The sequence below is a fragment of the Opisthocomus hoazin genome, chromosome 18 (assembly GCF_030867145.1).
Source record: "Opisthocomus hoazin isolate bOpiHoa1 chromosome 18, bOpiHoa1.hap1, whole genome shotgun sequence".
Lineage (NCBI taxonomy): Eukaryota > Metazoa > Chordata > Aves > Opisthocomiformes > Opisthocomidae > Opisthocomus > Opisthocomus hoazin.
Genome location: NC_134431.1, coordinates 5,272,239 through 5,331,489, shown reverse-complemented (window position 1 = coordinate 5,331,489; position 59,251 = coordinate 5,272,239). Strand labels below are relative to the sequence as shown.

At 55.7% G+C, this 59,251-nt stretch overlaps 2 protein-coding genes across 4 annotated transcripts; one reads left to right on the top strand and one right to left on the bottom strand.

Moving 5' to 3' along the window:
• Positions 1-13,246: 13,246 nt before the first annotated feature.
• ACSS2 (acyl-CoA synthetase short chain family member 2) lies at positions 13,247-46,650 on the top strand. Of its 2 annotated transcripts, XM_075438561.1 has the most exons (19): positions 13,247-13,402; positions 13,578-13,773; positions 31,657-31,748; positions 32,290-32,393; positions 32,695-32,767; positions 33,580-33,655; positions 35,043-35,157; positions 36,746-36,784; positions 38,574-38,711; positions 38,954-39,124; positions 39,978-40,111; positions 40,676-40,808; positions 41,261-41,317; positions 41,595-41,675; positions 42,127-42,235; positions 42,380-42,448; positions 43,639-43,815; positions 44,590-44,664; positions 44,879-46,650. In XM_075438561.1, the coding sequence occupies exons 1-19, from the start codon at positions 13,279-13,281 to the stop codon at positions 45,004-45,006; spliced, it is 2,091 nt and encodes a 696-aa protein (XP_075294676.1). In that variant the 5' UTR covers positions 13,247-13,278; the 3' UTR covers positions 45,007-46,650. The 2 variants fall into 2 exon arrangements, with proteins under 2 accessions (XP_075294676.1, XP_075294677.1); XM_075438562.1 differs by lacking the exon at positions 36,746-36,784 and having other exon boundaries at positions 13,248-13,402.
• A 772-nt stretch (positions 46,651-47,422) lies between these two features.
• Positions 47,423-58,788, bottom strand: GSS (glutathione synthetase). 2 transcript variants are annotated; one of them, XR_012765787.1, is made up of 13 exons: positions 58,242-58,439; positions 56,896-57,041; positions 55,468-55,543; positions 54,805-54,944; positions 54,532-54,648; positions 54,001-54,081; positions 52,719-52,796; positions 51,337-51,403; positions 50,498-50,692; positions 50,249-50,330; positions 49,726-49,915; positions 48,698-48,973; positions 47,423-47,659 (listed from the first exon to the last, which is right to left on the bottom strand). XR_012765787.1 is itself a non-coding variant. In XM_075438563.1 (13 exons), the coding sequence occupies exons 2-13, from the start codon at positions 58,368-58,370 to the stop codon at positions 48,850-48,852; spliced, it is 1,425 nt and encodes a 474-aa protein (XP_075294678.1). In that variant the 5' UTR covers positions 58,371-58,377; positions 58,736-58,788; the 3' UTR covers positions 47,423-48,849. The 2 variants fall into 2 exon arrangements, 1 of the variants encoding a protein (XP_075294678.1); XM_075438563.1 differs by adding an exon at positions 58,736-58,788 and having other exon boundaries at positions 47,423-48,973; positions 58,242-58,377.
• Positions 58,789-59,251: the final 463 nt, after the last annotated feature.

Below are 59,251 nucleotides of genomic sequence, written 5' to 3'. Positions count from 1 at the left end.
CCTGATGACGGGTCCCCTGCCCGCCCCGTCCCGCACCCCTGCACCATGCCTGCTTGTCGTGTGATGAATAAAGGCCCTGCCACCCCTCACCCATGCCCTCGGTGCTGCCTTCCCGGACTGCGGCCGGGGGACTGTGATTCCTGTCCTGTCTGGGGACCTGCTGCTGCTGCGGAGGGGACTGTGGGGTGGCCGGGACACTCATGGGTGGGGAGACGCATCTCAACCCTGTCCCTCTGTCCCCGGTGTCCCATCCTCTCCTCACCCGCCTGTCTCTCCCCAACACCATCCCCATGTGCTGACCCCAGCTGTGCCACACCACCAGGGCTCCTTGTCATCACCCACGGGTCCTCCATGGCCTCACTGCCAAGGCTGTCATTTCACACCAGGCTCCTCTCAGCTCTGCACTGTTCTTGTGATGCTGGTGTTTCTTGTGCCTCCCTGGTGCCATCCCATCCTGCCCAGCAGCCCGCCCCAGCCTGCACGTGGACCCCGCATCCCCTTTCCCACCACTGCCCATGGCTTGTTGCCCTTGTGCCCCTCATCACCTGCAGGTCCCAGCCTCCTCCAGGCTCACTATATTAAACTGTCCCTCCCTGAGGTCCTTCATCATCCACCATTACCCAGACCTCCTTTTGCTCCTCCATCATCCTTCATGTCCCATCCCTTTCATTCCTGTTCTTTGAGCCTCCATATACCATCCTTCCTTCTTGTTATCCCACATCCCCAATCACATTCCTTTCTTCCTTAATGGGCTCTTCCATTGCCCACTATGTCGCATCCCTCTTTGTTCTGCTCTTTCATTACCCTCCTGACCCAACCCAGCCCTCCTTCCTGTGCTCCTCAATCACCTACCCATCCTATTCCTCCTTCCCACGCTCCATCACCCACCATATCCCACCCCTTTCCCTGTGTGCCTCCATCTTTCCTGTCCCACCCCTCCTTCTGCTGCTGCTCCATTGTCCACCCATCTCATTGCTCCTTCTTGTGCTCCTGTCACCCACGGTGTCCCATCCTTCGCTGTCATCATCCTCCATCACCCACCAGGTCCCATCCTTCCTTTCTGTGCTCCTCCATCAGCCACCACGTCCTGTCCCTCCTTCCTGTGCTGCTGCATCCTCCATTATGTCCTATCCCTTCTTGTGCTCCACCATCACCCACCACCTCCCATCCCTCCCTTTTCTCCTCCACCCTCTCCACATCCCACCCCTCCTTCCAGAGTATGCTGTCATCCACTGTGTCCCATCCCTCTCTGCCATGCCATGCTCCTCCATTACCCACCATGTTCCCTCCCGCCCTCTTGTGCTCCTGTGTCCTACATTGCATCCTATCCTTCCCTATTGTTCTCCTCTATCACCAACCACCTCCCATCCCGCCTTCCTGTGCTCCTCCATTGCCCTTCATAGCCCACCTTTCTATCTTCCTGACACACTCACATTCCATCCCTCTCACCTGCTCCTCCATCCACCACATCCCATTCCTTGTTTTCCTTGTTATCTTCATCCGGCTCTCATCATCTCCTCGTGACTTCTCTTCCTTCTCCACCTCCACCCTGTCCCATCCATCCTCATCCTGCTTTGTCTCCAGTTTCTCTTTTCCTTTCATATTTCTCCTTATGTCAGCATCTCACTATCCATTCTCATCCTCCATTAGCTCTCAATCTCTCTGTCCTCCTCTACATCTTACCATCTTCTTATCCCTTAGCTCCCACCATCACCCCAACCCGTCTCAACCTCCTCCACTTCTCATCTTCTCCCCATCTCTCTTCATCCTCTTCTACCTCCTCCTATCTGCTCATCCCCCTCATCCTCCTCCACTTCCCCCATCCCAAAATCCACCCTCACCTCCCACCATTGCCCCATTCCTCCAGTTGCCAACGTCACCCAATCCTGCCTCCTCCCCCTCCCCTCTCACATTTCCAATCCCCACCTTGTGCTTCTCCATTTCCCACCATCTCCTCATCCATCCTTCTCAATTGCCCTCCAGTCTTTGTCTTCCTCTACTCCCTAAATATCTCTCCATCCTTCCTGTCATCCTCATCCATCTCCCACTGTCTCTTCATCCCTCCTCTTCTTTCTTCATCTCCCCCTCCTTGCTTGTCCTCCACCACCTGCCATCTCATGTCTCCTTGTCTTCCTTTTCCATTTTGCCCACCTTCTTCATCCTCCTCCACCTCCCACTGTCCCCCATCCTTCCCCATGCCCCAACACTGCCCACTATTTGCCTGTTCTTCCTCATCCTCTGCTTCCTACCATCTGCCCGGTCATCCTCATCCTCTTCCAACCCCTTTTCATTTCACTTTCCATTGACCACACCTCATTGTCCTCCATTTCCCATCATCTCCTATACCTTCTCCCTCATCCTACATCTCATACCTCTTCTTCCTCCACCTCAGTCTCTCTATCCTTCCTGTGAACCTCCACATCCCATTGTTCCCCATACTTTTTCATGCTCTTTCACCTCTTGCCCTGTCCCTCCTCATACTTGACCTCTGGCTATCTCACCATCCCTTGTCATTTGCCTCCCAGTCTCCCTGTTTCTCCTCATACTCCTCCACCTCCCTCCGTCTCCCCATCCCTCCTTAGCCTCCAAGTGTCCCACCTACCCCACAGATTTCCCCTCTATCCCTTCCTGACCTCTAACTATCCTCCCTTACCTCCAGCCATCCCCCCTTACCTCAGACCTCCCTCTCTCACTGTCCTTTCATTCTCCTTCACCTTCCAGCTCCATCCTGACCTCCCATCTTCTCCCAGCCTGACCTCTGCCGTTTGTCCTCTTTATCCTTCCTGTACTCTTCTACTCCTAGCACATCTGACTCCTGTTGTTATTTTCTCCTTCTCTTCCTCCTTCCCCTGCCTTGTATCCCATCCCTTACTAACCCAGGAAAGCCACCACCAGCACAGCCATCCCTGATGCAAGTAGGAAGGGCCCGTACTCTTGGGAATGGGATGTGGGGCTAGGTTAGATGGAGAACCAGCCTTCCACCGCCTCCCCACTACTCAAGACACTTTCATAGTAGAAGTAATGGCCACAGCTTGCAGGCAGGGAGATTCATGCTGGACATCAGGAAACACTTCTCCCTAGGGCTGGTGCAGCTGGAACAGGTCATGGGGGAAATGGGAAGATCTCTGCCCTCGGCAGGTTTCACAACTCAGCTAGATAAATTCACCAATGTCCTGATTTAGCATTAGCAATAACTATTTTGGAACATGGAGCTCGACCAGAGCCCCCTGGGATCCCTTCAAGTACACACATCTTTGTGAGACTTCTCCGAGCAGTGGAGGATTTTCAAGAGGGGCAAGAAAGGCCAGACATGGCTTTGAATGCAGTGCTTGGGATGCTGCAGGACACGAGGGACTATCCCTGCCACTTGCAGCTGCTCCGTGGTGCTCAAGCAAGACCACCCCATGCTACTCAAAGCAGAACCATCCTATGCTCCCTGAGCAGGACCACCCCATGCTGCCTGAATGGGACCAACCCACAGTGTTCAAGTGGGCCACCCTGTGCATCTTAAGCGAGATCACATTGGCCTGCTTGAGCAGAACCATTCCACACTGCTTGAGCAGGACTAGTCCGTGCTGCTCAGGCAGAATCACTCCAGGTTTCTTGAGCAGGACCACCTTAATGCTGCTCCAGCAGAACTATCCTGTGCTGCTTGAGCAGGACCATCCCACGCTGCCTGAGCAGCAACACCTCATGCTGCTCAAGCAGCACCTCTCCAGGCTGCTAGAGCAGGATCATTCAATGTAGCTTGAGCAGAACCTTCCCGTGTTGCTCAAGCAGGACCACCCCATGTATCTTGAGCAGGACCACTCCAGGCTGTTCAAGCAGGACCATCCCAGGCTGCTTGAGTACCATGGGCCAGGCCAAAGTGTCTTCCTGAAAGACTGCCAGATCCCAAGCCAGTGAGCTATCCCTGAGATGACCACTCATACCCTAGAGTCAGGGACGCTTGCATCATCTTTGTTTTCCTTCCCTCAGGCTGGGCCATGCAGGGACATGGCCATTCCCTTCCGAAGACCTGATGGCTGCACTAGGGCACAAGGCTGTTGGCACTGCTTGCAAGGGGAGGACAGGTCTCCTCTCCACCCCAAGGGAGCCCCATACCCTGAGGGACCTGCGTGCAGGGCCTCTTCAGAGCATCCCACATCATTCACGCACAAGGGCCAGCCTTGCTCGACTGCAGACTTTGTCTTGCAATGTTGGAGGCTCCCAGCCATCCCATGGAGGGGACCCTGCCCTTTCCAAGGTGATGTGTCTGAGGGATACCGTCCCACTGCAGTACAGGCAGGGACAGGTCAGCCAGTGTCTTGATGGGGTGGGGGGGACATTTGTAAAGCATTCCTGTCCACATGCCTTCCTGGCTGGTAAATCTGGGGGAGGGTGGAGGGAATCTGCTACCTGTGTTAGAAACTAGCTGAACTTACATGTCTCCCCAAGCTGGATTTCTTATTCCAGATGGTCAAACTGTTGTATATTGTACTGGGATTTTTACATTGAATTATTGTAGAAAACAAAAATTTAAACCAAGTCTGTTAAAAAATAAACATTAAAAATCTCTATGAAAAAATAAGCAAATCTCCAAGTCCTCTTCTTACAAATGTGTCAGAGCAGTGATGTGTCTCCAGCGGTGGCTTTCCTGTTCCCAGCCCTGCCCGTGCCCTGCCTGCCACAGCCCCTGGGGACACCAGCTATGGTGAAGGTGCAGGCACGTGGTTTTGTAATGTCCTGGGTGATGAAGGAAAAGCAGCATCTGCCTGGCTGTGGGGAGCCCGAGCCCCCAGTGCGAGGCAACATGAGGTGTTTGTCAGTGCCCCCCTCGGGTCCCCAAAAGTTGTGTCCCCACTACAGGGCAGGGCACAGTCGAGGCCATGGGTAAGGAATGCCTGGAGCCCAGTTTTGAGGTCCTGGATACTGAAGACGTGGCTGGGGTGGGACAAGCTGCTGCCTGTCCGCACCGAATCCGGAGGCAGCTCCCAGACGAGTCACCCACTGCCTTTCACCCTGGCCCCTGGTGCTGCAAGGTCCAATGGGTTTCCACGGCAAATGGCCAGTCCCTGGGCCAAATCGCAGCCCTGAGGCCTGAGCAGCTCAGAGGGTTTGGTGCTGGGGATGCATGGACCACACCACCTGCTGATGTCAGCACTGGCATCGATAGGACGAGAGGCAATGGCCTCAAGTTGCGTCAGGGGAAGTTTAGATTGGATATTAGGAAAAATTTCTTTTCTGAAAGAGTTGTAAAGCATTGGACCAGGCTGCCCAGGGAAGTGGTGGAGTCACCATCCCTGGAGGTGTTCAAAAAACACGTAGATGTGGCACTTGGGGACATGGTTTATCAGGCATGGTGGTGATGGGTTGGCGGTTGGACTTGATGATCTTTGAGGTCTTTTCCAGCCTTAATGATTGTATGATTCTATGACCTCCACTCCATGCCAGCCCTGCTCCAGCCGCGTCCCTTTGCTCCCAGGTCTGCCTGGCATCCTTGCACCACCCCAAATCCTGCTCAGTTGAAGCAGGCCCCATCCTACTCCCCGCATACCGACATGCCCACATGGTGTGGGGCAGGACGTGGCCAAGCCAGAAGGAAGCAAAGCAGACCCGCTCTGTTGGGTGCTGTCATCAGCCCTCGCAGTCCCACCAAGCGCTGGTGCAGTCCTGCTACCCCTCAAGCTGCCAGAGCGTGGGACATGCTCCTGTGCCCACACGCAAGCCTCACCCTTGTCTGGGCTTCATGTCCAAACAAGGTAGCGGAGTGCGGGGCTGGACATCAGCTTCAGACCCCCCTGTGTAGGTAGGTAATGGCTTCCTTCCTGTTGGGTACTGGAGAAGCATCCCCGTGCAGCTCAGCTCCTGGCTGCTCCAGGCTCTGGGAAGGGCAGAAGCAGATACTGCCAGGGGACAGTGTGGGGACGCACGTGCCCAGACCCCACGGCAGGGCTGAGACCCAGCATGGCCAGCCCAGGTGCTGCACCATGAGACCTGGCTGCAGGGAATTCATGCCTGGATCCTGCATCCCTGGCACTTTGCAGCCTGTGTTGCTGGCACCTCAGACACTGCACCACTGCCAGCACAGACCCGCGCTGCTGGCACCTCAGACCCCACATCACTGGCACCGTGGGCCCTGCGCTGCTGGCGTTGTGCGCCCTGCGTTGCCAGCATCACAGAGCCCACATCAGTGCCACTGCAGACCCCAAATGGCTGCCACTGCACACCCTGCCCACTGGCACTGCGGGCTTGCACTGCTGGCACTGGGATCCTGCACTGCTGGCACTGGGACCCTCCATTGCTGGCACTGGGACCCTGCACTGCTGGCACTGGGGACCCTGCATTGCTGGCACTGGGATCCTGCACTGCTGGCACTGGGACACTGCATTGCTGGCACTGGGGACCCTGCACGGCTGGCACTGGGACACTGCACTGCTGGCACTAGGACACTGCATTGCTGGTGCTGGGACCCTGCATTGCTGGCACTGGGACCCTGCACTGCTGGCACTGGGGACCCTGCATTGCTGGCACTGGGATCCTGCACTGCTGGCACTGGGATCCTGCACTGCTGGCACTGGGGACCCTGCATCGCTGGCACTGGGACACTGCATTGCTGGCGCTGGGACCCGGGCCAGCAGGGCTGCACGGCTGGCACCCATCAGCAGAGGGCACGCCGCAGCCACCCACCTGCAGTGGGGACATGGCTGTCACTGGGATTCCCAGAGCTCCAGCTGTCTCCCACTGCTCGATCAAAGGAGGACAAAAGAAGGCGGCTGCGTTATGGGTGTGCGAGGACGCTCTCTGAAGCCTGGGGATAGCTATGAAGTCACACCGGGAAGCCAGTCATTAAACCCCAACCTCCTCTAACGTGCCGCTGACGAAGGTACCATCTCTCCTGAGCCCAGTTTCCCTTCCCCTGCAGCCTGGGCCTCTGCCAAATCTCTAACCGACCTGGCCCCCTCTTCCAGAATGAAAATAGCAGCAGTCGGCAGAGCCCGAGTAAACAAATGAGCCGCTGTGAGAGGAGAGTGCACCTTTATAAGGCTAATTGGCCCCATCTAGGAGACAGACAGACATTTTCTTGTAGATAGATCGCTCACAAAGCTCAGGCAAACAGCACTAACAAGTCTCCTGGGTTTGATTTATAACCCTGATTGCGTTACTAGCTCATCTGCGTGTAAAATGATTATGAATATATTGTCTGTACTCTGCAGAGGGCTAAATTACCAGGCTCTGATACTCATCAGATACTCTTTCAAGCTTCAACCAGCTTGAAATTCAGAGGTCTCTCTCCCAGTGACAGCAGAGGCAGAAGGAAACAGCTCGGGCTTGATCCTTATGTTCAGCACAGCCTGGCCCTTTTTTAACACCCCGAAACCCCGATAGCTGGGAGCAGCCGGCTGGAGGGGAGGGAGGCTGCTTCAGCCAAAGGGCTGTGGAGCCAGCGTGTGCCGGAACCCAGAGCCGTATTGGTATTGAGCAGTTACATTTACAAACAAAGGAGCTGATAACTCCCAGCAGGGCTGAAAGGCTGTTATCACGGTGCTGATTAAAATTTCCTCTGCAGCCAGCGAAGAGGAGGAGTGTCATCAGTGGGGAGACGGCGATACGGCGTTTAACGCCCTTGTTGCTATGTGCTGATTCGTTCAGCACAAGAGAAGGGCTCCCCAGCCTGGCCTTGTGCTGAAAATGAGCATAGAAAACCCCAGCAGGAAGATCCACAGCCCGGTCATGTCTTCCCACCCCATCTCATCTCGATCCACACTGCTTGAGTCCGCCCCAGGACCACCACTCGTGGGAGAAGGGGGTTGCCAGCAGCACAGCCCAGGAGCAGCCGCGGTGCTGCACGGTGCCTTCCCTTCCATCCCTGCGAGGCGCGTTTGAGCCTGCAGCACGAGCCACGCCAGCGCCGAGCTCTCTGCTAGCAGTCCCGCTGCTCGCCCGTGGTGTCATCTCCCACGCGAGGCCCAGCGCGGGGACCTGCTGGGGGCACGAGCCGCACGGGCCCGTTTCAGTGTAGCTGCCCTGGCGCACATCCCTTTGCCAGTGCTGGCCGGGCCACCAGCTGACCCTTGCTGTCCGATACCCACCCTGCTCCCTCTCTCACACCCGCTCTGCAGGTCCCACGAGAGTTTGTTGGCGCCACTTGGGCTTCCTTCCAGATCCTTTGCTCTTTTATTCTGCCCCTTAATTCCCTGCCCTTGCATTAGCCTGTAGCTCAAGAAAACCTTCCCTTCCCACTGCAGGATATTCTGATAAAGCCTCCCACTGCCTCTGGCGTGGCCGTGCAAGGCCTAGAGCTGTCTGCGCTGTGACATGTTCACCAGGGGTTGGGTCTGTGCTGAAAAGATGCCTTCTCCGATTGCCATCGCTGACAGCTGTATCACCAAGCTGCTGAGCCTGCCTGGCCAGACTGTTTATGGCCTCGCCAGGCCCTGGTCCAGGCTGCCCCGTCCCGCAGAGGCTCTGAGATGAGTGGACAGGCGACAGGAGAGGAGGTGGCTTGCTGTCCTCCTCCTCCATGCAAGCACATGGGCCTCAGCCATCACGCTGACCTTGGTGTTGCTCAGACACCTCTGTGCTTTGCTGGGTTGCTCCCTGCACTGCTGCGGGTTGCACCCTTCCTGCCGCGCTGCATCCTGCACACCCAGATTCTGGCAAAGAAGAAAAGACGTTCAGCTGCAGAAGAGCCCCTTCCACAGGTTCGCTCAGAGCTGGTCCCGAAAGCAGCTGACATTGACAGCGCGCCAGAGCTGACCCAGACCGTCCTCTACGCAGAGCCTGTGCTCAGCAGAGCCTCATCGCAGGCAAATCCGACATCCTCACCCAGCACACAGCCCAGTGACCCGGACACGTGCTCCCACGGGAGGGCTGTGCCACAGGGCGCCTGCGCCTGTCTCGGGAGGATCCCTGTGGTGGCAGAGGTGGTGAGAAGCGTGGAGAGACCCTTCGAGGTGCATTGGCGGCAGCCACTCAGCGGGGCATGGGGTCACTCCTCACTCACAGGGATTTATCGGCAAGTGGATGTTGGAGTGGAAGGGGGTTTGGATCAGGTGAGCAGGGAGAGGAGGGGGCAGCTGGAGGGAGGAGAGGTCGCCCTGTTTCAAGCTACCACATACCTGGTATGCTCGGTTACTTCCATGCGATTCACACGCGTTTCTGACAGTAAGGCCAGTCAGAAGGGAGTGCCCTGCGGCCCCAGCTGGAGCTGCGCTACCGGAGCAGCGCTTTGCCCAAGTTAACACAAGCTGCCCACGCGAGGCTGCCTCCCGCTCACCCCGCCGTACAGGAGGCCTGAGACGCACCGACCGTTTCTGATTTTCCAGTTTCTTTCCCCCACCCCAGCATCTCTAGGACTGAGGTCTTGCATGTCAGGGAAGGGGCAGTGAAGAGTCCCACCACAGCCTCTGAGCTGCTGCGGGTGCTGCGCTAGAAAGGCTGTTTCCAGAGTACCCCAAGCAGACAGTGCGACCAAGGCACCACATATCCTGGCCAGTACCTTTATTTTTGACCCTCTGAGTTTCTCCAAAAGACTTTAAGATGTATTAACGTGTACCCTTTAGGTACTTCTATTCCTTTACAGGAAGAGGAAATGAAGGGCCCAAAATACAGCTGATTTTCCAGGGCTGCCTGGTGAGTCAGGAGGAGAGCTGGGACCCAAGCTCCGAGCAAACCCTGGAGCATCCAGCCCCACCACACACCATCTCCCAGGGCAGGAGCCCAGCTGGGTGCAGCCTGCCCTGGAGTAGCAAAGCATGGTCACGCAGCAGGAGCCCTTTCCCTAGAGCCTATAAAATCACTGAAGGGAGGCCTGGACATGCCCGTATTTCACCAAAATGAAAGTCTGAGAAGGGCTCCGTGCCACGGGGGGGGCTGACGGTACCAGCTATGTGGTTCGCAGCCCTCTGCACAGGCGCATGGAGGGCTATCGGACTCCTGCAAGAGGAGAGAGCACGGGAAAACGCATCCAGGAGGCTATTCTGAGCTTTCCTCTTTGCAGGTGCATTGTGAGAGATGATGCAGTTGGTCCCCATCAGGCAGTTTCCTGGACCATGGCTGTGGGCAGCTAAAGAACAACAACAAAATCCCCTGGCTGCGGCAGCCCATACTGGGCAATGCTGGACGGAGGTCAGCTGATGGGCTGGTGGGAGATGGTGCTGCCCCGGCCTCGTGGCTCGGTACGTCCTGCCCGCAGCAGGCAGCAGTTGCTGGAGAGAAATCATGCTGTCACTGAGCCTGGTGAAGAATTTCAGCTGGACAAATCACTGAAAGCGAAAGGCCAATGAGAAGAAAACCAGAGGGTGCCTCCCCGATCTGCAAACCACCTCTTCGTTGGCTCTGGGGAACCCGTCCCGTGACAGGGGGGAGATGAAGCCCTTCCCCAGCAGTGGGGTGAACTACGGGCCCCTCGCTGCCTGGCATGTAGGGGTACAGAATGTTTGTTAGCGAGCTGCTAAGCCCTGCTGGTAAATGCAAAATCCTCAAGACAGAGGCTGCTAAAGCTAAGGGTTAGCAACTTGTAATAGAAAATTTTCAGTGTGAGGTGGCTTCTGAAAGACTTTGAAAGTGCTGGGTTTGTCCCACTTGTCAGGAGAGGATCAGTGTGATTTCCAGTTGAGGTTGTTAAATGATGTGCCACGTGTACCCCAAAGGTCGTGGGACTGTGCCTGGACCATGACTCCAAGCAGAGTGCTGGAGGAGCGCAACTCCCATAGCTCCTGGGGAGCTTCAAAAATATCCATGCCAGAGAGCCCAGATTGCATGGCCAAATTGACTTTTTCTTCAAAAACTCCTTTGTGTAATAGGGAACTTGGAGGTAATGATAGTGCTGGCGGGCGGAGGGAAGTACCTTGCAGGGGTTGGCTGTGTCTGTACTATGTCTGCCCACGGAGCGAGCCTTCGGTTCCAGGCTGAAACTCCGACAGGGAGCACGCTAAAATTGGGCATCTGGATGGATGTGCTTGTGCTGGAAACTTCACCTTTATCCATGTGGTTTACTAGTAGAGCTTGAGTTCCTGCACCCTAAGATCTAACTCCTTCCTGCGATTGTTCCGTTAATAACAATGAAATGAATAATTTGAGGCCACGCTGCAGCTTTCCAGGACAGTGGTTTTGTACCATGTGGCTCAGGAAGCTTTGTTACATGTGGTACACTGTGGTGTGAGGGTGGCTGACCGATTTGGGGTGTCAAGCCTGCTGAGGTCATGTTGGAGAGGTGTAGAGAACGTCTGGAGCGATGCTGCCCGCACGACACAGCCCATGGAGGGAGGTATTGTCTGAACTGCTCACGGGGTTCATCTTGGAGGAAACCAGCTATGTCCTTCCAAATGGAGACACAGAAGAAACTTCGCTCTCAAGCAGTGTGGGCAGCCAGCAGATTAACACCGGAGCAGGGAGCTGCAGCATAGATGTGCCCTTCAAAACTAGGGAGCATCCTTAATAGAAAACGCACACCAGCATGAGCCACTGTTGTCTGTAGCAGAACTGTTTCTGGCCTCTTTGTTGATGAGAACATTGCGTGGAGTGGCAGAAGACGCTCACCAGTCCGCAGGTTTGCATCTCCTGCAGCTTTCAGCAAGGCAATGCTCCCCAGGAGCGCATTAAACCATGGAAAACACCAGGAATCCCGGAGTACGCTGTACCTGCTTGCTGACACCAGGCCACTGCTCTCCGGCCTGAGGAATACTGTGCCAAGTTCAAGGTTACAGACTTATCTATTGAGTGGTCCTTGGCCCCAGCCCAACCCACCACAAAAATTGCCTCTGGCTCCAGAGCAAGTGGCTCCCTGGACACAGCAGAGCTTCGCAGAAGAGACGTTCCAGGTTTCAGCAGCCTGCCGAGGCATCGCCGTCAGGGCAGCCCGGCTCAACACAAGAGATGTTTGGGAGCGGGCTGGCAGTGGGGCTGCTGCGGGAGGCACCACCAGAGCCAGGTCCTGCCTCTGAGGCCAGACACTCGCGGCATCACGCTGGTCCCTCGGCAGACCCCAGCTCCCACCTCCCACTCCCGCAGGGCCACCTGCTCAGGGGCTTGTCTGGTTCGGTTTTGACCATCTCCAAGGGCTGAGACCCTAAAGCCACTCTGGGCCCCTGCTCCAGCTTTTGACAGTCTTCTTGGTGAAAAAATTGTTTAATTTCTCGCTGAATGCATGAGATCTGTAAGATTTTTTGCAGGGGGAAAGGCGCTCGGTGAACCGACGTGGCTGGCTCTGCTCACCCGGCCAGTCAGTGGCGGGGAAGCGGGGTGCCGTGGGTCAAAACGAAGGTTGTTTTCTGCAAGGGGGGGCACCGAGTGTGGCCATGGCCTCGGGGCCTGTGTTGGGGCCGGTGGTTGCTGGCGCCATTCCCCTGTGCCTGGCGAAATGGCCCTGAGGGGACATGGCGCATGGTGCTGATGAGGGAGGGGTGGCTGATGGGGCAGCGCCGTCAATGGGGGAACACGGCTGGTGGCATGGGGGAACATGGCTGCTGGCTGGGGGGGCACGGGCTGACAGGGGAGGCACGGCTAATGGGGCTGATGGGGGTGACATGGCTGACAGGGGGACAGCACCGAGAGAGGGGACATGGCTGATAGGGGGACACTACTGAGGGGACACGGCTGATGGGGACAGCACCGAGAGAGGGGCCATGGCTGACAGGGGGACACCACGGACAGAGGGGACATGACTGACAGGGGGACAGCACCGAGAGAGGGGACATGGCTGACGGGGATATCTCTAACAGAGGGGACACGGCTTGGCTGACAAGGGGACAGCACTGGGAGAAGAGACACGGCTGCCAGAAGGGACATGGCTGACACGGGGACAGCACCGAGAGAAGGGACACGGCTGACAGGGGGACACTACTGAGGGGACACGGCTGACAGAGGGAGAGCACCGAGAGAGGGGCCATGGCTGACAGGGGGATATCACTGACAGAGGGGACACGGCTGACAGGGGGACAGCACCGAGAGAGGGGCCATGGCTGACAGGGGGACACCACTGGCAGGGAGGGACACGGCTGACGGGGGGGACATGGCGTATGAGGGGAAACATGGCTGACGGGGGGGGGTCACGGCTGACAGGGTGACATGGCGGACGGGGCCGCCCCACTGACAGGGACACCCCGCCCGCCCGCGCCTGCTCCACCCCGGGGCGGCCGCCGGGCGCTCTCCGCGGCGGCGGGCGGGCTCTGGCGCTCCGGGCGGCGCTGCCCCCCCCCCCCCCCCCCCCGCCTCCGCCGGCCCCGGCCCCCGCCCCGCGCCGCTTTGAAGCGCGCTCGGCGCCCGCCGCCCGCGCAGAGCCGCCGGCGCCCCGCCATGGTGCAGCCCGAGGAGCAGGCCCGGCTGTACCGGCCGCGGCCCGAGCTGCTGCCGGCGGCGCACGTCCCCTCGCTGCCCCACTACCGGCGGCTCTACCAGCGCTCCGTGGAGGAGCCGCACGGTGAGCGCCGCGGGGGGGGCCCGCAGGGCGGGGGGGCCTCAGGGCGGGGGAGCGGTTCCTCCGGGGGCCGCTCGCAGGGCTGGGGCGGGGGGGGGGTAGCGGGGACCCCCACGCGTGGGGTGCGGGGGTTCCTTCTCTGCGCTGGGGTCACGAGCTGCGGCCGTTGCCTTCGCAGAGTTTTGGGGCGATGTGGCCAAGGAGTTTTACTGGAAGAGCCAGCACGCGGGGCCCTTCCTGCGGTACAACTTCGACGTGACCAAGGGGAAGATCTTCGTCGAGTGGATGAAAGGGGCGACCACCAACATCTGCTACAACCTCCTGGACAGAAACGTCAACGAGAAGAAGCTGGGGGACAAAATTGCTTTTTACTGGTAAATTTCTGGTTTCCTTACGGTGTAGAAGGTGTGTAAACATCACGCCGGAGTGCGTGAGCAGCGTGGGTTTCTAGCGAGGTGAATGAAAACGCGGTGACACCCGAGAGGCTGCAGCCTTCGGGCAGGGACAGCGGGCGTTTGCCTCCGTGCGCCTGAGAAGAGCCGTGCGATGGAGCTGCTCTGCCGGCCTGGGATGCGCCGGGCTGGCCCGGCACAGTGCCGAGGAGCTTTTGGCTTCCAGCTCTGCCTTTGCAGTTGCCCCTGCTAAAAGCTAGGAGCCGTCAGACGGTGCTGAGGCGGGTGCCACAGTTCCCCTGTGAAGCGGGTAAACGTAGGGAGGGACGTGGGATGAGGAGCAGGTAACATCCAACAGCAAAAAGCACATTAAACCCAGGTCTCCTGTTTTCACGTTCTGTGGGTCTGGCAAGTTCCCAGTCCTGTGGCAAAAAGGCTCTTGTAAAACCTGAGCTTATGTATTGATTCCTTGCGCTTGAGTGTGGACAATGCCATGGCACTCTCGAAGGCTGGCTGCTCTGTGCTACCTGTGGGAAGAGAAGTTAACTTCCAGCCCTAGCTGAAGTATGTTTATGTTTTTTTACCAGGGTAGTTACTAGTTTTAAAAGCCATATGAAACTTGAAATTTTCATATTGATGCAAAATGGGTTTCACCAGGTGTCCGAGATCCAGAACTAATGCTCCGCTGCTGAACCAGCTCAGCTGGCGCCGCAGCCGTGTCCCCAGGGTGGCAACAGTGCCTTGCCCACCCGTGCGTTTTGCTGTTTGCCTGGAACCAGCAGGAATTTACGTTGCATCGGTATGACTGTATGTGGCAGTGCAGAAGCACAACTAAACGTACCGCTTGTTAGGGATGCAGTAACGTGTCGGGTTACGGTGAGTCCCTTCAGCAGAGCAGTGGGAGTCTTGCTGTCATTGCAATAAAAGCACCACATTCTCTAATGATCAACAACTGTGCTGCTCTAAGGGGTTTTGTGCAGCTGAGGGGTCCCCCCACTCACCTGGCGTAAAGGTGACTAGGGGCTGCCCTGCTGCAGAAAGGAACGTTTATACCAGTGTAGCCCTGGCTGTGACTCCATAATTGGGTTAATAAAGTTTCTGTCTGTAGATTTACTGCTTCAGTAGAAGAATTACACATACTGCCTGGCAAGTAATCATCTTGATAAGACACATATGAAATGGTGGAAAGTATTTACTTCCCTGCCAGTTAAATACATTCTCTAACTCACTTGGGTGTAAAATGACGGCAGCCTCGAATGAAAACTCCTTTGTAAACTCGTTGGGGTAAAGGTGTGCCATCAAACAAAGCCATCTGGCAGGCCAGTGCTGGCAGCTGTGCTGGCGTTTATGGAGGGAGTGGGTGTGTCGTTCTTCATGCACATAAATCTTTGGGTGACAGCTAGGCAGCAGCCAACAGCTTTCACTTGGTCTTGGTGAAGATTTTTCTTGTTGTTCTGGCAGCCTTGGGGGGGGGTTATGTGTGATACTGAGCAAAACTTGGAGTGGATATTAAAATGGTGGTGTCTCGGTCATGGTGTTCACAGTGCTGAAAAATAGGGCTTCTCTTCCTCCTTAGCAGACAGTTTTCCCTGACTTTTTTGGGATAAACTCTTCTGGCATGGTTGTCATGAGTGACCTGGCACGGGGGTGTCTGGAGCTGCGAGCTGGGGATGTTGGTGGGAGGGATGGAAGAGGTGTGCTGAGCGTGACATGTGTGGTGCTGACCTGCGATCGTGTGGCACTGAGGTCTCGAGGAAGCGGGGCGAAGGGTTGCAACTCGTAAAATTACTCTTCTGGAAGCATGCGCGTGTCTCTCTGGACACATGCTTTTCTTCAATAACAAAATGTGCTTGCTGTCGTCTTGTCCGTTCATATTTTGCATTCAACACTCTATTGAATGAGCTTGCTTTCCTAAAACACTTTAGACTTGTCACACTGTTTGAAAGGTGAAAAAAGAAATGAGAGCCTGCAAAAGCCAAAGAGGATTCCTGGGAGAAACTTGGATTTATTTTTTTTTTAAATACCTTGGCCACTTGCTTGCTTCTAAGAAAGTCTGTAGCCTGGGAAAAGGTGCTGATCTTGTACCAAGCAAACGGTGACTGCCCAGCTCTGAGAGCTTTGAAAAGATACAAGGCCACGGCCTTTGCTCTCAGAGAGGAGACATTAGGGGAAAAGTGAATAATGTTTTGAGGTATTGCTGAGTGTCTCTGAGAAGAGATGTGTCCTGACAAAGCTCAGAGCTGCTGTGCGCTGATGGCTGTGGCCGTCTGAAGCTTTGCGTGGACTGGAAGGAGCGAGCGGTTCACCTGGATCCGTTATGGCCAAGCTTCTCTGAAGGCTCCTGCACCACCGGCACTCGGGGACTGCCCAAACTGGCTCTGCTGGGGGGTTCTAATCCCAAGCCACGTGGAATTGCTCTTTCAGCACAAAGGGCAGTACGTGGCATTGCTTCATGCTGCAGAACTTGTATGTAGGAGATGTTTGCTGTTGTGGTATCGTCTTCTTGGTCATAGCTGCTAGGACTACGTAGTTCGAAAGGACCATCCTGAGTCTGTAGGAAACACTTGCATTTTCCCCATTGCCTGTTTCACTATGATATCTCTTGCTGCTTGTGAACGTTACGAGTATTTCTGTTTCTGCTGCTTTTGATTCCTCTTTCTCTGTTTGGTGTTGCTGATGTGGCCTCAAAAGGAACGGAAGCTCCAGGAAATGTTTCTGACAAAGTGCTGCTCTCAAGTGAAATCTTTCATGATTGCCTGGGAAGGCTGCAGTTGGTAACACTGGTTACTGTGCAGGTAGATGCCTGCGATGGCTTCTGCAGGGCTCGCAGGCGATGTGCCCTGGACACATGGGCTGGAACACTGAGGGCACTGGCAGGGGACTTGGAGCAGTGCTGAGGACTCCATGCGCTGTGTGCCTTCACTGTGCTGTAGGCAGATGCGTGTCGCATGGACAAAGCTTGGTTCTGTGCTGAAATGCCTGTTAATAATCTCATATAAACACCAGCCTGGACAGCTTCTGGAGGTAAAAATATAACCAGGTGGGAATTCAAAAAGAACAACACCTATTGCAAAACTCTCTCTAATTAGACCCCAAGGTGGGAAGGCATGAAGCCTGTTCTCTGTGTAACCATTGCACGGTTAAAGCACTAAATTCTTAGCTGCTTTTTTCAAACCTGTTACCCAGCTGCAGTACTGGTGGTGCCTGGTAGGGCCAGGGGCCAGGGGCAGGAGGTAGAGCTTTGCACTCTGATTTTAGCCTATAGCCTAGGTGCGTGGGGTTGGCAGGGTGCTGCTGGCTTCCGCTGTCTTTGGGAGAGCATATCAGCTTTCTGCTTTCTTGTGCTTGCATATGAAACAACACATTTAGAAAGGAGAAACAAAGACAGTAAAGCCTGCCAGAGCTTACCGGAGCTTTGTTTAAAGAAAAGAATAACTGCCTGTGTTTCCCATTCTGGGCCTAAAGCAAACATGACATGCAGAGATAAAATGGAGAAGGTGTTTTTTGGGGGTTGGTTTTTTTTGTTGTTGTTGTTTTTTTTTCTTCAAATGTAGCTTTGAGATTTCTTCCTATAATTCTTTCTGTAAAACATAAACCCAAACCAAAAAAACAATGGTTGAGAGCACTTCTGGAGGATTTTGTTAGGAAACTGGAAACAGCTTTTGGACAGCAGCCTTGCAGAGAGGATACAGATTGTCCGGCACTGGTTTAGTCTAAATGTGCTGCTGAGGCCCAGTGGGACCAGGCTATACCTGCTGGCTCCTGGGGCCTCTGTGCTGCCAGTGCTCCTCGGTCGGGTGGCTGTTCCTCGCTGTGGGGTGCTTCGTTCTGGGGTGAGCCATCCCAGAGTCAAAAACGAAGCCAGATGAAGCTGTGTTTCAGCTGCATTTCTGCTGTAAAGGTCTGGACCTCTTCCGTTGGCAGAAATAATTTTGCCTTAAACTGCTGAGAACAAAGTGCTTGGTCTCCATAATCCAGATCAGCACTGTTTATTTTTTCTCTTTAGACACCTTCGCAGGTATCAGTCTTCCGTTACTGTCGTAAGCGCAGATGCTGTGGCTGAGGATGCTGGCTGTTAAGCACTTCTGAAAGCCTGGATGTAATGGTAGCCAGCTTCTACACGATGCCCGCGGCTCTGCTGCTCCCGCTGGCTTCGGGACTGCCGAGTGTCCCGTGCCAGACTGACGCTTCATTTCTTTGGTAGCTTCCTGGATGACTTGTCGCACTTGCAGTGATGCAGCCTCTTTCAACACTGTTCTGGTAGTGAAAGCACACATCCGTCAATCACACAGTTTGTTTACAGAACAAAAATTCACCACTGGGAAGATTGCTTTTACTGATACACATTTGCAGGCGTGTGCCTGCAGGCTGCTGAGAGCGGTCGAAGCTGTGCTGCAGGTGCTACCGAGCAGCAATGCCCAGTGCTGCTGTTCATGTGTTACTGCTGTGGAGGGGTTACGTCCACAGGGGAACCTGAGCAAGCTCTACATCCGTGAGAAGCATTATGGAAAAGTTACTGTGTGTTTGGGTTATGCTTGCTGCGCTACCCAGGCTCAGCACAGCTCCTTTCCATGATGCGGGTGCTCTGTGGGAAAAGGGGTGTCCTCACTCAGCCCTGAAAATCAGAGAGGCTTCCTGGAGTGCATCCTCAGCAACCCGTGCCATCTCCTCATTTCGTGTGCTGAGAGTGGAGTGATAGATTGGTGGTCTTGGCAGAGATTAATTATTCTGGAAGCATTGTTGGACAGTACAGTGCTCTGCTTCTGGAAATCAGGCAGATTCGGTGCACCTAAAGTAGGTAATAAAATACATTGAATGTACTTGCATTTTGTTAAGCTGTAGACATTGTACCCACCTTCAAGGGTCATGGCAGTTGTCGTTTTCCATCAGAGGACATGTGGCTGTCTTCTGGTGTCTTCCAGCCTGGGACAGGGTTTACAAAACTGGCTGCATCTGTCTGAAGGCTTTAGAGCAGCGTTTGTCGTATCTCCAGACGAGGACATGTCTGCCTTGTGGGGCCCTCTGTGACTCTGCGCAAGCATGGGAATGGTGAGAGCATCCATAGAAACCTGGTATTAAACCAAGGAGTAAAGGGAGTAGCAGTTGTAGCCCAGATACATCCAGGTCATGTGCTTTCCTCATTTCTTTGGTGGAATTCTTTCTCTCCCAGTTCTGGGACAGTCACCAACCAGTATGCTTAGTGCTGTGGCAGTAGTGCAAACAGCCGCTGCGTTCGGATGCTCCTGTTTTTCCCTTCTGAGGGTTGACTCGGAATCAGAGCTTGACTTATCCCTGTCAGGTACACATGCTGGTTTGCAGGGAGATGCTGGGAAGGGTGGTTGATTTGATACCTTGGAGATCTCAAGCCCCGTTCCTGCTCTGCAGAGCCATTTCCATCGTAGGATGCAGGGCAGGAGCGGGGAGCCAGCAAGCACTCTCAGCCTCGTGCTGTTCTGCTCTGCAGTGCAACGAAGGAAGGGGACAGGTATTAAAGGTTGGTGACCACTTGATTACACAGTGCCTGTGCTCTCCTGTGGTTTTGCCCCTTCAGAAGCACCCTCGGACTTGTGCCTCCGTGGGAGGGCGTTCAGCAGTATTGAAGATTTTAGCTGAAAGTAGCTTTTACTGAGCTCAGATAACCTGTAATCCTGGTCCTGTAGGCAGGATGGGAATTTTCTCCTCTGTGAAGTCAAGTCTGTAAAGAAAGAAGGCACCTGAACAGCACTTGTGGGGTGGCTCAGCAGTAAGGAGAGGGGTTGTGTAAGCTCTCCTGCTTGGGAACACGCACTGGCAGCAGCCTTGAGTCAGGGGAGCGGCTTTCATTCGGCCTTTGTCGGAGCTGTTTGCTCCCAGCCTTTTGCTCTGAAACCCTTGGCAGCTGGCAGGGTTACAGCATACAGCATCCGTCTATATAAATATAACAGAATATCCAGGAAGTATTTGACCAGATAAACAAGTTGGATGTCAATAAGTGCCCAGGATTAAATGGCATGTGCCCCAGAAGACTGCAGGAACTTGAATGTGAAATTGCGGAGATGCTGGCCAGGGTATGCTGTGTGGTGCTGCAGAGGGCTGCCGTGCCAAGGACTGGGAGGTGGCCAGCCCCGCTCCATCTAGAGGAGGCAATAGATGGGGTCCTGGGAACCAGTAAATCCGACTTGCATCCCGAGTGGTACAGTGGAACCGGGTCAGTGTGTGCATGGACCAGTGCAGTCTTCTGGGAAAGGTGATGGAGCCGTTGTGAAGTCCTGTTGGCAAGGCGGGTGGCACTGAGCACACGGATACGGCTGTTTTCAGACTGCCTTTGTGAGGCTGCCCACAAAAGGGCATTCAAGGAAATAATTTAACTGTGAATGGAAGAAAGGTCTTTCTATGGAGCTGGTTTAGGCTTACTCCGCTTCCTCGCTGTTAATGGTCCCCCATGTTGAAGCTGAACAGCTGATGGTGGCCAGGCTTGTGTGCCCCCCATAAACAGCATCTCCAGCTGCTGCTCGTGGGGACAAAACACCGGACCCTGGTTCTGACCCAGCGTGGTATTTTGTTTTAGTTTAAGAGGCTCTTGGCTGAGCTGCTGTGAACATCCCAGTGCTGAAGTGCGGTACTGCCCTGTAAATGAGGCCTGTGGTGGCTTTTATGTTGTCATTTCGTATTTTTTCCTCTTGCTGCTCATTGCTCTGACAGAGGGTCTGGCTCTGTGGATTCAGCACAAGGGATTTAATAATTTTTCACAAATTGCTTCTTACACGCCTGTCTTAAAATGTTGGCTTATACCCTGCCCAGAGCCACCTTTCTGCATGGTTCTGGGTGTGTGGTTGCACAAGAACTACCTGGGGGAGTAGCAAGGGGGGGGGGGGTGTGCACAGGCAACAGCGCCCAGGTTTTCTCACGTCTGTGAAACTTGTATCTTGTTACGCTGGCAGATGTTACAGTCACCTTGATGTGTTTTAAGAATAGTTTGCTTACTGCAGGGAGGGGCACCGCGGTTGTGCAGTGGTGGCGTGTTGTGAGTATTGGCAGGAGAACTGAAACTTGGGGTGGATAAATGGAGTTCATGGACAGAGAGGATGGTGACCTCCTGTACGGATTCAGGACATGGAAGATCAGAGCTTTCAGTTTGCTCATTGGACTAGAAAACCTGATTATTTTAGCTGTGTGAATGGCGTGTGTTCTCCCCTGGCACCCTGGTGTGAATGGAGCAGAAGTGGACAAGGACTTGGGCTCAGCGTGGATGAGACTTGCCCCCAGTAGTGGCATTTACAGCGGGCACAGTGATCAGGTGTTGCCAAAAGAGCTGCGAGTGGGTGCTTGTTCCAAGGATGCCGTTTTTCCTGTGGGTAGCTGTGTGTGTTGTGCCCGGTGGCCTTTCTGTGCCCCGAGCTGTTAGGCTGTGGTATCGATTGCCAGTGCTTTGACAAGAAGTCTTGACTCCCACCAGCACAGTGAGCTTGCCTTTTCCTCCTGTGCCCAGCCCTGCGGCAGAGCTCTTGCGCACGGCTGGAGTGGGGTTTCAGTTCTCTGTTTGCATTTCTGGACATCTCTTGTTTGAACTGTCAAAATGTGGTGGGATATGAAATAGCGAGCCCTGGAAATTCTCCAGAAATTCAAAGCTCATCTTTCTTTGCAGATGTCACCTCCCTTCTTTGGGGGAATCCCTCAAGGAAATCAATGGCCTTCCTGGTTACTGTTTTGATACCTGGGTCCCTGATAGTGAAGCATGCTTTACGTCCCTGTTGCTGCTGGCCATCTTCTAAGAGATGTTCCTTGTGTAGAACAAGATGACAGTCCAGCAGGTGACATCTGGCCACCACCTGTAGAGGTTTCTGAGGCATGCCATTGAAATGTCCACCAAAAATCTGATTAACAGTTAAGTTTGCTATCATGGCCTTGATGGATATTGTTTGAGCCTCCACTGATACCAGTTTGCCTGGCTTTCAGTGTTTCTAGGAGGTCTTGAAAGTCTGGCAGTACGCTCCATCCAGAGGTGCAGTATTTCCCAAAATGGGGTTTTCCCAGCTGCAGGCGGCTTGTTGAGTATTTTACTTATAGAAGCTTCATCCGGGATATGTTTTGTGGCCCAACTGTAAATTTTTTAAACAAGGAATCAACTGTGTTGTGCTGGAAATAAGCTCTTCTCCTACTGGACTGGTAAAAATAGGCTGTGCTCCTCTGAATATATTACTATGGTAAGCATCTAACATATTTCCTCTTGTGTCACACTCTCGCGTTCTTCTACAGCATTCTGTGGATTTGGTTCACAGGGTTAGAAGTGCTGGCTGAAATCAGCCACACTTGGTGACCTACTGCAGAAGTCTTGCATATGAGCTCTGTTGCAACACTACATAATGATTTTGTTTGGAAAAAAACCCAAAACCCTTTACATTTTTTGTTTAAAAATCTTAAACTTTCCTCTAAATGAAATAGATTAAAAGCTGTTATTTTTCTTCACTGACTGTTCTCCTGTGTTGTAAAATACTTGGAATATTATAGTTAATGCATGTCATCCTGACTTGATGGTTACTCAATATCAAGTGAGTAGGAAAAATGTGAAGCTGCAGAGGAGCAGAATTCCCCTTGCTGCTGAGCAGCCAGCCGTCAGCACAGAGCGGCTGCTGATACCATCACCAGGGTATTTACGTGTATTACTTGTCAACTGCCTTATTTTGTCAAACGTGACAAAATAATAGTAGATTTCCCTTGAAGAGGGGCTTGCTGGCTGCTGTCGATCCTGTCTTCTCCAGACTGTTACTCCGGAGTGTTCGGCTCTCGGGTGTGAACGCAGGCTGTACAAACCCCCTCGCGTCGGCTTTGCTGGCTTGATGTTGGCGGCTGAACGAGCAGCGGTGTAAGCTGAGAGGTGTCGGGTACTTTAGAGACATATGAGCATCCCACAGTCCAGAGAAAGGGGCTTAAAGTAGATTTTAGGGTGTAGCCTGGGAGGTGAGTGGCAAAATGGGAGGGAATTCTGGAGTCAGCAAATAAACAAGTGAATTTGCAGCAGTGTCCACCTCCAGCTGGGCTCTGTGCTGTAAGCATCGCTCGGGGTATTGTGAAGTGAACAGTGGTTGGACTGCACAAGATAAATATTATTTCTTGAGATGCTTCTGGTACTTGTTCAGGTTCTCAAAGGCTGCAAATAGAAAGAGTAGCTGGGAAGACTGATATGTTTTTTCCTATGGGACACTAGCAACGATGCAGGGTGTTGGGTGTTTGCAGGCTGTGTTTCCATAGTGGGTTTTTTTTTTTAAATGATTAGAAGACTGATTCCCTGATCATAGAGCAGATGGTGGCCCAGTGTCCCTTTAGAAATCAGCTGCATTTTAGCTGTTTTGTAAAATACAGGCACGGTAGTGCTTGCCTTTGAGTCTGTTGGGCTGGAGAGGCAGGGCACGGGGCTCCTGTGTTGGCATGGCACAGCGCTGTTTGCCAGCCCGGGTTGGGTTTCTTTACAGCGATGGGAACCCGTTCATCCAAGGCACGTGATCAGCTTTTAGTCGAGATGCTTTGGCTCAGAGATGGATTTGACAGTGGAGCTTTGTTAGGCCCTACCTATGTGGGTGGGGGGCACTGGAGGGGAAAATCATAGGGTGCTTTTAATGCAGGTATCAGAATAAACTGTATGGTTTTAGATGGTAACGCTGTCAGATGGGTAAGATTTTTTCTTTTCCTGGGGATTTCTGTTGCCAGGTTTACTCAACAGTCCCTCAAAGTACTGCCAAATATTTCTAAACATACTGGGAAAACTTTTTCACCAGCTCCTCCCAGGCTACGCTCCATCCTTACACAACTTCTTCTTTCTTGATCTCTGTCATGATGCAAGAGGATTGGAGCATGACTGCAGGGACTGCAGAGGCTGAGCTTTCTGAAAGACCTTTTACTCAGAAAACCTCTTGGCTTTCCCAGAGCTCCTTTGGGCATTTGCTGCCGTGCGTTACTGCGGTGGGAGACGAGTGATGGTAGGATGTGGGCAGGGCTGGGCAGGCTGTCCTGTTGTTATGAAATGTTCTTATGATGGTTTTTTGTGAACCCATTTAAGCCCCCCCGCTCCCTCCTGGAGTCAGTGGTGCAGATCTCGCCGGAGACCCTTCTGCTCTGGGCAGTCTCTCTAGCAGCGTTTCCGTATTGAACAATCTATGCAAACAGAAGCATTTTTTTCTGATTAAATGGTGTCATTTTCCGAGTATCTTGCACAGCTGGTCTCTCCAGACTTCACATTTCAATGTAATTGTGTTCTCAAGGACACATTTTAAAGGGCTTTCTCTACTGGAATGCTGTTCCCAAGTCAGATGGGACAAGCAAGGCTGGGGGTGGAGGGAGAAGCCATATTTTTTCAGTTTTGGTGGCTGCTGTTCCGAAATGACCAAGCTGTCTGCAGCCAGACCCTTCTTCAGGCCACAGGTTTCATTTGTCTCCTGAGACCAGCCGAGGCCAAATGGCAGCCGTCGGTGTGCGAGCAGCTGGTGGCCGCGGCAGCTGAGCACGCAGCCCGGGCCTGCAGCGCAGGCGTCGGAAGGGCCCGGGGCTCTCGCTGCCCATGCGGCACGCACGTGAGCCTGTTCCCCAGACGGCAGGAGCTTGGCCTGGCCAAGCTCTGCCTGGCACTTTGGCTGCTCTAATTCTGGATGGGGGGCGGGTCGGGGAGCTGTGAGCCCGCTTGGCCGCCCGCAGTGACCTTGCACGTGAGGAGATGCCACTGCGCAGGAGCCTACGGTAGAGGAGAGCTTCGTTCCTCCTCCTCAGAGCATGCTCTGGGGGACAGGCTGCAGGAGCTGGTGGAGCAGAAGCTGGTGAACTTGCTGTCTCCATCCCATGCCTCTCATGCACCAGCCTGGTCCTGCACTTAGGAGTAGTTTTGGGCTCTGAGCTTGTTAGTTTGGATGGCAACAGAGATGCTTTGGGGTGGATGTTCCCACAGTCCCTGTCTCTGCTCTACTGGAGGCTTTCCACAGTTCCCCACCGTGCAAATTCTCTCCGTGGCTTTGCATTCTCTGGGAAAGGGTCCTTTTCATCTCCCACCGCCTTTTCAAACTGGGGATTTGTGTTTTCTTAAGGGTGCTTTCCACTAGGTAAAATGCAGAGCGTTTTTCCTGTGTTAAGCGAAGCTGCTCTGGGCTGCCGGTGCCTCTCTGCCAGCTGGGGAATGAAACCCGGTGGCTTTGAGGTGGTTTGCTTTGCTCTGAAAACACCTTCCAGGTGCCCCGCTCCCCAGCTATGCTTGGTGATTTTGGGTCAATGCTGTTATTTGAGGGTAATACGGTCACAGGAGCTTAGAGGAGAAAGTTAAATGATCTTCAGCCCCTTTAGTCCTCAGTGGGAGTGTTTACAGGGGTTAGGTAGGCTTTGGCTTTGTGCCCTAGTTTGCTTTGGGCTGTGATTTTTCTGTTTCTGACTGCCTGTGGATCTGCAGATGGTCTGTTGGGTCTTGAAAACCCATAATGCTTCACTTGCTCAGCTTTGTTTCATCGTGTTCTTCTGTAAACCAGCTTCTCTTAGTGGTGTTTATAACCCTAGCAAACCACAATTATCATTGGCAATTACCTTGAAAACCGTAATTCCCACTGATGCAACCTGTGCTTCCTGCTGCTCCATGAAACGCTCGGGCAGAGTTGCACAGGTGAGCTGTACTCATCTGTTACTCAAACAGATTGCGCAAATAATTGTTATGCAGAAATCTGGTGAAAGACAGCAACCAAACAGCATTGCTGATTGATTCTTGGGCCAGCTTCATTTGGTCCGTTGGGCTGCTCTGGGAGGCGTGTGTCCCCCTGGCCACCAATCTGTAGCAGGTTGAGAAGTTACCTCCCCTCCCTAGTGCTTGTTATCCTACGGCTGGGACGGGCTCAGCTTGCTCGCGTGGGCAATGTAAGGCTTGCGGGGCTACGTGGTGAGTCGTTGAAGCAGACCAGCGCTTTGAAAAGTCCTGTGGTCGGCCTTGGTGCTTGGCAGAGCACAGTAACTTGTTAACCTGCTTTGGTGCAAATAGCCAGGAGTGCAACTGGCCACAGCTTCCCTCTCCCACGCTGCTGCTCCGCGTCCTCAGCTGCTCCGCAGGGAACTCAACGCCTGAGTTAATGTGGCCCTAAAGCAATGCTTGCCTGCTCCTACAAACCGCTTTCCCTACTGCAAACTGTACATACAGCACTAAATCTTTGGCTAGCCCACGTGGTCAGTATTACAGGGAAGGTTAACCTTGTGACCTTAGAGCAGCTGCCAGTGCCTGAAGGGGTCTGCAGGAAGGATGGAGAGGGGCTTTTCACCAGGGTGTGTAATGATAGGACAAGGGGGAATGGCTGTAAACTAAAAGAGGGCAGACTTAGATTGGATATTGGGAAGAAATTCTTCAGCGTGAGGGTGGTGAGGCCCTGCCCCAGGTTGCCCAGAGAAGCTGTGGCTGTCCCCTCCCTGGCAGTGTTCAAGGCCAGGTTGGATGGAGCTCTGAGCACCCTGGTCTGGTGGAAGATGTCCCTGCTCATGGCAGGGGGGTTGGAACCAGATGATCTTTAAGGTCCCTTCCAACCCTACCATTCTATGATTTAGCTACATGGGTACCGGGTCAAATGGGCAAGGACCTCTGCATCTCCAGGGTCAAACTCCCAGGCAGTTGGTCCGTGAGCCTCCTGTAAGTGTGACTTTGCCAGGGACGTGACAAGCGTTGAGCTTTCCCATATGAAGCTTTCTTCTTCTCCGTGTGATCGTTTCTTGCCAAGACACTGGTAGGACCGGTAGGTGCCATGGGTCTTGTGTGCATCACGGTGCCTGTTCAGAAGCAGAGAGCCTGTTATTTTAACTGCTGGCAGAAGGGAACAGTTTGATACATGCTCTGCAGAGCCCGTGCTTCCTCTAACACCTTGACGGGGACCTGTTTTATGCAGAGCTTGGCACTGCTGTCCTGCACACCGCTGTGGTGATGCTCTCTGATGGCCTCGGGCTGTCTTGTCCTGGCGATGCATGGCTGCAGGCAGCTAGAGAGCCATCATCTTTGCATGAAACCTAACTTTTTCAAGAAATCACTGATTTCTAGGAGAAGGCCTGCCTCGGAAGGTCCCCAGTTGTGCATCTGTATGTTTAAAGGACTTGCATTTACATAGTCAATGGGTGGTTCAGCTGAGACCATATGGACAAAAAATGCTTTTCTTCAGCTGAGCCTGCACGCAACACGCAGTATGTAAAACATGGGCTTCTCAAGTGTGAAAACCACTCAAATACATTCCTGCTGTGACCCAGATAATGCTGTAAAATTTTGGATTGCTAGTTGCCACGTGCAGGACTCGGTCTGAGGGAGATGAGAAAAACGTCAGGCTCAAGCTGCGTTTTGCCGTGTATTTCATCTCATGATGCATCTGGGTAGTTTGGGGAGCTGAAAATTGTTTTTTCCTTTCAGAAGACAGATTGCTGTTAGATCAAGCATCGCACCTAGCATCGCAGCAGTGCTGCTGCTGACTGTTTGCACCACCCCTTCTTAAAAAAAAGATGTATTTAGGGGATGTTGGATTCTGCAGGATTGGGCTGCACGCTTGTAGGTATGGAGGAGAACACTGCAGTAATGCTTTCAGAAGCATGATTTTTAAAATTTTGTTTTTATTTCTTTTTCTCTTTAATTTGGACAAGCAAGGCCGGCTGGGAGGCTGAAGACTGACAGCTTTTGCTTTTGTCTGCTGGGTGCCAAAGGGAAGATGCCACTCACAGAACTTTGCTGCCAGGCTCGCTTTTGCCGCAGAGTGCGTAGCAGTGTGTGAGTGGGCATTCTTTTAAGTGCCCCCATCTAAAATACGTAATTCTCTTCGCTTTTGTGCCAGAGAAGTGGACAGAGCAATGTGAGTGCTGCTGTAGCCCACTGAGTGTAGCTGTGGGCGCTCCAAACTATTTTCAGACACAGGGAGCAATTTGCCTGTCCTTGAGAGACTGCTCAGAGGCCTTTGGAGATGTGGTGAAAGGAGGCATCTTGTCCTGTAGAAACATGGACGGGACTCGCTTCCCATTAAGCACGAGGTCATCTTAAAATCTGAAGCCTGAGGTTTCCCTCACTGATGCTTGTGGAGCTCTTTTGTACTCAAGTGAATGAATGGAAAGGACTTTGAAAGCCCTCTGAGAATCCTTGCGGAAGATTTAGCTTCTCTCTGACTTTGCTCTATGTTTCTCACGTGGCTTTCAGGACAAGCCTGGGTGCATTCCCTGACCTGAATTTTCCTCTCGAAGCCCGGCGAGGCGGAGGACCTGGCGTGTTTGAGATGCGCTTCTCGTGTGCAGGTAGAGCAGGGACGTCTGCGGTGGCTCGGGGCAGGTCCCTGTCCCTCACGGGTGCCGTGTGCGGCAGGCAGCGTGGCTCTGCCCGGAGCGGGTGCACAGGGCTGCTCGCCCGAGAAGCCGCAGTCTGGCGTGGCCTGGCTGCCGTCTCGCCTCGCCTGCCGGGCAAGCGTAGGGTGCTCAGTGCAGCCTTTTACCTGGGCTCTGTCTCCATCCCTCCATCAGCCTGTCCTGCAGCAGCAGTGACCACCCCAGCCTGAAGCAAACCAGCGCCTGCAGAGACCTGTTTGCAGAGCTGGGCACGGCCGGGCTCTGTTGGAATCTGTTAAGGAGATGCATTAGAAATGCAGCCAGTGAGGGCTCAAGCAGGCAGCTGAGCCTTCCTGGAGCGTGGGACTGTAGGGTTTGTGTCAGAAGCCTCTGAAGTTTTGCACGCAAAGCAGAGCTTTCCTCTCCCTGCTTAGGCAGGTATTGCACCACTGAGTTGATGGGCAAACCTGGTTTCCCTGGCACGGGGAGCCAGCGTGCTTTCTGCTGTGTCCTTGGCGAAGTCGGCCGCCAGCCAAAGCAGCGTTTCACCAGCAGTGCCCAGCCGAGTCCCCAAATAGCTCTCACGGCCACGTGCTGCCTACCTGCCTTACATGGGATGCCTTCCAGATGGGACAGCCTGTGCTAGTCTTTCCTCCTAACGTGTTTCTCCCTTAGTAAAGGTTGTAATTAGATCCTGTGCTGCAGCAGAGCACGGGCAAAAGGCTGTCCCTCCTCCCTGCCCTGTTCTGCTGGGCTGCGCAGGGCCCGCAGTGCCCAGCAGACCCTGGTGAGAGCTCGTCAGGTGAGGGGTTAGCGGGCTGAGGTGCTCCATCTTGCATTTGGAAGCATTCTAGTTGTCTTTGAGAGATAATCCGTAGCCAGGCTCATCGCGGAGGGGCAGAGCTGCACACGCAGTGATGCTGCGCGCTGGACTCGAGGAGCTTTGCGCAGCGATAGCCTTCATGTTGCTGCAGCTGCGGTGTGGAGGCACTAAGGAAAGCCTCTGCACGGAGAGGAAGGCACTCAGCACGTGGCCAGCCGCAACAGAAGCGGAGGCTCTTCCTTTGAGCCAGATCAGTTACAGCTGCTCAGTCCAGCACTGAAATCAGCTCTTGGATCTTTGACCCTGAAGTAATAAAATCTAGACGGATACTTTGATTTCCTGGTTTCTCTTAGCTAGCCAAGAGCCATGCTGTAAGGGACCTCGTCTGATGGTTTCACATGTCATTTAGCTCAAAGTGATGCTCTTGGTTATGATGGGGAAAGGAGGGGAAGCTGCTTGGATGACAGGGCTGAGCCGCCTGCCCTGGGCACTGGTCCTCATTCCCACACTTTACTTTTTCTTTCTATTCTTGTTTCTCTCCCCCTTGCACTTAAAAGGGGCCAAACTTGCATGCAGGATCAAGCAGGGAATCCCCTTTCAGGGGCCACTGGTGGGAAGATATGTTGCCCTGTGCGTGTCAGTGCAGGTATCGATGGACCCAACTGCTGTGGAAGCCAGGAGTACAGCTAGGTATCAAGAGGGAGAAGTCAAGTTTGTAAGCAGCAGACCCACGAGTAGCTTTTGAATGGGATGATCCAAGTCTAACCACCCGTTCTGAAACCTCTGTCCTACGTGGGGCTGGAGGCACAGAGCTTGTACTGGTGGGGCTCTCCCAACTCGTAGGCTGTTTCCACCAGGACCACGTCTGCCATTGAAGCACGTGGTCACTGTTGTGCTGACACAGAATTACATGAGAAATGAGGATGTTTCTTTATGAATTTCTGTGTCGTAGGAGCTCTCCTATTTGTGTTGCTGGAGGAAGGGGGAGCAGTGGTTAATTTTAGCTAGAATTCAGTACGTATTTTTTTATATGTTCTGGACTGCTTGAGATGTTAAGAAGTGAGGTTTCTGTTCCCGAGTTAGATGGAGCGTGGCTGCAGCCCTAAGGGAGGACACGGCATGGAGGTGCTTCCTGTCTTCTGTTGTTTGCTGTGTGGCTGGACATAGTCAAGGGGACACTTTTCCAGGGAGACCATCAGCAGAGAGTGATACCCCTATTCTTCCATGGCTCACTAATGTTTCTGTGCTGGCTGCCTTGAGGAGAGACCTGCGAAAGTGTTTCCCTCCTTCCTGGGTGTGGGAGACCTTGGCCCTGCGAAGTGTGAAGTTATTTCCAAATCTTCATCAATCCCCTGGTCTGCTGGGAGTGCTACCTCATTTGCATTGGCTGAAGTGTTGTGTTGCATTAAAATTAGCTGTTTTTTACTTTGGTAGCAAACCATTTCCCTGGGGATGTGACATTCCTGTTCCATCTGTGGGTGAAGCTCTTGGCTTTTCCCATCGGTGTGTCTGATGGCAAAATCCCACTGAACTGGCAGCTGAGCTGCCGGAGCCCCCAGCTGGTTCACAGAGGGACTAATGCAGAGCAGGCACAGCACTGAACAAATACACATGGGTGTATTTATATGTGACCTTGGAAAAGAAGACAGCCCTTGACATCCCATCCCAGTCCATCAGGTGGTAGCTGTTTAAGGTCTGAGTGTTGCTGCACGATGACATTGGGCAATGTTTCATGCAGACATATCATAGACTCATACAATCATAGAATGGTAAGGGTTGGAAGGGACCTTAAAGATCATCTGGTTCCAACCCCCCTGCCATGAGTAGGGACATCTTCCACCAGCCCAGGGTGCTCAGAGCTCCATCCACACTGGCCTTGAGCACTGCCAGGGAGGGGGCAGCCACAGCTTCTCTGGGCAACCTGGGCCAGGGCTTCACCACCCTCACAGGGAAGAATTTCTTCCTAATATCTAATCTAAATCTGCCCTCTTTCAGTTTACAGCCATTCCCCCTTGTGCTATCACTACACACCCTTGTGAGAAGTCCGTCTCCGTCCTTCGTGTTGGCCCCTTCAGGCACTGGCAGCTGCTCTAAGGTCACCCCGGAGCCTTCTCTTCTCCAGGCTGAACAGCCCCAACTCCCTCAGCCTGTCCTCGTAGGAGAGCTGCTCCAGCCCTCAGATCATCTTCATGGCCTCCTCTGGCCCCGCTCCAACACATCCAGGTCCTTCTTATGTTGGGGGCCCCAGAGCTGGATGCAGGACTCAGGTGGGGTCTGATGAGAGCGGAGTAAAGGGGCAGAATCCCCTCCCTCGCCCTGCTGGCCACGCTGCTCTTGATGCAGCCCAGGGCACGGTTGGCCTTCTGGGCTGCAGGCGCACATTGCTGGCTCATGTTGAGCTTCTCATCCACCAGTACCCCCAAGTCCTTCTCCTCAGGACTGCCATGAGCAGAAGTGCGTGTGAGCAAGGGTGCTGTGCCATAAATCTCATCTTGCTCTTGAGCATGTACATTCTTAGCTTTGGTTCTGTTGGACCCTTCTTGCCTCTCTGGATGTACTGTGTATTTCCACTGCATGCATTCAGTTGCTTTCAGGTGTAGACTTCGGACAAAATTTTGCTGCTATTGGGGAACTTTAGTCCAGAATTACATTTCTGGGGTCTGGTTACGCTTGTGCTTGGAAGGACAGATGAGGTAAGTGCCTCCAAATTTGCAGTGTCACTGTTACCTTGTAATGCTTGCACCATGACAAATATTACCTTGCTTTTCCAGGGAGGGGAACGAACCTGGAGATTCTGCGAAAATCACCTACAGTGAGTTGCTGCACAAAGTCTGCCAGTTCGCCAATGTCCTCCGCAGCCAGGGTACGTGACTGAAGCAATAGTGGTGTTGGATCCTGGGAAGGGTTTTGGAGATTGGGTTCAGTTTTTGTGTGGTTGCCAGTCTGTTGAGTAATTCTGTGCAAAATGTTTCACTTCTGTCTGCTTCCATAGTTGTAAAGCAGGGTGGATGCAGATTTGCTCTGCAGCAAACTTCTGGAGATTCGTCTCTGGCTCTGTCTGTGAAAGCTAATCAGTGCTGCTCATGTCCGGTGCACGAGGAAGAGATCTGTGCGCACAGTTTTCCGCTCTGGCGTTTTCCCATAGGGGTGATCAGTAGTTAAATTTCTGCCTCCTTCAAGGGCTGTGACTGGTGAGAACATGGAGCGTTCATTGCAGTCATCCAACAACAGCCATAGGGCTTGAAAGGCAAAACCCGAGGCTGGTTCAGCTCGGCCTCCAGCTAAAGTTTTATTGCATGTATATAAATGTTGATTTTAAAAGTATTAATTTCTTTCTATATCCCATTCTTTTGACATGTGGCGTGTTCATTTTGATGAATGCCAGGTTCATTTTCCTTCCACAGGTGTGAAAAAAGGAGACCGGATTTCCATCTACATGCCGATGATCCTGGAGCTGGTTGTAGCCATGCTCGCCTGCGCCAGGGTTGGAGCTCTGCACTCCGTTGTGGTAGGAGCAACCCCTTTGCCTTGCTTTCAGTTCTGGGCTGTTGGGAGGGAGCAGCTCTTGGTTTTGGGAGAGTGAGGAAAAGAGCTGGAAAGATGGGTGCTGACCATGAGATGGATGGGAACTAAATTAAGGTGCTGTTTCTAGCCCTCTTCTGTATTAACTGTAGAATGAGCTCCTCTAGCTCTCAGGCAGTGCCTGCTGGTATCGTTCACCATGGTTGAACTGCAGAGTTGCTTCTGGGGTTTTCTGGGTTGCGTTCTCTTTTGCATCCTTGCTGACTTGGTTGTGTGATCTCTGTCAGTTTGCAGGTTTCTCGTCAGACTCTCTCTGTGAGCGGATTCTCGACTGTGGGTGTTCTCTCCTCATCACGGCAGGTAAAACATGCTTCTGTGCCCCTGAGCCATGACTGTTGCCCGTCTGGAAGGTCTTAATTTTAAAAGCTAAATGCACTTGGAATTGGAAGAGGAAGGGGCAGTGCTTCAGCTGAGCTGCCGCAGGGCGGGTGCGCTGCTTGTAGCTGTGCTCCAGTCCTGTTTTCTGCTTTGAACGTACCGTGAAGCATCCAAGCAGCCCGCCCACTTGGTCCTGTCGAGCACGATGTCACCAGCTGCAAACAACGTGTTTCCAAACGCTTCTCATCCATGTTCCTCTTCAAAAATCAGCCAGATGTTTGCAAGATGTATCACTTATGAGGCAGTCCTAATATGGGAATTCCCTCCCTTTCCAATTTCAAGGAAATTTCTGTTGCAGCTATCACCTTGTAAAGCAAGGGGTCATGAGAGGGGCACTGTTTGAATGTAAGCCCACTGCATTTCCCCAGCTGTTTTTTCCAACAGTGCAAAAAATAGTGTTTTTATTAATAGGTCCACAGTATGGAAAGGACCTACTAAACTTTGCAATCTGTGTTCTGGCTGTGTTGGATTATTCCCCGTGGAATATTCCCAAGAGACTTGTTGGGTTAAACTGGAACCTCTCCCAGGGAAGAAATTTCACCATTTCTCTTGGCATCTGTTTCTTTAGGCTAAAAGGGCATATTGGGAAACCTTTCCCATCAGCTGCCTGTCTGCTTTCCTCACTCCAGTTGCATGAGCTTTGCTCTACCTGCCTGAAGCTGCTTGTTGCTTCCAGCTGTCCCAGGCTGCCTTGACTGTGAAGCCCCTCCAATGCTTTCCTTACCATTTTGCAGATGCCTTTTATCGAGGGGACAAGCTGATCATCTTGAAGCCAATTGCAGATGAAGCCCTCCAGAAATGTAGAGACAAGTAAGTTCAGATTCCCTGGTAAGAAGGGCATTGCTGCCAGAATCTACACCTGCAGAAGTGGAAATGGAAGTTTCCATAGGTGGGCAGACTGCAGCAGAGCAGACGCGAGCTGCACTGCATTCGCAAGCCTTTCAGAAGTAATACATGCGGCAACTGTCTTGTCTTAAAAATATTTTTTTTAACTTTCCTCTTGTCCATTCTGACCTGATGGCCCACATACTGGGTGGGAGGATTTGCTGGAGACAGACCCATGGCGGATCTCCCAATTCTGCAGCAGCAGCTCTTGGAGTGGGAGGGAATAACACACCGCAACAACAGTTGTGAACAGTTGGACTCAGTGCCGTGGGGCACGTCAAGAGGAGGCTGAAGTCTTGCTCCAAAGCCACTGATTCAACAATAATGAAATGATTCAAGTTGGGAAAACGGCTCTGTAAACAGGCACTCCAGTTGCCATTCCACCAAGTGCACAGGATCAGGGCCTGACTGCGCACAAGTATATGGTGAAGCTGCTTTGGTTTTCTAAGCATCTTCACTGAGATACTGTAAATCACAGAGATGGATCTGTCATCGGATTTTACAGAAAGGGAAATAATCGTGATGAAAGGACTTTGCCAGGCTTACAGACACAATGTCTGCGTAGCTTGTATGAGACTGAATGTCATCTTCTAAATTAGATCAAACAGGACCATTTAGGGCAGATAGTCTGCATGTTAGAAATTAAGACTCTTTAAAAGCATTTAAAACTCTAAAACTGGAAAACTTCTGTCTGTGAAAGTAGGTACCTGGGAGGACAGAAGTGATCCTGAAGTTGGGAATTAACTGGTGAAGACTGTGTTGGTACCCTGACAGGGCTGAAGGGAGATGAGGTCATTTTGTTTGCATTGTAGGTAGGGTGCGCTGGCCCTCCTGAGGGGACAAACGCCCACTCTTTTGCTTGATGTGTGATCTGGCTTTGGGAGCCTTTCCTCTTCCTGAATCACACAGTCGGTCACGTCTAGGGACGGGAGCAGCCACCAACTATTTCCTGGGTGTTGTGGGAGGTCTTGTTCGTGGTCACAGGCGGGTGAATTTGGGATTTGTAAGGAGTCTCCCCAGGAATGACCTGTGAGAGATGCTTGTGGGATCCCCACTTTCTCTGTAAGAGTCGCACCTGATAAATCTCTGTAAGCTGTGCCCAGACCTTCCCTGTTCTCCGAGCTGTCTTCCTGTGGCTGGTGTCCCTTGGCAGTTCATGCTGTGCTTGGAGTTTGTGCAGCAGCGGATGCTCTAGCTCAGCAAAAGCAGCCCAGGGCCTCCGCTCTGCCTCCAGCGCTGCCTCCGAGGCGCACGAAGGGCAGGCTTAGCCCCTGCCGCAGCAGCCTGCTCTGACAGCTCCTGCCTTTTACAGGGGCTCCCCTGTGAGAAAGTGCATCGTGGTGAAGCACCTGGGGAGGGAAGAGGTAGCGGTGGATGGGACATGCAGCAAGTCTCCCCCCCTCAAAAGGCTCTGCCAGGACGTACAGGTATGCTCCTGGGGCGATGAGAGGGGAGATTTTGTTGCTATGGGCTTGAGCCCAGCAAATCAATCGTTGCAAAACCACGGCAGTGCTTCCCTGGATGCTCCTGTTCTCCGACTCCTGTTCCTGTTTTCTCCCCTGCTTGACGTCGTTGCCTTGCGAGTGGAACGTGGTGTGAAAAATGGTTCCTTTGCCTTACCGAGATCCTCTCCCTGCTGCTTCCTCTAACACCATCGCTAGCTGCCAGCCCGCAGGACCCTTGAGAGCGCAGCGGGGTACGTCTTCCAAAGCCGTTAGGACAAGGACTAGATGCCTGTTTTCCTCCACCCAGTGAAAAACTTTTCCTTCCTAATCTTGTATCTATCTCCCCTCCTGTGCAAAGACCGATGCCATCCTGCACTGTAGCTGTGGGAGTGGAAGCAGGAGGAGAAAAACAGGAGATCTGTGCTCGTGACGTGGATTTAAGCCGGCCCCCCAACATAGCAATCATACACTGAGGGTAGCACGGTCTCTGTGTAGCTGGCGCAGTAACTGCGTCCGCTGCCGGGGCTTTCCCTTGCAACTGAAACCAGATGAAAGGATGTGGTGGGCCAGAGGCACGTGGTGGGACGGGGGTGGAAGAAGGGGAAGGTGTTGTGGAGCCGTGGCCGCCTGCTGAGCTCCCGAGGCCGGTGTGCAGTCCTGCTGCGCCCAGCGGCTGCTGCTGCCTTCGCCCGCTCGAGAGGCGGGTTGCTATCGCTAGCTGACAGCTCTATGTCTTGCTGCCGTGTCTTTGGTCGCTATGTGTTTGGTGGTTGCTTGCATCGAGTTATCTCCAGGGGCTGGGATAGGGTGCGTGCAGGCTGGTGCTTGCCCAGAAGTGGGTTGTATTTGGGGAGTGCATTTGAGCTCTGCTTTCAAAAGGGGGTGGTCCGTGCACGTCCCTGGCCAGCAGATTCTGTATCTTTGAATTCATTTTCCTTGTTCAGCTGTGTTCATTTTATTGGGGTGTTGCTTGGTGTTTGCCAGCCGGGCCGTGTTACGTTGGCCTCCTCTGCCCCTTCTGCTGCGGGGGCAGGGTGCCTGCAAAGGGGTGGGAGAACTGGAGCAGACCAGCCCCTCTGCGTGAGGTTTCCCTGGTCAGGAGGCTGCAGAGAAGCCTGTCCCTGCGCTGGGTGCTGCTGGTGAGGTGAGGTGAGGTTCTTGTGCAGCGGAGGAGGAGGAGGGGGCAGAAGGGGCTCTCTTACCCTGTGGCTCTTGCTGCTCTGCTTGTTCAGACACTTCATTAAAGATTGTTCTCCCTTGTGAGTGCATTTTTACCGTGCCGTCGGCTTCTGTGACGCTATCAGACGGTCGGCGGGCTGTGTGCCAGCTCTGTGCCGCTGTACCCTGCACGCGGGGGGTGGCCGCTGCGGGTGCCCCGGGCGGGCCACGGCCACAGGCAGGCATTTGCTCAGAGAGCATCTCCGGGCCTGGCCCCGGGTCCAGCTGCGCTCAGCCCTACCCGGATGGCTTCCCAGCCTCCGGTCCTGTGGGCTTCAGCTCCTTGCCTGCAAAGCCCAGTGTGGATCCTCCATTTCTCGACTTTCACTCCCTCTTTGTGGATTTTTAACAGGAAAAAAAGACTGAGAGCTCACAGAGACTCCATCCCAAGGTATTTACACACAGCACTGCCTGCCTCCTCGTGGCACCTCCCCTCCGCTTCCCCCTCCAGCGCTCCACCTTGCTAACCGCCCCGGCTGCACGGCCCCACGTGCCTTCCTAACCAGGCCCCCAGCAGCTGCATGTTAGCGACAGACACCGCTCGCCGCTTGGCCAGAGCCGCCCGCGGTGTCGGGGTGAATGCAGTGCCGCCAGCTTTGCTGCTGGAAAGAAATCTGCATCTGTAGAAAGCCCTGAGTGCGCGCTGGCGGGGGGAGAGGCGGAACCGCTGCCGTGGGCTGCCAGCGGCCAGGTGACGGTTCGGTTCGTGTCTCTTCCTTTTCAAAGCAGCTCTCGCCATGCGGTTCCCTTTGCGGTGGGGCTGGCAGGGATTGCCTGCAGCTTCCCGGCTGCGGGCAGCAAACCTGGAGCTCCTGACCTGATACACAGACTCTGCCCACCCCGTCCGAGGAGCTGCGGCCTCAGGACCCCGCGAGCAGGCAGGCAGAGGCAGGCCTGGCCTCGGGGAGCGTGTGCCGCGCTGTGGGTCTGACCTCCTGCGCGGGGCAGCGGGAGCTGGATGCTGAAATGGAGGGATCCTTGAAGGAAGGGTGAAAGAAAGTGTTGGGCTGGTGTGAGCCTGCCTTGGGCTTGGTTGATGTGGTCCCTTGCTGGGACAGACTTGTGGAAACTGCTTCCCCTGGTAAAGCCAAGAGCCCTGGGGATCTGCGAGAGCTTTCGGAGGGGCCTCGTTATGCCAGGCTGCCAATCAGCCAGTGTCCCCGCCCCACATGCGCAGGAGCTGCGTGCTGGGCTGTGGGTCCCGGTGCCTGCAGATGGCACGTGAACACCCTCAGGGCCGCAGGGAGTCACGGCGTGACCCTGTGGCTGCTCTCCGTGCCCCAGCTGCAGGAGCCGTGGGGACCCTGTGCAGGCTGGGAGCTGCGCAGCAGGTCCAGCTCTGCGAGGAGGAGGTGGGCCCTGGCTGGGAGCTGCGAGGCTCTGGGTCAGCGTGCCCGCTGTCACGGAGAGGTGCGAAGCGGAGGTCTGTGCTGAGGCTGGGGAGGAAAGGCGAGAAGGTCAGGTGCAGTTCGGTCTGGCAGCGACCTGTGCCACCCCGGAGAGACAGCCAGCCAGCACAGCTCCCGGGGTCACCCCTGCCCCTCAGCCACCGGCGCTGGTAGCTCTGTGACAGCTCTGGCATCCTCCAGCAGCTCCTTCGGGCAGCCAGAACTGGGTGGCTCGGCACCAGAGCAGGCACTGCCTGTCAGGGTATTTACCTTAAAACCCAGATAACGGATTTTTTCGGGTCTGCAGGGCCGAGCAGTGTGAGCCTGACATGTTCCCGCTGGTGTCGGGCCGTGCTGCCGCAGGGGTCCGCGCAAGGCGTGCGGGACCGGCGGGTGTGTGGCTGTGCCGAGCGAGGGTTGCAGCTTTGCCCTGCGACTGCAGCGCGAGGCAGTCCCGGAGGGCAGGAGGAGCCCGTTTGCTGCGAGAGCGCAGAGCCGCTGCTGCTGCCGAGGAGGATTCGTTGGTGCTACCAGCGGGCTGGACAATCTGCTTCGGGTCTTGCGGCCAGACCGCGTGTAAAGGTTTTCCTCGTGGCTGTGGGCTGAGAAAAGGAGCTTCTGGAGCGGGAGCTGCAGCTGTGGTGCATGGTTTGCAGCGAACAGCTCTGCGGCAGAAGCTGCGCTGTGAACATCCGCCTCGATGGCCCACGGTGGGGGCGAGGTTGGGGCTGCGCTGGTTGTCCCCCCACCTTGCTTTGGATGCGCCCATTTCCAATCTTTTGTTTTCCTCAGACGCCCTGGAACCCAGCCATGGACATGTGGTGGCACGAGCTGATGAGCAGTGCCAGCACGGAGTGCGAGCCCGAGTGGTGCGACTCGGAGGACGAACTCTTCATCCTCTACACAAGCGGCTCAACCGGGAAACCCAAGGTTCGCTTCCCAGCTGACAGCCCGCGGGGCTGGGCTGCCCCGCGGTGACACCGCAGCTGTGGGACCGGGGAGGCTCACACTGGGAGGCCCCAGGAGGAAGAGGAGCCGCAGAGGTCCTGGGAAAGGGGCTGTGCTGGCTGCTGCTGCTCGGGCTCAGTGGGCTGGTGATGCTCAGCTTGGCCTGGGAGGGCGAGGGCCCTGGTGGGAGCTTGCCCTGACGGCTGCGTGCCTTCTCCTCGTAGGGCGTGCTGCATACGGTGGGTGGATACATGCTTTTTGCTGCCACCTCGTTTAAATACGTGTTTGATTACCAACCTGAGGATGTCTACTGGTGCACGGCCGACATTGGATGGATAACGGGCCATTCCTACCTCACCTACGGACCCTTGGCAAATGGGGCAACTAGTGTGTTAGTAAGTGCTGGGGGGCAGCTGGGTGCTTCCAGTCCAAGAAGGTAGAGATGCCGAGCTGCATCCCTGCATCGCTCTGTGACGAGCGTGCTTCTCCCTGGCATGCAGTGCCCTGGGCTCTGTGAGGAGCGATGGCGATCCCCGAGGAGGGCGTGGGTGACTGCTCGGTGGCAGATGGGGGGGAGAGTTTGTGTGTGGCTTGTGGGTGGTTGATTTTTCAAATGCTCCCCTGTTTCTTTCCCTTAGAAGTACGAGCCTTGTGTACCAGGGGAGCCAGGGCTGCTGCGGGGTAACGCGAAAGCTGGATCAGGAGCAGGGAGTGGTGTTTTCACTGCTGATGCTGATTTGACAACCTGCGTTTAACTCCCCTGCCTGTATCTCCCTTGGTGGTGTACAGCTGTGACTTGTGTACACATCAGGGAGCCAGAGGCCTGTGCCCAAGACTCCCTGGGGAAACGCAAGCAGAAAAACCCCTGTCGCGTTGGGGGAGTCCTTTTGGGATTCTTGGTACTGCTGATTGTGGTTCTGTCACTGTGTTTCGACCTCTCACCCGGTACCATTTGGGCTGGTGGGACTGTGTCACTGGTAGCCACCCAAGTGCTCGTGCTGCTAGGGTGTTTGGGGGGCGTTTGCTAGGACACCTGGGGTGGGGTGATGCCAAATCCATCCTAAGGAAGCATTAAGAGGGGTGGCTGGGCTGGGCTGGTTTCACTGTGTGGTGCCCCTGGCATTCCTGTGAGGACATGCTAGGGTCCAACTGCTGTTCCCTGTTGCTCTTGGCTCCTCCTGCTTGGGAAGGTGCTGCAGGTCGGGAGCAGCAGGGAACAGCTGTGTCACTGCCCTGTCTCCTGGTCAGTTTGAAGGTGTCCCCACCTACCCGGACGTCGGGCGAATGTGGAGCATTGTTGACAAGTACAAGGTGACCAAGCTCTACACAGCACCCACAGCCATCCGGCTGCTGATGAAGCACGGGGAGGAGCCTGTCAAAAAGTGAGCGTGGTGGTGGTGAAAAACATGTCAGAAAGTGACAAAAGTGGCCTCCAGTGGTGTGGGGGGGGCCCCTGGCCCTGGCACAGCCAGAGGCTTCCGATGAGGGACCAGGGGCCCCAGCTTCCTCTCTGAGCAGCAGCTTCCTCAGCAGATTTTCTGAACAAACCAGAATCTTCTGCCTTCTACACAGCAGCGTGCAGGCCATGTTTCTGCACTCTCAGCACGAACTTCCTTATGGTGCTTCTGAGCAGCTCCTCCTCTTTCACCGTAAGCTGCAGCTAAGCTCAGAGATTGCAGGTTCTCCCTGCTCCTGAGTGCTGGGCAGAGAGCCCCTCCGTGTGCTGCTCCTTGGCCCGAGGAAGGGAAGGAGCGGAGCCCAGTGGGAGGCACCAAAACCAGAGATCTCCTCTCTTCCCCCGTGGAGGAGGGCTGAGAACCATGCCTGGAAGCCCCACGTACACTCTGGGTAGCCCAGGGGTTCCTGCAGGCTCTGCTGTGCAGCAGGCTCAGAGCTGCTGAGGTCCGTGGCCTGCTGAGCCCCTGCCAGCCCCCTCCTCTCTGCAGGCACAGCAGGAGGTCTCTGAAGGTGCTGGGGACCGTCGGTGAGCCCATCAACCCTGAAGCCTGGCTGTGGTACTACCGTGTGGTTGGAGAAGAGAGGTGTCCTATTGTGGACACGTTCTGGCAGACAGAGACAGTGAGTCCTCGCCTGGGTGTCCCTGGGACCTCTCTCCCTTGCGCTCCCCGCAGGGTCTCGGCAGGTTTGCCGTAGTGTTTCTCTGGTTTTATGTGGACTTGTTGCTTTGCTTGCCCAGGAGACTCCCATGTGACCTGCCAGTTCACTCCCCTTCTCTTTCTTTCCTGGACCTCAAACAGGCTCCGAGGGGAGGCCTTCCTCCCCCCAGGGTCCCTGCCAAGGTCTGCTCTGGACCCTGCTCTCCTTCCCCTCTTTTTCCCCCAGCAGCTCCAAAGCTTTGTGCCCAAACACGGGCTCCCTGTCCCCTGCTGTATTCTTCCCAAGGTCCTGTCTCTGCAGCTGCGCTGAGCAGCCTGGGTCTGACTGGGATGTGGTGGGACCAGAGCCCGTGCAAACAGCTGTCGGATGGGCTGGCACGGCCCAAACTCACTCGTTTTTGCCTCTCTTTGCAGGGTGGCCACATGCTGACACCCCTCCCTGCTGCCACCCCCATGAAGCCAGGCTCTGCCGTGAGTAGTTCTGCTCCCCTCCCCAGGGGCAGGGAGGGCTCCCCGGGGCTGCAGCAGCAGCTGGCACGGTCGCTGCCGTGGCCTGGTGGTGACCAGCCTGCCAGCGTGGCCTGGGACGGTGTGGGGAGGTGGCCACCACCCAAAGTCCCAGGCCTGGCCCTGTCTGCCACAGCCTCTCCAAAGCTGCCCCTGCTCTGCTGCCCGCTCCCTCTGGTTCACGGGGTTTTAATGCGTGGGCTCACCTCCGTGTCTCCTTGCTCTCTGGTCCCCATGGCAGACGTTCCCCTTCTTCGGTGTGGTCCCTGCCATCTTGAACGAGTCGGGGGAAGAGCTGGAAGGAGAAGCAGAAGGCTACCTGGTAAGGAAGGGCTGATCTTCCCCACCTTCTGCTTGTCTGTTCACCGTGAGCTCCGGGACCTTCCTGGTAGCAAACACACATCTCCACCTGTTCTAGGTCCACACAGGGGACCCCCTTGGGTGGTAGGAACTCCTGTCACTGCCATAACTCACAGGGAGCTTTATGCTGTAAACGAACTCTTCAGCTGATGGGCGAATGCGCTTGCACATGTGGGCAAGGCAGGAGGACGAGAACAGCTTTTCAACCAGGCCCCTTCTCCCATGCCAAGCCTGGCGAGACTTTCTCAGTCGATCAGCACTGGGCAGCAAGTGTCCGAGTGTCATCACTTGTGGCTGTCTCGCCGACGTCTCTGTCACCGCATGCAAAGACTGCGCGCGTCTGTCGCCGTGGGGCAGAGCCCGGGCTGCTGGTTTTGCCCTCACTTACTCAAGTCTGCGTTTTTCACCATCAGGTATTTAAGCAGCCCTGGCCAGGAATAATGCGCACGCTGTATGGAAACCACCAGCAATTTGAAACCACATACTTCAAGAAGTTCCCTGGGTACTACGTGACAGGCGACGGTAAGGTTGTCCAGGCAGTGTGTGGCTGCAGAGGCCTTGGGGACAGCAATGTAAATCTGGCCGTATCCTGGCCTCAGAATCCTTTATCAGTTGCCCCGAGGGCTGGCGCTGCTTCCTCACGCTGTCATTTCTGGCTATTTTTAGGTTGCCGGAGAGATAAAGATGGTTATTACTGGATCACAGGGCGCATTGATGACATGTTGAATGTTTCTGGTAAGAAGGAGTTTTGCCTTCGGTGGGGAGGGGTGTGCTTTCGGGCACTGGCTGAGAGAGGCACCTTGCTTTATGGGGGATGGTTCTGCACCCGTGACTCTGCCCAGCAGCCTCTGCTCAGAGTGGATCTAATTGCTGGGTCAGGATTATTTCCAAGACAGACCAGTCTGTCACTTGGTGACTTCCTGCGTCGATTCCTCTGGAGATGAGGTACTGGAGGGAAGGAGGCTTCTGCAACCTCTTGGAGGAGGTCCTTAACCAGCCAAGGTGCCTCTGTGCTGAGGGGTTTAGGGCCACAGGGAATCGCAGCAGTTGGGTGGGACCATGTGGTCCCTAATCCAAGCTGCTGTTCCATGTGGGGCTGCCCTCGAAGCTGGATGGGGCTGTTCAGAGCGGTGTCTACAGAGGTGAAGATTCTCCCACCTTGCTCTACTGAGTCTTTGAGACTCGGCTCCTTCTCGGCTTCTTTCTTACTACATTGAATAGCTCCCTGCCTCCTTTCCTGGAGGCTGTAGCCTACAGGTACCTAGTGCTGGCTGTGAGATGCTGCTCTGCTTGCCTCTGGGTCAGACTAGATCCTTTCGTTGCCCAGCAGTGCTTGATCCTCCACCAGCTGACCGTTCTGGGAGCTGACCACCTTCCCGTGGTTATCTGTGACAGCAGTCCCGAGGTGGCGTGTCAGAGCGCGGGTACAGGAGCGTGGTGTGCGCCTGCCCCGAGACGTGGAGCATCGTTTCATCTCCCCACGGCCATGAGCTGGAGCAGTGCATGGCCGGGCCAGCTCCTGGGCTCTGCGGGTCCAGCCTCTTCCTCCTCTGCCCCTTCCAGCTGACCCTGTGGGCAGGTCTCCTCTTGCCAAGTCCAGCTCCTGCTCAGCCTGTGCTTCATTAAATCCCATGGCTGTGAACAGTTCATGCTCTGTTAAAGAAAGAAGCCTAAAGGTGGGAGGGAGAGCAGCCAGGGGAGGTGGCCTCACTCTGCAGGTGAGCGATGCTGGGCCCAGCCCCCGCGCTGCTGAAACGGGCTTCTCTCTCCAGCTGCTGTCTGTTCTCAAGCAAATGAAATCGATGCTCTCAAACCTGTGGTTTAGGGCCTTTCACGCCTGCAGACCTCTTCCTCCCAACTGCTGGGAGGCTGCGGGCGCCCAGCCCCGGGCTGGTCTGTAAAGCACGGCTTCTCCTTGCTTCCAGGCCACCTGCTGAGCACCGCAGAGGTGGAGTCAGCCTTGCTTGAGCACGCTGCCATCTCGGAGGCCGCGGTGGTCAGCCACCCGCACCCTGTGAAAGGCGAGTGCCTCTACTGCTTTGTGACCGTGAAAGATGGCCACGAGTGCACCAAGAACCTGACGGATGAGCTGAAAAAACAAGGTAGCAACAGCCAAATATTTGGGAGGTTACGTGGCAGAGAGGGAGGACAGTGCTGGGCAGGTGACGGAGGGGTTAAGGGCCTGGGTGCTTGAACGAGGGTGGAGTTTGGGGAATGCAGCGTGGACAACTGGGACAAGGTGCCCCCTCTGATCAGAAGGCGTGGCTGGCGAAGACTAAAATTAGTTCTCTTGGCCTTTGGCTGCTCATGTGATGCCACCTCTACCTCTGGGAGTTGGCAGCTGCGAGAAGGACTGGAGAACCCAGCAAGCTTTGGTTTGTGGCAGTGCCCTCCTGTGTGGGCATGGCTCTCCCTGCCAGATTTTGACCTGCTGCAAGGAGCCTTCGGTTGCTCTGGGCGTTTGTGCTCGGTCTCAAGGGAGCTGTTTCATTGCTGTGACAGACTGCAGCATTTAATACATGATACAGACCCATGGCAGTTTCTTCTCTGTAGGAACCCAACAGTGAACCAGTCCTTGCTCTACCAAAACAGGAATAGTGGTTGGTGTAGCTGTTAGAGGTCTCTTGAAGGTTGAGAGAATGAGACGATGAGCGCTCTTGCCGTTGGGAAGACGTGCTCCCAGCCCCCTTGGCATGGCAGGCCTCGCTGCCCCCTCCCACAGCCCCGAGGCTCGGGTGGGTGCAGCAGCAGAGCACTGCCCTGCCAGGTTCCCCAGGAGCTGGGCTCCGCCTGTCTAAACTTGGTCCTCCTGCCTGAAGAGGATGTGTGGGGTATCTCCTAGTACCTACAGTGAAAATCTTTTCTTTTTTTTACAGTCAGAGAAAAAATTGGACCGATAGCGACACCTGATTACATCCAGTATGCCCCAAGCCTGCCCAAAACCCGCTCAGGTAAGGGGGGGCCCAGTGACAGTGCTGGGGAGGACGGGGTAGTTGCTGCCAGTGGAAAGAAATGGGCCCTAAATTGCTTGTCCAGGGTCACTCAAATTCAGGGGGGAGCAGCATCAGGGCAAGCAGGGTGCCACAGGTCTGGGCACTCCCCAGTCCTGCTGAGGACGCTGAAGAGATCCTGACTCCTGCTTTCCTTTCATGGCTGTCGTTACAGGAAAGATTACCAGACGGATATTAAGGAAGATTGCCAAAAATGACCAAGATCTGGGGGACATCTCCACCTTGGCAAACCCGGGCGTCATAAAACATCTTTTCAACAGCAGATGTGACACTAGACAGTAGCAGCAGGAGCTGTCCCTGCCGAGCAGAACTGTAGCAGCAGCAGTTACCTGATGAGCAGGTCCCTTGACTGACGGCTGTCTGCCCCGGGAAGGAAACCTTCCCCCGTTGAATTGAATGTTGGAGCGAGGGCAAGGCTGGCTCTGGAAGGGCTGTGTCTCGCTAGCGTGCCGTGCCTCGGGGGAGCACGTGCCTCGTGTTCCAGATGGGTATCGTGCAGCTGAGGTTCAGCCTTGTGCACAGAGGGGCTCGTCCTCCCTTTTCAGCACCTCGTTCTTGATTTTTAATTTTATTTTGGGGATGGGGGGTGTTAATTAACTTCTGTGTAATTTATGTGGCACCTTGTGCACAGTGGGAAGGAACTTTGGGGGGCTGGAGGGGGAAGTGGTGCTGGAGTTACTCAACGCAGGCAGGCAAGGGAGGTTCATGTGCCACTGCCCAGGCGCCAGCTGCGCTTCCTTTTCCACTTGGAGTGTCGCAGGCTGCGGGCGAAGGGAAAACACTCTCGCATCAGAACTGCGCAGCTGCGCTGTCGTCTTGCATCCACTGTCTGAGCCTGTTGCTAGCAGAGGTCCCCTGGCCTGAAAGGGAGCGGGGCAGGGCTCACGGGAGCGCTGTGCTTCGGACAGATTTTTTTAGAGCAATTTGGTACCACAGCGTGCTGCGTCCGGACTGCTTGGTGCCACTCGCTGCGTTTCTCCCAGTCCAGGGTCCTTTGCTGGCCATGGGCAAGACAGAGCCACGCGTGATCTAGGAGGAAAGGTCTTGTTCTGCTGTGCTGCCACCTGTGCTGGTTAATGCTGGCCGAGGCTGTGCCGCTGGAGAGGTCCCTCCTGCGCCCTGGGGTAGCCGTGGGTGCTGCAGGGAAACAAAGCCAGGCAGAGGCCCCAGCAGCAACCCAGGCGCTGGGTTCCAGCACACCACCACTGCTGCAGCAGAGAAGCCGAGGCAGGCAGGGCTGCATTAGTCCTAGATGATGTTTTCTCATCAGGAAAAAAACACAGTGGAAGATGTTAGGGTTTTTTTTCCTTAAGCCTGACATTGCTTTATGATGGTGAGAGGAAAAAACAAACCCCAAACCTCTAGCCCCAGAGCCTGAACCTCACAAGGGTACTGCCAAAGCCATTCTTTATCGAATGAATGACACTGAACTCCAGCCCTGGGCTGAGCTGGGCCAGATACCTCCTTCATAGTGTCTGGCTGAACACTGCCTGTGAGCCCTTTGGTTCTGCACTTAAACCAAAGGAGAAAGGGGCGTAAAACTTGGTGCAACAGCTGCTTTGGTGAGCACCGGGGTCCGGGCTTTACCTACAAATCGGGCCAACTTGTGGATGAGGCAGTGGTCTTTGAGGCTGGTGGCTGCTCAGGGCAAGTGCTGTGGGGGCTCGGGTGGGCTGTTGGCCAAGTCCAAGTCTCACTTCTCAGCTGCTGCTTGCGCTGCCATGGCACTCATCTGCGATCTGTAACCTCGCTGCATGCCAGTGTCCATGTGCCTCCCAGCTCTGTACCACTGGATCGTGCCACCTCTGTGATGAGTTCCAATGTCACCTCTCCTCCTCTGTTACTCTTCATCAGCTATGTAATTTTGGCTGGAAACAGCTAGAATTTTATGCAAAATGGAATAAAATTTAAGGAAACAAAATGGAAGCAGGCTTCAAGTGCGTGCATGGGTTGTAGGTACTTGTCTGCTGGGCGCTGATTGAGGGGCTTGGATGGGAGGAGGTCATCACCCCCCCTGTGGTGCTTTTTCATGGACAGGGAGTTCCAGGCTCTGCCTCAGTCTGTGCTGGTGCCCTGCACTGGGGCAAGGGCAGAAGTCCCCATTCCATGTCCACAGCCTCTGCCTCAGTTTCAGCCGGGTCTCCAGCTGCCATTGGTCTACTCGGGCTCATGGAAAGAGTCCTCAAACCCCCACCCACAGGACCAACTCCAGGGAGAGTCAAGCACCCGCTGCCAGGAGCCAAGAGTGCTGTGGCTGTTGGTGGCTGCCTCACTGCCAGGCCTGGTCCTTGCCCAGGGACAGGGATGGATGCCACCAGCCTCCGCCTCCAGCCTGCATCCCCAGTGTCACCCTGTCACCCTTGGCTCAGGCCTCGCCAGCAGCTGCCACCAGCGCAGCCCAGCAAAGCGCAGCCGCAGCTCTGTGCTGAGGGTGCTTCCTCCCCGAGGCCGTCTGACCTGGCACCCTCACACCAGCAGCTCTCCAGCCCCTGCTGGGCCAGCGCCGTGGAGCCGAGGGCAGGGACAGCTTTCCCAACACGGTAACAGCAACCAGAGCGGAAACCGCTGGGCTGGCTTCAGCCGTCCCCGCTGTGCAGGTGCACGGAAGGGCCAGAAGCCGGGCCTGGGCAGGGAGCAGGCAAACGCCGCCCCTTCGCATCCCGTCTCAGACAAAACCGGCACCAGAACAGCGTTCGGACTGAGCACACACTTTAATCTCTGGCTGGGGGTAATCACCCCCCCAACACAGCCACCACCCCGCAAGCGCAGTCAGTCACACGACTGAACCATTTCTGAGGTGAAAGACTGAGGACTGAAGCACCCAGCGCCGCCGCCCAGCCACAGCAGCGACGCGCCCGGCCGCGTGCAGGCACCGCCAGTCGCCACGGTCGCTCTTCAGAACGATGGGTTTTCACGCTGCCGCTCTCTGGTGTCACTAAAAGAAAAACCAGTGGAGCTGAGGCTGCCGGGGTGCTTTCCCAGGGCCCTGCCACAAAGGTGCACCTTCGGCCTTTTGCCTTGAACTGCTCAGCTGAGGAGGAAGAGGGACTGGAGGAAGGCACAAAAGCCCATCACGGGGGTGGAGAGGCTGCACTCCTCTCTGTCCCTCCACCACTGCGCTGTCCCCAGCGACTCGAAAAACCTCACAGGAGACCCATCTCGTCATCGGCCCGTGCTGGGCCCACAGGGAAGCCCCTGGCAGCTGGGGCTGCACCTGCTCAGCCTCCCCTGCCATTTCTTTGCTTCCTTGCCCCACAGCTCCCAGTCTCAGCCCACCCCGCATCCCAGCAGGACCAGTACCGAGGCTGGGGCTCCCCGACACTGCTCTGGGGCTGTACGAGCAGCAGGAGATGGTCAGTGCACAACTTGCGGCCAGATGCACCAACAGAAGCGCTTGGGATCTGGGTTTGTCAGCACACCGGCTGTGACACCAGGCTCCAGCACCACGCGGGGAGCTGCCACCATCGGCAAGGGATTCTTGTGCCAACCCGCGGGACGCGCTGGGCACAGCTGCAGGAGGCGGTGGGAGCGGATGCAGCCTTTCCTGGGGGAGGGCAGGCCCTGCCTTGTGCAGCGCAGTCCCCCGAGACAGGAGCTGGGCCAAGCAAAAGGGTGAATTACCCCAGGGCACAGGGAAAGTAGAAACCAGGGCAGCAGCAGCACCGAGGCAAGGGCTGGAGGGGCCATGGGGAGCCATTTAAGCAGGAAAGCACCAGCACTGGGTCCCAAACACCGCAGCTGAAGGCTGGTACTTGTACATCCCCCTTTCTCCTCCCCTTGCCCAGGCTTTGGGTTTGTGTGTGTCTCCAGAAACAATGCGGCATCAAGATGCACGGAACTGGGAACAGCTCATTCCCCCTTCAGCTTTGCCATGCATACCCCTGCCCCCAGGCTAGACCCCAAGGGAACACCCCGACCCACGCAGTCCCGGGAGGTCACAGCTGGGACGTGCAGGGGGATCCCTTCTTCTCACAGGAGGAACTGCAGAGAAGCTGGGGCCGGCACGCAGGACCTTTGAGCAGTTGTGTCCACGCCGTCCCTCCTCACAGTCCCCAAGGAGAACACCCCCCCGGCAGACGAGCTCTCCGGCAGCAGAGGGAGGCGGGCGGGATGGGGCGTCGCCGCTCACACCAGGTAAGGGGTGTCGAGCACGGCCACGCCAGCCGCGACCCCGCCGTCCGCGTGCTCGATGGCCTTCGTCCGCAGGAGGTGGCCGGCAGCCGTGTTCATCACCATCTCCTGGCCCTGCCTGCGAAGAAAAGGGCACCTGAGCGCTTGCCAAGCAGAAAGCTCACGGCACATCCACCAGCTGGGACGCTCTGCTCCACCTTCCCGGCCCCAGCGCAGGGCAGGCAGCTGGCGCGTAGCAGCCCCAGGGTGACCGTGGAGGTGGCTGCAGACAGCAGAGCTGCGCCCGTTCTGTGCCCGCCAGCGCCCTTGCTCAGCTGGGCCGTTTCAGTTTGACTGCTCTGCACACAGGCAGCGTCAGGTTTGAACGCTGCCAGCATACTTTTGTTTCTAAAACTGTGCAAGAAGGGCTCTAATTTCTAAGCTAGGGAAACATTTCTATGGGCCTATAAGGGTTTTACACAAAATCAGCAGCTGTTTAGGATTGAACATGACCACATTAAGCCTTCAGGTATTTCTGAGATCGCCAGGGCTTCAGAAAAGCACGTGGCTGCATGCAGATGCTGAGAAGAGCTCCCAGAAGTCAGGGATGAGACACGCCGGTTCCACGTGGCCGTTGGCTCCAGGAACCGCCAGCAGCAGCTCTGTGGTTTTTCGACATCTCGTTTGGCAGCAGGTACACAGCAGCAGTTCAGTGTCTGAGCAGAGCGCTGAGAGAGCTGCTGGCAGGGGCAGAGACCGAACGGTCACGTTGTCCCTGTACCTCCCCCTCCCCAGAGACGTCTGCCCTGCTGCCGTCTCAGAAGCGCAGAGGGGGAAACGCTCCCACCCCGTGTGCCGGTAACCACCCAGTAACGCAGACACGTTTCTCACCTGACGTAGACACCAAAAATACCGAGCTCTGAGATGCACTCAGACACTTGTAGGGGACTGTGAGCCCTCAGCAAGTAATTAATTGCTGGCTGTGGTTTGATCTTATCCATCAAGATGTAGGAGGTTCTCTCAGGGCTGTCTCTGATCTTCTCCAGAACCTGTCTGAGCTCTTCACCGTAGAGGTTGTTCCCTGACAACAAATCCAGCAAGTCAAACACTTCACAGCACAGCAGTAGCCGTTGGCCCCAGCTGTGCAGCCCCGGCAGCCCGCACAGACCCAGCCTTTGCCTCCTCACACGCTGCCTGGGCTCCCCACGCCCCAGCTCTGGGGCCTAGGGAACTCCTCCAGGAGCAGCTCTACCCTATGGCTGTGACTAGTCCCATGGCTGCAAGGAGCTACAAGCCACCCCACTCCACCTTCTATCCCTCAGCATAGGACCAGGAGCCATCACAGAGCTGCTCCCTCTCCCAGATACAGCACGAACCACAACAGAAACCCGCATGGACCTGCTCCAGCTCATACCTCCACCTTCTCGCTGCGGCTTCAGCACAAACCGGTCGGGGTCAGCGATGGCCGTAGCCGCTATCTTGTCGCCCTCTTCGCCCTGGCAGGAAAGGATGGCAGCAGCAAAGCATCAGGGAGGAGCAGGATCAACCGGCTCCCCCAGGGACCACAACAAAGCTCTCTCATCTTGTTAACCAAAGCGAAACATCACGCAGGCCAAGCACACATCTGCACGCTCACTCCTGCTCCAGCCCCGCTCACGCTCACCATGTCCAGGGAATAGAGTCCGGCAAACGTTGCTCTTATTCGAGCGACAGCCTCGGCGCGGCCGGGCAGCAATCTCTCCAGCATCCCGGGCCGGCTCAGCTCCTGCTGGACCTTCTTGGTGCCTGCCAGTTGGGTGGCGATGTCAGGGCACTTCACTGCCCTTGATCTCTCCAGCAACAACCGCGCCTCCCAGTTCTGAGACAGAAAGAGAGCAACCATCCCGTCAGCAGGGAAACGACACACACACATTCTGTTCAGTTACTGACACATGATTTGCCTCCTCCCTCCCTCCCTCCCTCCCCAGCAGGGATGGGGTGGGAACAGCACTCCGGAGACAAGCAGACATGCACACACGGATTTCCCACCACCTCTGCAAACAGCACAGCCGGCTCAGTGCGCAGCCTTTGCCTGCGCCTCCTCCCCAGCTTGCCCAGTGCTGCCACCTCCAGACAACAGCAAGATCCGATCGTGCTATTACCACCTGCAGCCTAACAGTCCTAGTAGAGGACAGAAAGCGATCTGTAGAACAAGCCTGAACCCTTTCAGCAGGTGCTCATTCCTGTGTTAACCCCCACTTGCAGAAGCAATTCAGTGCTGCAGTAAGAGGTCACCACGTGAGCGGTTGCTGGAGAAGCGAGCCGCTCATCTTCTTACTGTGTGAGCCCACGGACACCCGCACGCGCTGCGGTGTCACAGCTTCCCAAGGCCATCAGCCACGCTGGACAGGACTAACCCCACCCAGGGCAGGACAGATGCCCCTGGGATCACAGGGCGTTTCAAACCCGCTGGGCAAGGCCACAGGGTGGGTGGCTTCCCGAAGCAAAGCACTCGGCACTGACCTGCTGGTCGTAGTTCTTTGGCACGTAGCCCTCTCTGTAGTACACCACTGCTACCTCCTGCCCGTCCCTGGAAAAGACACCAGAAGCGTTCACAGCCCCAGGCCAGCCCCTGCCCGACCCCCCCAGCACCAAGGGGGCTGCAATGGAGTCAGGCAGGCAATGCTTCACAGCAACTGCCCCTTCTCCTTGGCCTCCTGGGCTGTTCTGCTCCTGGCTGGCCCTGCCAGAGAAAGCTGAAAGCCCTGGCTTTCAGCTCCGCCGAGCCCCAGCTGGCTTGCCCTGTCCCGAGACACAGGCAGCCAACACCTGGCCTCAGCCCTGACTAACCAAAGTCTCAATACTTCAGGCACCCAGCCCAGCAGGGAGGTAAGAATCCATTTTTTTAATAGTTTTTGCCACCGGGAGCCAGGCCTGGGAGACTCCTGAAGCCGGGAGGGAACAGGGTCCTTCTCTGGTGGCAACTCAAGGCAGGACATCAACTCAGCAACCTGCCCAGGCACCAAAACATCCTGCCAGGGCAGGGCCGTCAGCGTACCCATAGCACCACACACCCGAGCTTTGGGCACACAAATTGTGCCGTGGTCGGGGAGAGCAGCACAGAAACTGCTGGCAGTGTAATCGTAAAGGCATTCACCAGTACAAGGAGGGGATGCTCCAGAGGAAGTACAGAGGATACACTTTCCCCTTTACTGTCTGGCGATGACAAATGTATTCGTTAATTAAGCACAGCAGAGGCACCAAAGGTCAAACCATGGAAAAAAAATTAAAAATCAGCCTAACTATAGAGAAAACATTGGCATGGAACCGTATCTTCCTTTAGGCTTGTACAGCTCCATGCACATTACCCTGGAAATAGGACAAATGTCACACTTGGGACCAGCTGCCAGCACCAGGAGTCTGCGACCCCTACAGGGAGCGGGCGAGATGCTGAGTGCATCCGGAACCAACAGACAGCACGAGGACATGGACTGCTTCCCCCTCTAGCACTACCAGCCCGGCCCAGCCCCGCTGGCAGAGCACCACGTGAACAGTCAACAGGGAATGTCTTTGTGGAAGCCTCTGAAGTCGCCAGGACTTCTCGTAGCAGATGTACGTGGAGGAAGTAACAATCCCGCAGAGCTCTGAAGGCTGCGGCCTGAAGGAGGGAAATTATGTTTCCAGCTGCAAGGGACTGATGCACATATGCAAAATCTCACCACTGTGAAAATAAAATCATTTCAGCTCTAAGGGGAAGCAGCAGCCTGGAGCACAGAAGAGAACTGCTTTCTCAGAAAGTCACTATTTACACTCAAAACATACCACCAGCTTTGGTTGAAAATTCCCGTTTACAGCGCTGTGCACCCAACACACAGCCAGGAACGCGCACCTTGGCTCATACTCACATATACAGCCTCTTGGCATCGTCCAGAGACCCCTTTTCAAACACATCTCTGAATCGCTTCCTGATGACCCGAATGTTCCTGGTAAGAGAGGAGTGGGAGAGTCACCAGGCTGGGCACAGTTGCTCGAGTTAGGAATCACACAGGTGGAACCGGTAGCTCCAGCACGGAGGAGCTGTAGGCTCCTTCACAAATAACCTCGGGTTTTGTACTCTGCAGCCAGAGGAATCCTACAGGCCAAAACAGCCCCCGTTTTTAGCACCCATTCTACGTTTCCAGCCCAAATACTGTAGGAAGCAGAACACGTGCCCAAACACCCTGGATTTCTCCACACCCACCTTTCGCCTCCTAACGTGCTTCTAAGAGAAGTCAGTATTTTGCTTTTTTATCCCTACATGACGGATTCACTCACTGCTGGCTTCAAAGCCAAGAGTTGCAGACTGATGAGTGGCTTCCTGCACGTCTTACCTCCTCCACGCTTTGCAGCCTGTCCTCCACACCGCGGCAGTGCGGACGCGCTGATCCCGACACAGCGCGACAAACCTCCCGCTGTGCCAGCACAGGCTCAGGGCTAGACCTTACCAAAACACCTCCTTCTCCACTGCCACGTCGCTTACTTTGCCCAGATCTTTCACAATGGGTTTGAAGCTTCGTTAATTAAGCTTTTATGAAATACCCCATGCCCAATCCCAAGTCAGAAAGCAAGCAGGACCCATATTAACCCCGCTCTGCTCCTTATAGTCTCATCTAAGCGGCTCGGACCACAGCAAAGTCACCACTGGTGCAGCTCTGAGGACTACACAGGTACAAAATCAGCAAGGAATCTGCCCTGGAGACCAGAGGCTCTGACGGCTGCTGGTATTTCCAGCAAAGAGCAGGTGAGAGGCTTTGGGAGGCTGGTGAGAAGACGAAGGTGGGTGCTGACAGCAGGCCACCGAAGGAACGCGGAAGAGCTGCGTAACAGACCACAGAGGTAAGCCCAGGATAAAGGCTGCCCTGTTACATACCTAGACATGCCCTCTCACAGTTCCAGAAGCCATAAACTGTTTTGAATTTACCCTCAAGTAGGTGACAAAGTAAAAAGCAAACAGATTCTGCAACCTCCATCTCCCCCTGGCCCGCTCCTACGCTCCTGCTGCCACGCCGTGCCTGCTGCAGGGCCTGGAGACGTGCCACTGGCTGCCTCGAGCGAAACACCATGACCTGGCAGCAGATCGCTCCGCTTCCCTTCCCCAAAACTGTACCATCGCCTTCCTTTCTCGTCCCACGAAAATTCAACCTTTACCTGTTCCACAGCTCGTTCTCTACACATCGCTGATCAAAAATGTTCCTCTGGACTTCCTCCACCAGGAACATCACCACAGCACTGGAAGAGAAACCGAGGACATCATTAAACCCAGAGACAGGCCCCGTGCACCCAGGATCACCAACTTTTGATCCCTGTGACTCAGGCTCCCTGCACTGCTCCTGCTCATTTTCTCCAGTGCTTCCAGGAGCCAGCATGCAGACGGAGAGCAGTACTGATCCTGCACAATTACGAAACCAGTGCGGGGCACAAGCCCAAGGGCAGGAGGAAAAGCGAGCTCTGTGCAGGGTTACTGAACCACACAACTCCTCCAGGGTCCCTCTCTGCCTTCGCGACACAGCAGCCCGGTGTGTGAAGACAACGGCGTTGCTCTTCCCGGGGTGCCACAGGCTTTTCGAGAACAGCTTGTCCAGCACACACGCATCTCAGAAAGCACAGTTTCAAAACCAGACACGTGCAGCCCCAGGGGAGACAAGATAACCCAGCCTCCAGCATCTCCTCTCTCCTCACCTTTGTGAACCGTAGAGCTCCCAGGCTTTCGCGATCCCCAAGGCAAGCCCCTTTGATGGGTTGTTGGGCAGCAGGCGCGAAGCCTCCTCAGACTTCCCCAGCACTTTCAACACCCGCCTGGGAAACACAAAACAAAGCAGTCAGTGCCCTGACAGCCCCCGACCAGGCCTAGCGAGCAGGAGTCTGGAGAGCAGGCAAAGACACGGAGCGCAGCAGGGCACGCGGCGCAGCTGCTGCAGCGCCTGGCAGCACAGGCCAGAGACGCTCCCTTACCCGTGGACAGCCGCAGTGCGCGAGGTGAGGCCTCCAAAGCTGGCAGCAATGGTGTTTATTTCTATCTGCTTCAGAGCCGGTGTCCCGTCCACCCCACAGTCAAACATGTAATCAGAGCGGTTTATGCCTAAAAACACAGACTGAAACAGAGGGGAGGTGAAGTGGGTTCTCCTGTTGCCTTTACTGCAAATCCCTCCGATGACCTCGCTTCAGTATCCTCCTGGGGCAGATCCAGTCACCTTCATTTTGACTGCAAGACGTGCCCGAGGGTGCTCTGGCCCTCGCGCAGAGCTCACAGCCACTCTCAGTACTCCAGAGCAGTTAACAACGCTCGTGAGAGTAAAGGAGCTGCTGCAGTGACAGCCTGTCCGGCGCAGGTCCCGACACAGCACACGTCCTTGCACTCTCCCGAGGCTCCCAGAGGACAAAGATAAGCAATATTAAATCCTCCAGTCAAGGCCTGACTGCTTCCAGCAGTGCTGACCAAAGGGCACGACTGTCTATCAGGGCAAGGTCCTGAGCTCACAGGCTGCAACCACGACACCGTAGCGCAGGCAGCGACCAGCCTGACGACGGGGCAGTCCAAAGCGCACAGCAGCAAGCTCGCAGACAGAGACCAGGCAATCCCACCGCAACGCAAAGGCGGGTCTCCTGCCAAGGTACCTGAGCCAAGCCTTCCTCCAGAACTTGCATGTGGATTCTGAAGAGTTGAGCTGTGAAGTCATCTACCTTGATGGTGCTAGAGAGAAAGAAAGACGAGATCAGCCCCCCTACACGGTCACAGAGGAACAAGAAAACTGACTCTTCTCCAGAAAAAAAACCTTACCAGCACAAAAGGCGGGGCTGTGGCTAGATCAAGTCCTACAGCACTGTTAAACACCTCACCCTGAACGCACTCTTCATCCAGGGCCACAGTGCATAACGCAAATCCAGTTTGCCCAGCACAGCCACTCTGCGAAAAGCATCGCTGTGCAGAGGTGACTTTCATTTGCAGGGCAGAGAGATGGGACAAGAAAACGCAAAGAAACGCAGCAGGATTCTGCAGACACAGGAAAGAAATCAGCAGTCTCTCTGCCTGCACACGTTCACAGAAGAAGCTCCACGAGCTTGATCAAATCCCTGTCCCACTGGGCTCCAGACCCCAGGCACTGTGCTGCCAAGCGCTTCAGTGGCCCTGATAGAGAACGTCTGGCGTTTCTTCAGGGTCCCAAATCCCCGAGCCAGTTGTGCACAGCACCTCCAAGGAGCTGCCCCGAGACACTGCGCAGGAGTCGGCACCTGAGTGCACGCAAGCCCCAGGCGCTGCGTTCCCTAACCACAGGTACAAACATGCCCCTACAAGCTCTGGTTGCAGCCAGCTCTGGAACAGGCACAAGCACTGCAACAGCTCTGCAGGGTCAGGCTTTAGCAAAACAAGCACAATGCTGGAAACCAGTGTCCTTTGCTCTGTCCCGCTGCTGGAGAGCCATCCGTACCGGTGCAGACAGGCAGCACAGAACAGCAGGAAGGGAAATGGGTTTTGTGGAAGCATCAGCCTGACCAGTCTGGGCTGGTCGCTCCAGCGCAGGGAAACAGCCACAGACAAATCCAGCAGAGCTCGTGAGCCAGAACTGACCTCCAGCACCCACAGCTTGCGGGTCACCTCCCCGGCAGGGAACTGATAACTGCGGGCAGAGCTGGTGGTTACTGGATAACCACAGGCAGATGCAAAACGAGACCAAAACAAGACTGCAAAATACAGGACTCAAAGAAGTCTCCAGCAATTTGAATTTAAGACACAGGGGCCAACAAGCTCACAAGTTAAGAATTCACAAGCTCGAAACACTGGGAAAATTGAAGATCATTGTAGGGTGTCAGCTCTTGGCTGTATGTCCCATCCTCGGAGGCCCAAGGAGACCCAAAAACACAGAGATGTGATGGAAATTAATCTTAGAGCAAATAATGCAGCAAAGGAGACAATTTCTGCAGAGGATAGGAGTGCCCGCCTCAGCTTGCAGGACATGAGTGGATGGAAGGTAGGAATGCCCTGAAGGGTGCTAAATGTCTCATATTTAAAATATTTCATTAAAACGCAACATGCAAGAAAGTCACCTGGCCAGAGAATGCTCCAGGAATTCTTCGTTTTGGCTGATAGCATCCACCAGCAGATTGAAATCTTGCTGAACAGCGTACGCTTGTTCAAACAGGGCACTTGGCACTGCAGACGGGAGCAGCGTGAAAGGAGCATAATTCACCACCTGCAAACCAGAAAGCAGCAGCAGAGCAGTCAGGTCTCAACACAAGGGTCTACAGGGCTGGAAACCCACCCTGGACTACGCAGTTTAAGTGGGGCTAAAGAGGTGCTCCCTCTGCTTGGCTGAAGGCTGAAGCCACCCCCAGCCCTCCCCAGTGCACCCTGGACAGACACACGGCCTCGTCCCTGCTGACCCCTGACTTCTGGGGGCTTTGCTTTGCGAGCTGTCCGTGGGGTGCTGCAGAGGCAGGAGCCGCTGCTCCACAGCTCCATCCGGGCTGAGTGCTTCCCTCAGAAGGACGCTCTGTTTCCACCTTAACTGGAGAGTGCTGTCCTCAAAACTTCCCAGTTTCAGAGAAAAGGTGAATTTGGCAGTCCTGGGTTTGGCCATCAGAGTCACTTCCTTTGATCCCAGCAATGACTCTGGACTGCCGGCTCACCCCACAGGCATGGGGCCACCCTCAAAGCCAAAAAATTATACCAGAGAGAAGTTCTCGCTCCACCTCATTTCTCACATGAGCCAAGGGCCACTGACAATGTGTTTGGCCTCTCCTCCCGGGCAGCCTCTGCCTCTCACCCCTCAAGTTTCCCTCAGAGCCCTGACCTGACCATGGGGTTGACATCACGGAGCAGCCCCCGTGGTGGAGACCTCTGCCAGCTCCCAGTGCAGCTACCTGCGTGGTCCCAAGCTCCTCAGGGACCTGTCCCCGATGGTGTCCCAGCCCTCTTGTAAGAAGTGTCTTCCTCCAAGACCCCCCACGGCATCCCCCTCCCACAGGCCAAGTCCCCTGTCAGCTACCGAGAAGCTCCAGAAGCAACCCCACGTGTTGGCCAGCCCCGTCCCCATCGCCCTGTCCCAGGTACGGAGCAAAGGCTGACGTGTAGCTGGGAGCACCCGAAAAGAGGCCCCTCCGAGAGCTCAAAGCATCATGCGGCTGCCGAGAGGCTGGGAGGGGGGTGAGCTCCCACCACCACCCAGACGCCGGGCTCCCGGCCATTTCCCGAACCTCTCCAGATCCATCCCTCCCCTTGGAAAGGGGGAACCGCGTCCCGGGGCTGTCCCTGGGGGAGACGCGCTCACCAGCGGGACGGGGTGCGACCTGCAGCCCCCCCAGCTCAGCCCCGCCGCTCGCCGACCAGGCCTGAGCAGAGCCCGGGATGGCAGCCGGCTCCTCCGGCCCCGCTCGCTCCCCGCGGTACTCACATCCGAGGCGTTGGGCTCGCCCTCGGTCCGCAGCAGCACGCCCGCCAGCAGCGCCGCGTCCACGGCCACCGAGGCCGCCTCCTCGATGGCCGCCTCGTCGCGCAGGACGTCCTCCCACGGCGCGGCCATGGCCGGGCTGCGGGGACGGGCCGCCAGTCACCCACACGGCCCCCCCAGCCCGTCCCCCTGCAGCTCGGGGCCCCGCGGGAGGCGCCTCCGCCACCCCAGCCCCGCCCGCGGCCCGGTCCCCGCGTCGAGCCCTGCCTCAGGAGCCGGCACCGCGGGCCGCGGCTCCCCTCAGGAAGGGCCCGTGCGGGACCCCCGCGGCTCTGCGGGGCGCCGACCCCTGCCCCCCCGCCCGGCCCGCCCTGGGGCAGCCGGGGCCCGGCCCAGCAGCGGGCCCGCCCGGCGGGGAGCTGCCCCGGCCCCTGGCCCGGCCCGCCCCCACCCCGAGCCGCAGCCCGCAGGCCCGGAGCAGCCCCCGCCGCCCATACCTGCTCCCCGCCGCTCCCGCACGGCACGGCCCGCCCGCCGCCAGGCGATTGGGCAGACCTCCCACTCCTGCACGGATTGGCAGCACGGCCGACCTATCAGCGCGGGCGGGCAGTGGCACCGCGTGCCAGTACAGCTGACCGGGGGGAGGAGCTGCGGGAGGGGTTGGGAGTGCGCATGCGTGCCTGGAGCAAGGGGGCGTGGCACGCCGGCGCGGGGGACAGCGTCACGAGGAGGTGTGACGCCACGCTGTGACGTCAGGCGGGCGGCAGCAGCGCGGGCCGGGGCGGCGGGCGCTGGGGCACCGGCCCGCAGCGGGGTCTGCGGCGGGTGAGAACCGCGCTCTGCTCCCAGGGGCGCCGCCGCTGACCCGCAGAGGGGGAGGCCGGGGCCCTTCAGGGCACGAGCAGCAGTAGTGACGTCATCCCCCGCAGCCGGGATGCCCACAGCTCCGGGGGAGCCCGGTCGCGGTGTGGGAGCCGGGGGGAAGGGCCGTGTCCGCCGAGCGGAGCGGGGCT

Coding starts and splice junctions, on each gene's coding strand:
- ACSS2 (XM_075438561.1), top strand. CDS start 13,279: ATGGTGCAGCCCGAGGAGCAGGCCCGGCTGTACCGGCCGCGGCCCGAG. Junction 13,403..13,577: donor CTCCGTGGAGGAGCCGCACG/GTGAGCGCCGCG, acceptor TTGCCTTCGCAG/AGTTTTGGGGCGATGTGGCC. Junction 36,785..38,573: donor CACAGAGACTCCATCCCAAG/GTATTTACACAC, acceptor TGTTTTCCTCAG/ACGCCCTGGAACCCAGCCAT.
- GSS (XM_075438563.1), bottom strand. CDS start 58,370: ATGGCCGCGCCGTGGGAGGACGTCCTGCGCGACGAGGCGGCCATCGAG. Junction 54,649..54,804: donor CGCACTGCGGCTGTCCACGG/GTAAGGGAGCGT, acceptor TGTGTTTCCCAG/GCGGGTGTTGAAAGTGCTGG. Junction 52,797..54,000: donor GAGAACGAGCTGTGGAACAG/GTAAAGGTTGAA, acceptor CTCTCTTACCAG/GAACATTCGGGTCATCAGGA.